The sequence below is a fragment of the Eretmochelys imbricata genome, chromosome 6 (genome assembly GCF_965152235.1).
Source record: "Eretmochelys imbricata isolate rEreImb1 chromosome 6, rEreImb1.hap1, whole genome shotgun sequence".
Classification (NCBI taxonomy): domain Eukaryota; kingdom Metazoa; phylum Chordata; order Testudines; family Cheloniidae; genus Eretmochelys; species Eretmochelys imbricata.
In genome coordinates, this window is record NC_135577.1 from 17,197,784 (window position 1) to 17,258,731 (window position 60,948).

The 60,948-nt window shown below is 44.9% G+C and overlaps 1 protein-coding gene and 1 pseudogene across 1 annotated transcript; both read right to left on the reverse strand.

Moving 5' to 3' along the window:
- Positions 1–9,757: 9,757 nt before the first annotated feature.
- LOC144266492 (acyl-CoA (8-3)-desaturase-like) lies at positions 9,758–18,752 on the reverse strand (annotated as a pseudogene).
- Positions 18,753–33,332: 14,580 nt separating this feature from the next.
- LOC144266403 (acyl-CoA (8-3)-desaturase-like) lies at positions 33,333–58,669 on the reverse strand. The gene is made up of 12 exons (XM_077819856.1): positions 58,436–58,669; positions 48,284–48,394; positions 47,546–47,743; positions 46,090–46,191; positions 45,735–45,863; positions 40,568–40,628; positions 39,278–39,351; positions 38,615–38,712; positions 37,964–38,060; positions 37,230–37,309; positions 36,869–36,994; positions 33,333–33,384 (listed from the first exon to the last, which is right to left on the reverse strand). Exons 1-12 carry the CDS (start codon positions 58,667–58,669, stop codon positions 33,333–33,335), a joined length of 1,362 nt encoding a protein of 453 aa, XP_077675982.1.
- Between the last annotated feature and the right edge of the window lie 2,279 nt (positions 58,670–60,948).

Below are 60,948 nucleotides of genomic sequence, written 5' to 3' on the forward strand. Positions count from 1 at the left end.
AGCCAGGTTTCTTATTGCTGGCAGGGCTTATTTCCAGGAGAGACCTGTGACGTTATCATAGACTCACAGAATATTAGGGTTGGAAGAGACCTCAGGAGGTCATCTAGTCCAACCCCCTGCTCAAAGCAGGACCAACACCAACTAAATCATCACAGCCAAGGCTTTGTCTACCCAGGCCTTAAAAACCTCTAAGGATGGAGATTCCACCACCCTCCTAGTGAAATAGGAAAATTGGAAATTGGAAATAGTGAAAATTGGAAAGAGTCCAGCAGAGGGCAACAAAAATGATTAGGGGGCTGGAGCACATGACTTATGAGGAGAGGCTGAGGGAACTGGGATTATGTAGTCTGCAGAAGAAAAGAATGAGAGGGGGATTTGATAGCTGCTTTCAAAGAGGATGGCTCTAGACTGTTCTCAGTGGTAGCAGATGACAGAACAAGAAGCAATGGTCTCAAGTTGCAGTGGGGGAGGTTTAGGTTGGATATTAGGAAAAACTATTTCACTAGGAGGGTGGTGAAGCACTAGAATGGGTTACTAGGGAGGTGGTGGAATCTTCTTCCTTAGAGGTTTTTAAGGTCAGGCTTGACAAAGCCCTGGCTGGGATGATTTAGTTGGGGATTGGTCCTGCTTTGAGCAGGGGATTGGACTAGATGACCTCCTGAGGTCCCTTCCAACCCTGATATTCTATGATTCTATGAAAATCCCACTGCCTCCAGCCTTGTTCTCCATGACCCCCAAGGATATGCTGACTACCTCCAGCCTTGCTCTCCATGACACTGTATTACCCCACTGCCTCCAGATTCACCCTTATTGACCCCCTCCTTGACCGTAGCTGCCTCCAAAGATTTACTTGTTGACCAATTTTTGGCTCCCACTACATAAAGCTATGCTCTGTTGGACCCCAACTGTTTTCAGCTTCACCCTCAGTCTGTAAGCAAGGATTGGCCTGTCTCCCAAGGTCTGTGAGAGCGAGGGATCGTCCTTCAGGATAGGTTGTACAGTCCTTGCTTACAGACAGCCCCCCAACCTGAAGCAAATACTCACCAGGAACCACACACCACACAACAAAAACACTAACCCAGGAACCTACCCCTGTAACAAACCCTGTTGCCAACTCTGTCCACATATCTATTCAAGGGACACCATCATAGGACCTAACTACATCAGCCACGCTATCAGGGGCTTGTTCACCTGCACATCTACTAATGTGATATATGCCATCATGTGCCAGCAATCCCCCTCTGCTATGTACATTGGCCAAACCGGACAGTCTCTACGTAAACGGATAAATGGTCACAAATCAGACGTCAAGAATTATAACATTCAAAAACCAGTTGGAGAACACTTCAACCTCCCTGGACACTCAATAACAGACTTAAAAGTGGCAATTCTTCACAAAAAAAACCTTTAAAAACAGACTCCAACGAGAAACTGGAGAACTGGAATTAATTTGCAAACTGGACACCATCAAATTAGGCCTGAATAAAGACTGAGAGTGGATGGGTCACTACAAAAACTAAAAACTAATTTCCCCCTACTGTTACTCACACCTTCTTGGCAACTGTTTGAAATGAGCCACCCTGATTATCACTACAAAAGTGATTTTTCATCTTGTTGATAATAGCCCACTTTTATTGAATTGTCTTGTTAGAGCTGACCCCACACTGGGTAAAGCAACTCCCATCTCTTCATGTACTGTTATATATATCTTCCTACTGTGTTTTTCACTCCATGCATCTGATGAAGTGGCTTTTAGCCCACGAGAGCTTGTGCCCAAATAAATTAAGGTGCTGCAAGGACTCCTCGTTGTTTTTTCTGATACAGACTAACATGGCTACCACTCTGAAATATAGGCGAAGTTAATGAGGCAGCTGTAAGCAACTGGCATTGGTGTACTAAGGACCTCTGCTTATTTTTTCTGGGTAGCAGTGGAGGTCATTTGAAAAGTGAAATTAACACACACAAATTCATCTGGAGTTTACATAATGTAAAACAAAGATCATATTTTGTTTGACTTCACAGAGTGCAAATAAGTCTGGTCCTGACTACCCTAAGGCCTGGTTTACACTTGCAAGTTTTTGCGCCAAAAGGCAGCTTTTGGCAATGAAACAGCAGAGGAGTACACACTGCAAAGTCACGTTTTGCCATGAAACTCCTCAGCTGCAGTGCTGTAATAAAACCACCTTGAGCAGAGTGATAAGGCTTTTTGCGCAAAGGCTTTAATAAAACCACCTTGAGGAGAGTGATAAGGCTTTTTGTGCAAAGTTTTTATCGCCAAAGTGCCAGTGTAAACACCTTGCTTGCTTTTATCCTTGTAATTGGCCTCCCGAGGTGTCCCACAATGCCTGAGTGACCGCTCTGCTCATTGGTTTGAACCCAGCAGCCCTGCAGTCATATGCCCCTCCCCTTTCAAAGCTCCGTTCTGACAGCGGTGCTGTGCTGCTCTGCTCTGGGAAGCAAAGAGCAAATCAGGGGCTGATACTGGGCTTTCCCCCTCCCCTGCCTCAGGACAGGTTGCTTTCAGCAGCTGTCTGAACTTAGGAGACAGCATGCCACCCACATACTCGCTCTCCCCCAACACGCACTGTCTGTCTCTCCCCCTCTCTCCCCTACACACACTCCCTGTCACACACTCTCCCCCCCTACACACTTCAGTTGAAAAGCGGCTGACAATCTAGTAGGATGCCCATGGAATGATGGGATTGAGAAACTTGCATCATGTGATGTTGTCCCTGCCCCACAAGGCATTGCAAAGCCTTCCCAAAGCACCCTGCTGCCAGTTGCATGGTGGTATGGCTACCACAGTGCACTGCTCTCGGTGTCATTGCTAGTGTGGACATGCTCCAATGACACAAGGAGCTGGGGTGGACATGCAACAGTGGTTTTAATTAAAGTGGTACAACTTTTGGCAAAAAAACTTGGCAGTGTAGATGTAGCCTTAGGATCTTCCACCCTGGAAAAGAGAAAGAAAAACTCCCACCTACCATCTCATAGCTACTTTGACCTTAATTCAGCAAGGCACTTACACACCTTTGAAGTCAATGGGATTTTAGCACATTCTTATGTGCTTTCTTGAATCAAGGGTTCTCTTTTCAGGGAGTCTTGAAAAGAAGCAGTCAGTGGAGCAGAAGTCTATATTTACTAGCTAATCTAACTGCACCAAAGGGAGTCTTCCTAAGAACTGATCTGTTCCTTCCCCTGGACATTTCCTGAAACAAGCAGCAGAAGAGGCTCTCTTTCAGAGAGGAAACTCTCTTTCAGAGGGTTGTGAGGAAGTTGGCTGATGTGATTGCAGAGCCATTGGCCATTATCTCTGAAAACTCGTGGGGATCAGGGAAAGTCCCAGATGATTGGAAAAATGCAAATATAGTGCCCATCTTTAAAAAAGGGAAGAAGGAGAACCTGGGGAACTACAGACCGGTCAGCCTCACCTCAGTCTCTGGAAAAATCATGGAGCAGGTCCTCAAGGAAACCATTTTGAAGCACTTGGAGGAGAGGAAGGTGATCCGGAACAGTCAACATGGATTCACCAAGGGCATGTCATACCTGACCAACCTGATTGCCTTACATGATGAGATAACTGACTCTGTGGATATGGGGAAAGCAGTGGACATGATATATCTTGACTTTATCAAAGTTTTTGATATGGTCTCCAACAGTATTCTTGCCAGCAAGTTAAAAAAGTATGGATTGGATGAATGGACTATAAGGTGGATAGAAAGCTGGCTACATTGTCGAGCTCAACGGGTAGTGATCAATGGCTCGATGTCTAGTTGGCAGCTGGTATCAAGCAGAGTGCCCCAGGGGTCGGTCCTGGGGCCAGTTTTTTTCAATATCTTTATTAATGATCTGGATGATGGGATGTATTGCACCCTCAGCAAGTTCGCAGATGACACTAAGCTGGAGGGAGAGGTAGATATGCTGGAGGGTAGGGATAGGGTCCAGAGTGACCTAGACAAATTGGAGGATTGGGCCAAAAGAAATCTGATGAGGTTCAACAAGGACAAGTGCAGAGTCCTGCACTTAGGACAGAAGAATCCCATGAACCGCTACGGGCTGGGGACTGTGACAGGTTTGGGCCAGATGGCTACAGGAAAGTGACGGAAGGCAGATATATTAGCCCCAGGTTAAATAGGCCCCTTTTCCCTGGGTAAGGTAACAGGGAAGGTTCCAGAACAATCAGGAACTTTCTGGAAACAATTAAGACAGACAGGCTGATTAGAACACCTGCAGCCAATCAATAAGCTGCTAGAATCAATTAAGGCAGGCTAATCAGGGCACCTGGGTTTAAAAAGGAGCTCACTTCAGTTTGTGGTGCGCGTGTGAGGAGCTGGGAACAAGAGGCGCCAGGAGTCGAGAGTGAGAATGTGTACTGTTGGAGGACTGAGGAGTACAAGCATTATCAGACACCAGGAGGAAGGTCCTATGGTGAGGATAAAGAAGGTGTTGAGAGGAGGCCATAGGGAAGTAGCCCAGGGAGTTGTAGCTGTCGCACAGCTGTTCCAGGAGGCACTCTAGACAGCTGCATTCCACAGGGCCCTGGGCTGGAACCCGGAGTAGAGGGTGGGCCTGGGTTTCCCCCAAACCTCCCAACTCCTCGTCAGACACAGGAGAAGTTGACCTGAACTGTGAGTTCATGAAAACAGCCAAACTGAGGGCTGCCGTGAATCTCTGAGGCAAGCAAATCTGCCAATAAGCGCAAGACCCACCAAGGTAGAGGAGGAACTTTGTCACAGCACCAACTGGCTAAGCAGCAGTTCTGCAGAAAAGGACCTGGGGATTACAGTGAATGAGAAGCTGGATATGAGTCAGCAGTGTGCCCTTCTTGCCAAGAAAGCTAACGGCATACTGGGCTGCCTAAGTAAGAGCATTGCCAGCATTCTCCAGCCTGCTTCCCTCTTTCTCACCATGCATCTTTACTATGCCACTTGCTACTGCACCAATTCTTCCTATGACACTTACTGTACAACATCAGCTAAGGCAGTGAGCAAGGGCTTGCATTGGCGCTTGATACCATGCTTGGCACACAGAGACTTCACCAGGGACTCCAGTAGTTGTGTTGAGGCATCGTGGGGAAAAGACTGTGAAGAGAAGAGGCAATTTCATTACACAACTTGTTCAACACAGAAGCCAGCTTCGAGTATAGTAGGACAATTAGAGCATCATGATCATCAACCAGAATAAGAACCAGGTTCATGATCATCACTATTACACATAGGGAACCAGGGATTTCCATCACATCATCAGGCCTCTCTCTTGTTCCTGAAGGATGTTCTGACCAAAACAGGAATCCAAATATGATCATCCTCTCCAGGGCTCTGTCTTGAGCAGTCCTTAGAGGAGGTCCTAAGGTATGTCTACACAGGAATAGAAAACCTGTTGTGGTTGGCTAGGGTCAGCTGACTTGGGCTTGTGGGGCTTGGGCTGCTGCACTATAAAATTACAGTGTAGACATTCAGACTCAGGCTGGAGCCTGGGCTCTGTACCCTGCAAGGGTGGACGGCCCGAAAGCTCGGGCTCCAGTCCCAGCCTGAATGTCTACACAGCAAGCTTTAGCCAGCAGCCTGAGCCCCACAAGCCCAAGTCAGCTGACCCTGGCCAGCTGTGGCCATGCCACGGGACATTTATCCCTGTGTAGACATACCCTAAAGGTCCTGCTGTTGCCTCCCTACTGTATACGTTTCTTTCCCACTGCTCTTTGCCTTCTCTTCAGTAAGAGTCGGCTAAGCCAGCTGGAACAAATCTTCCTTTGCTATCTTAATTGGGTGTAACCTTAGTGGCAAGTTGAACACAAAGCCTTGAGCAGTCCTATGCTGATTAACGTTTTCTGGGTCCTGGAGTGGCATCTAAGATTGTGTGTTACGGTTTGGTCTAACAGAACTAAACTGCAAACATCAAAGAGAAATGGCATTTTCCTATCTTTTACTCTACTTTTCTCTTCTCCCCCCTGGCCCCGGTGCCATTGTCTTGTTCTAAGAAGAAGTAGGATCAGACTTTAACCATTACACTCTGAGAGCTACAGCCCAAAACTGACTCTTTTCCATCAACAAAGGCATTGAATGACATTTAGAAATGTAACTTTATGTTAAAAAAACTACAAAAAAAGTGTGATTAAGTAAGGGAATTTATTACATTAAAAATGACTTCGTTGTTCTGAGTTTTACACCCCCTTTTAAATTTTGTGTGTGTTAAGTCAGGGGTAAGAAGAACAATTTGTTTGGTGCAAACCAAGCAAAAGCAAGTCCCTGGTACAGACCTTGAATCCAAATTACAGTTACTGTTGGAGCAGTAAATAAAAGTAACAGAAAAAATTAAAAATGATATCTTAAAAACCTCTTGCTAGCATAGCTGGTGCACTGACCAGGAACAATCCGGCTGGCTTCTCTCCTGTGGATCCTATTACTCACGTCTAGATTCAGAGATTCCAAGGCCAGAAGGCACCACTGTGACCTAGGAGGAAAGGTTAAAAAAACTGAGCATGTTTAGTCTTGAGAAAAGACGATAGGAGGGGACTTGATAACAGCCTGCAAATGTGGGAAGGGCCGTTCTAAAGAGGACGGGGATCAATTGTTCTCCATGTCCACTGAAGGTAGGGCAAGAAGTAATGGGCTTAATGGGGTCTAAATGGGCTGTTAGCAGTCAGGAAAGAGATCTTGGAGTCATTGTGGATTGTTCTCTGAAAACATCCACTCAATGTGCAGTGGCCATCAAAAAAGCAAACAGAATGTTGGGAATCATTAAGAAAGGGATAGATAATAAGACAGAAAATATCATGTTGCCTCTATATAAATCCATGGTACACCCACATCTTGAATACTGTGTGCAGATCCAGTCGCCCCATCTCAAAAAAGATATATTAGAATTGGAAAAGGTTCAGAAATGGGCAGCAAAAATGATTAGGGGCATGGAAGAGCTTCCGTATAAGGAGAGGTTTCAGAGTAGCAGCCGTGTTAGTCTGTATTCGCAAAAAGAAAAGGAGTACTTGTGGCACCTTAGAGACTAACCAATTTATTTGAGCATAAGCTTTCGTGAGCTACAGCTCACTTCATCGGAAATGGCCCACCTTGATTATCACTACAAAAGATTTTCTTCCCCGCCCCCCCCACTCTTCTGCTGGTAATGGCTCATCTTGACTGATCACTCCCCTTACAGTGTGCATGATAAACACCCATTTTTTCATGTTCTGTGTGTATATAAATCTCCTCACTGTATTTTCCACTGAATGCATCCGATGAAGTGAGCTGTAGCTCATGAAAGCTTATGCTTAAATAAATTGGTTAGTCTCTAAGGTGCCACAAGTACTCCTTTTCTTTTTGCGTATAAGGAGAGATTAATAAGACTGGGACTTTTCAGCTTGGAAAAGAGACGACTAAGAGGCGATATGATTGAGGTCTATAAAACCATGACTGGTTTGGAGAAAGTAAATAAGGAAGTGTTATTTACTCCTCACAGATACAAGAACTAGGGTCACCAAATGAAATGAATAGGCAGAGGGTTTAAAACAAATAAAAGGAACTATTTCTTCACACAACGCACAGTCAACCTGTGGAACTCTTTGCCAGAGGATGTTGTGAAGGCCAAGAGTATTACAGGGTTCAAAAAAGAACTAGATAAGTTCATGAAGGACAGGTCCATCAATGGCTATAAGCCAGGATGGGCAGGGATGGTGTCCCTAGCCTCTGTTTGCCAGAGGCTGGTAGTGGGCAGCAGGGGGTGGATCACTTGATGATTACCTTTTCTGTTCATTCCCTCTGGGGCACCTGGCATTGGCCACTGTTGGAAGACAGGATACTGGGCTAATAAATGGACCTTTGGTCTGATCCAGTATGGCCGTTCTTATGTTCTTATCTGCGGCAAGGGAGATTTAGGTTAGATATTAGGGAAAACTTTCTAACTATCAGGATAGTTAAGTTCTGCAATAGGCTTCCAAGGGAAGTTGTGGAATTCCCATCACTGGAGGTTTTTAAGAACAGGTTGGACAAACACCTATCAGGGATGGGCTCAGTTTACTTGGTCCTACCTCAGTGCAGAGGCCTGGATCTCATGACCTCTCGAGGCTCCTTCCAGCCCTACATTACTACAATCAAGTAGTGTGACTTCCAAGCTGTTGAATTTTCCCCAGAAACTGGATTAAAATGTCTTTTAGAAAGATACTTAATTTTGTTTTAAAGACTCCCAAGTGCTGGTGAGCTCAACATCTCCCCGAGTAAGCGGTTCCAATGTTTAATTACCCTCACTCTTAGGTGGGTCCCCTATCCCTCTGCAATGCTTGCACTCACTGGTGCCCCATGAGAGTTCCCACCCTTCTTCCCAGGACCTGTACTCACTGGTGCTCAATCTGGAAGTTCAAGAGCCCAGTGAACCAGTCATTGAATAAAGACTGGTTCACATTGTATGTTGCCTGGAGCTGAGAGAGGAAGAAAGAAAGGAGAGAGTGTGGATCCATAAATTATACATTTTATATCTCTTTGAACAGCAGGATGAAAAATGCCCCACTCCCACCCTTCCAGACTAATCTAGGCTTCATTAACAATATCCTTAAAGTGACACAGATCCTCAGTGCTGTTGCCAGGAGTAATGATATTTACACTATTAACTCTTTAAGCATCTATAAGTGCCTTCCAGCACACCTAGGAGGGGAGAGGATCTTACCTGGGCAGAGAACCAGTCAGCGTTCTTATCATAATCAATGTTCATTGGGATGTGGTTTCTGTGCGATACCCAGAGAACTACAATACTGTCCAGGACCCTGTGAAGAAAAACAGGGGGAAAAGGTAATCACTGCCCAGGATAAATGATTAATACACCCACACTGAACAAACAAGGTGAAACTCTCTGTTTCTCCAGGGAACCACTAGTGTTCCAAGCAGCAAGTATGTCTCAGCACCAGCCCCTTTCCAGAATGGCTGCAATCCAGCAGTGGCTCCAAAATCCCATACACTGGACAGTTTATTCCCAATACACCACAGCTTCCTGACATCTGGGTCTTTTAGCACTGTATCCTTTCAGAAACCAAGTTTCTTCGAAACCATTCCTTCACACTCACCTCCACACAGAGTGTCTTTCCTAAGGCAAAAAGGGAGGGATGTAGTAGAATATCAGGGTCCTTGGGGAAGCAGTTGGTTTTGGCGTGATGCTGGTTATGTTGGTGATTCCGCCACGTGGACGACAACCCTTGCAGGAATCAAAACACACTGCTGCCAAATATAAATTGCCTCATTTTTTATTATTTTATCATTTGAACTCTGGTAGTGCCTAGAAACCCCAACTGAGATCAGGGCCCTGTTGTGCTAAGCACTGGACAAACAGTCCCTGCACTGAAAGGCTTACATTTTAAATCGACAAGACAAAGGGGTAGAGATGGGGGAGTAAAAGATCTAATATACAAGCAGAGCGAATAATATAATGGCTGAAAACATATTAATTCCACAAAGTAAATAAATAAAAATGAGTTCTGAGTGAGGTTTTGTTGGGGAGGAAGAGAAGGAAGAGAAAAGGGACATAGAAAGGAAGGGGATAAAAGAACAAAGGGAAAGAAAAAAAGGAATGAAGAAGGGGAACAGGGAGGGCAGGCTGAGTGAGACTGAAGTGAAGAGATTCTGAAGGCAGGAACTGGAGGGAACAGCCAATAAACATAAGAGAAGAGCATCCGAAGGTCTCTGCTGCAGTGCCTTGCTTCTCCTCCTGTTGGATGAATTTTTGGATGGCCCTCTAGCAGTTTTCCTTCCATGAGCTCACATGTCTGGGGCATGGGGAAGCCTGCGTGAGCCCTCATCCATTATTTGTTCACCCGTTCCTTGAGAACTGCATCATGTTCTCCTCTCTGCTACGTTTATGGGGCAGGCTATCCATAAGAGACTTTCTGAACAGAAGCGGCTCACTCTTTTAACCTACCTTGCTGAAGTTCCAACAGGCACTTACCTTCAGCTTGCACATCATAAACTCATGACACAAGTGGTTCCATTTGGACTTGGTGATGACTGAAAGGTGCCCCAAATCATGCTGGAACCACCAGCCCTGGAACTGGAAGAGAAAATGCATCACTGATAAAATTGGGCCAGGGCTCCTTGCACTTCTGTAACAGGGGCAGGGCAGGACTATGTCCTCTGTGCATATGCAGTTCTAGATGATCTGGTGGGCCCTTCTGGCTTTAAACTCTATAAAACTAGCCTCAACCAGTGAAACCCAGCTCCAACTGGATGGCAGTGCCTCCTGATGACACCAGGAATCAATTTCTACCCTCCATACTCACAGTGCAGGGTAAAAGATGTCTCTAGGACTATCATTTAAACAACATAATTTGATGAACATGCCCTTTGCTATTATGGGGGACATCTTTTGTATCCGCTATACAGTCCTAAAGAACACCCCCACCTTATTATCAGTGCATCCCAAGCCCATATTGGGGAGAGCACAGTGAAAGGGATCAGAAACACATGTATCTCTACACATGAATTCCTGGGGACTCCTCTTTTCAGTGCATCCCAACCTCAACCTGGTGAAGGTACAGAGCACCACCTGACTTGGCTGACAGACACAGCTTGTCTACACGTGAAAAGAGGTTGTCATTGGTCAGATAACCTCAATTTAATTGCAACCTTTTTCTGAGTGTAGATGCAGAGTAACACATTTCATCTTGATTGAGTTATTTGAGGGATGACCTCAACCAGCTCAACTCAACTGAGGGAAAATATGTTTTCTCTGTCTACAGAAGGGGAAAGCTTGTGATTAGGGGAGTTCAGGTAACATACTCGAACCTAATCGGTTCAGACACAAAAGCTTATACGCAGGCCATGCCATGTCCAGTGCGGGAAGAAGCCTGGCAAGAGGAGGGGACCCAATAAACTATAGATAGGAGAAATGTGGGCTGCTAGTTCTAACTACACTCACATGAAAAGCACATTACAGAGGGCTGAGTTCACATCATGCAGTATCTCTCTTGTATGTGCTTTCTGAGACAGATAGGGACTGGAGTTGGTCTGAGCTCCCTACAGCCAGTGCTCCTTCACTACTTCTCTTCAGAACCTTTTTCTGAGTCAGGGTGACAACTGAAGAGGTCTGAGTTTCCCACATCGATAGCTTCTACAAGACACAGTTCCTCCTGCAGATTAAAAAAGCTGTGAGCTCCCTGTTCCCAGCAGCACTACAGTATTTTTAGCTGTTCTGAACAACTTTGCCTGAACCTTCCAATAAACCATCACTGCTGGATGCTGCAGACACTCCATTGGAGAAGCGGCATCTTATGAAACAGGGCAAAGGGCCATAGCAGAGTCAGCAGCTGAGGAAGTGACTAGAGTAGGAATATATGACATGTAAATACATGTGTCCCTCACAACACTGATTTGGGCAGTTTACCTGAACTGTTGTCAGCAGCAGTGCTGCAGTGAGAAAGGGCATGAAGGATGTTCCAATGTACCAGAGAGTGAACCAGCCTGCAGCCTCTAACATCAGAATTTGCAGGAAATTCAGGAAGAAAAAAAGATAACTAGGTTTGAAGAGTCCCATCCTCTTGACAATGGCACGTAGCTCATGGAAGTTTTCTACCAGCAATTTGTGGGGGAAGAATTATTATTACAGCACTTTAGGGACATACTTAAAACTAGTGACATAAGGGTAGGTGTGTCTTCAGCTATTGTAGCTGAACTGGTTCATCTCTACACTTGATAAGGGAGTTTGATGGAGTGGCAGAGTTAGAGACTTTCATTTTCATTCTGTAACTTTTCCAAAAGTTGAGGAAGTTTTGAAAAGTTATGAAATGCACCAAAAGGAAGAAGAAGAAGAAAAGAAAAACACTGACATATGATTGTATTCAGTGGGGAAAGGGATAAGGAAGGGGAAAAAACAACCCCCCAAAATTTCAAGAGTTTCAAATGTTCAGTTTCAATTAAAAAAAACCCCAGACATTTAAAAAAAATAATAGAAGCTTTTGCTTTATTAAAATGGCCCTTTTTATCCGTTGTATGTGATCAGTTGAGGTCCCAGAGGAATGCTGTGGCTAAAAGGGCTATCACCATCCTTGGATGTATAAACAGAGAGGGTCCGGATGCATTCGTCATTGGTTTGAATATTTGATTGGGATCATGACCCCATCTGCTGATGTCTCAACCCCATGTGGGTTCCCACAGTTTGGGAACTGCTATTTTAAAACAAGATTGGATGCCTTTCTAAAAGATATACTCTAGTTCATCCAGAAGTCAGTGCAGGAATTACTGGGTACAACTCTATGGCCTGAATCAGCAATATTCGGTAGATTCATAGACGTTTAAGGCCAGAAGGGATGATTAAATCATCTAGTCTGACCTATATAAGAACCAATACTTTCAGCTCAATCACTTGTGTTTGACTAAAGCATATCTTCCAGTCTTGATTTTGAAATAAATTGCAGCACAAAAGTTTTAACATTTCTGTTTACCACAGTTCATACCTCTACAAATTAGTGTTTTCTCAGAAACAACCTGTTGAGGGACACATCCTGAATAACATGATCACTGGTGGCTTAAGGGAGTGGGTCCTGACCCTTGCATCCCAAGAGTGTGCATTCAAATTCTTTCCCCAGGAAGTCTAAAAGGTGTGTATGTTTGTGTGTTCTGCTGCCCAACATCTGGCCACAGTGGAGCCCCTTCTGGAAGTGTGAGAGAGGTGTGCAAATATGAGGAAGCTCTGCACCTCACAAGTGAACCCCCCCATGATATCTACCCATCTGCCTGGCTCCTATTCTGAGACAGTCTTGTGGGTTGTTCTGTGTCTGGGATATAAAACCCAGAATGGTGGTATGGGGGTGGGCTGACATGGGAATGACTAGTTACCACATTGAAAATGACGCCAGAGAGGCAAGTTTGCCACGACAAATTGGTTCTGTTATCGGAGAGGCTCACTGAACTTCTCTTGAGTGGCAATAGGCACAACGGACCAGCTCCATGATGGGAGCTGGGAACAAGCATGCTCAGTGTATGCCACAGGAGACGTTTGGGGAGCAGAGAATAGGCATGACTGATGTACGGCCCAGACGTACAATGCTGAAATTGGAATGGGGAGCTGCAACTAATCCCATGGTCAGTACAGCTACACCTAACACAGTGAGGGTCAGTGAGAGGATCTGAAGAGGAATGATGGTATAGAATTATGTTGGACACAACATAAGAAAATCTGCCATTTTCTGTGTTAGGGATAGGTCAGATTTTGTTTGGCCCGTGCCTATTGCTAGTTCCAGGGAAGCAGAGTTAAGGTTGTGTGAGTGTAGAGACGTTACCTTAATTCTGTATTTCCTGGTTTTCAGAAGTTTAAGTTTGCCTTAACTCTGTATTAATTAAGTTTTGTGGCAGTGAATATTCAACCTTATATATGCAACCCACTGGCCAATATGTATTATATGGCTCCCTCTGCACCGAATCCACAGAGGATGTCAGACTGTTGCCAGTTCAGTCCGTGGTGTGTTGGCCAAGGTGGCGTCTTTTAAGTATCTACCCTCACATACACACTCGTATTTTAAGTATCTACCCTCACACCTCTGAGAATAGAGCCTCTCTGGAAGCAAACTTAATTTGAAAATTCCAGAAAAGAATTCCTTAATAAACACTTATAAATAAACACTTGAGAGCTTTTACATGAAATGCATGCAAATTGCAAGAGAACAGATAAATGCCATAATTTAACCTTTACACTGAAAAATTTCTGAAATAAATATTGTTAATGTAACTTTTATGTTTTAACAAATTAATTGGGCAATAAGAATCTTTCCTAGTGAAGCCTGTTATTTCTGTACCTGATGGTGAATGCTGCTACGTGAAGGAGAATGTGATATATTCCATAACATGCATTGATTGATTTTGCAGTGTAGTACATAAACAGAATTGCATTGTGTTGTAATATGAGTTACCTTTTGACTTCTTGCTTTTGATGGGCAACAAGAAAAGTCCAGTTTAATACCTTTCTGCACAGAGATCACTGTGGAAGTGGGGGAAATCTGTGCTCCCGCAGAGGGAGTCACTGGGACAGTCTGTATTTGCCAGGCTGTGCCATACCTAGAGGGAATCTGTGATACTGGGGATATCCAATGGCTGATGGGTTCTTCCTACCTGCTACCACTATGTGGGGAATCACTGCGATGGGGGTGGGGGGGAAGGAAGTAGGGGAGCTCAGTGAGGGTCAATATTGCACCAAGGTAAAAGCATGGCTGATCAGCATTCCTGTCCATTGGCATTGTGGCTCTATGATGCAGTATGATGTATAATGTGTACTAGGAGCTCTGGCTGCCACTGAGTGAATGAAAAATCTGGTTTTGCATTTTTTTGGGAACAAACTTGACTCTCAGATCCCACCCTACATCCATCCCTTAAATACACTCACATTTTTGCAGGGCTCAAAGCTGGGTTGACCAGGTGCCAGCTACCCAGTCAGCAGCATGTTCATGGACTTTCTCACCAGAGTTTTATTAATATGGAAAGCTACAAAGGCATCCTGTAAATGCACAAAGGAATAGGGTGAGAAAACAACACACCAAGCATTGGGAAACACAAACAACATGAAACAGTAAGAAGCAATAGTTTGGGAAGGCCCCCTCCCTCCTCCTTCTCTGTCTTTTCAAGATATTGCTGGGATAAAGTTTAATGCAACACTGCTTGCACTCTATTTTAAGCTTAATTACATTAAAATAAACTGTGGTTGATTGGTATATGTCTGCACATGTCTATATCAAACTACAAACTGCATTTTGTTTTGTGATTGTCATTTGGATTGTAAACGGGACTGTCTCTTCAGTTTTGCCCCTTAGCCTCTATTTTGAGCGAAAACACACTGGAGATTTTGGAGAAATTCCTGCACCTAGCAAAGGGCTAAAAATAGCAATCCAAAATCATTAACCTGATGCTCTTCCAATCAAACGGAAGCACGGCAGAACAATGATCTGGCTGCAGACCAGAGGAACCAGTTCCCCCTGGTGAGTGACTCATCTGGCAGAGGGGACTGAAATTTATAAAAGCGATGATCTCTCAGTGGTCATTTTAGAAGAGACTATAAAGAGATGGTAAGAGTGGATAGGAGAAGAGATCTTTTTATTTTCTAAATGAGTACAAGTAGAGATTCAATCTATTAAAACAGCATCCACAAAACATAACATAAACAAAACATGACAGCATCAGCAAAAAGATATGTCTGAGTCTAATAAGGTTGTTCAGAAATTACTGGCATTCTAGCAATAAGAGCTACAAAGAGTGGGAAGGAAAAGTCATTCTACTCAGTAGTTTGTGCAATATTAGATAGGTTCAAAAACATCCTACTGCACATCTTGGGCTATAAAAAACCTTTTAATTCAAATATGCATCAAATAATAGCTTTGTCTCTTTGTGGTTTAAAAAAATTACCTGAATTTGAATATTCAGATTAGGAAGGTAAGGAATGGAAGTTTCCCATCCCTTTTAAATGGTTTCTTTCTGCTACTTCATAAACATCCAAAATTAGGATTTGTGTAACCTTAGCCGTGACAGAAAATATGATTCTTACTACAGCTGGTTGGGAATTTTCTGATTGTTGCTGTTCTTGGAAAATTTCAATTAATTGAAGCTGAAATGTTTCACGGGAATGTACCAGTTTTGATGGGAAAAGTTTTTTGGGTTCTGGATGGAATGTCTGAGAGAGACTCACCCCAGAATAGCCAGGTGGTTAAGGCACTGATTTGTGAGACCAAAGTGCAGAAGAAGATCTTGAACTGGGGTTTCCCACAGCCCAAGTGCAGGCCTTAACATACAAACACACACATATTTTTACTTTTGAAAGGTTTCAGGTGCATTTCAGAAGGCAGAAAAATAGTTTCCCACCCACCTCTATTCTTAATCCCTAAAAACTGTGACCCACATCTTCAAGCTGTGCCACATCTGAAGACATTCATATTATGTGCAGTGGCAGCCAAAAAGGCTAACAGAATGTTAGGAACCATTAGGAAAGGGATAGATAATAAGACAAAATATCATATTGCCTCTCTATAAATCCATGGTACGCCCACACCTGGAATACTGGGTGCAGTTCTGGTCATCCCATCTCAAAAAAGAGATATTAGAGTTGGAAAAAGTACAGAGAAGGGCAACATAAATGATGACGGGTTTGGAACAGCTTCCACATGAGGAGAGATTGAAAGGCTGGGACTGTTCAGCTTGGAAAAGAGGCGACTAAGGGGGGAGACGAGAGAGGGCTATAAAACCACGACGGGTGTGGAGAAAGTGAATAAGGACGTGTTATTTATCCCTTCACATAACACAAGAACCGGGGGTCACCCAATGAAATTAATAGGTGGCAGGTTTAAAAGAAACAAAAGGAAGTGCTTCTTGACACAACACACAATTAACCTGTGCAGCTAGTTGCCAGGGGTTGTTGTGAAGGCCAAAAGTATAACTGGGTTAAAAAAAGAATTAGATAAATTCATGGAAGATAGGTTCCTCAATGGTTATTAGTCAAGGTGGTCAGGGACACAATCCCATGCCCTGGGTGTCCCTAGCCTCTGATTGCCAGAAGCTGGGAGTGGATGACAAGGAATGGATTACTCAATAATTTCCCTGTTCTGTTCATTCCCTTTGAAGCACCTGGCATTGGCCACTGTTGGAAGAAAAGATACTGGGCTAGATGGACCATTGGTCTGACCCAGTGTGGCTGTTCTTATGTTCTTAGATCTTCTCAGGGCAGCTTGGGCTGGGATGGGATGGAGGACAAGGGAGCTGTAAGTCCCTGTATTCCCCTGCACACCTGCACTGTTAAGGGCCAGGCCAGTCCCAGACATAATTTAGACATCCCTTAGGCTGCTCTACATTATGGCTGGCTGCAATAGCCTCAACGAGGCATTCCACGGTGTGCTGAGAAGCAACCCTGTATTCACAAACTACCCACTTTGTAATAATCTTTGTACAAAATATGCTTTGTGAGGTATCATTTTAAAAGTGCTGGTCAATAATATCACGGTGAAATGTATGTAGCAATATTATATGTAAAGTTATGAAATCCCCCTTATGATGTTATTAGCATATGTTCAAAATCACACAGCCCTGCCTGGGAAAAAGTTGTTCAACAGGTCTGTCCTAAACAAAGGAATACGTGTGTACCTCAGTTTACATATACGTAGTACACAGAGTCCTCATGACAGCAAAGTGTGTGTGTGTGCGTGGGGGGGGCATAAAGGCAGGAGACCAGGAAAATCTGCATTTCAGCAAACAGAGAAGAGGTGAGAAGAAAGAGCATGGAGCCACCTTCACCACCAGTTCCTTCTTCACTGTTTGAATAAACGTTGCTTTGAGGGATAATCATCAGAAGAATCCACTTCAGAGGGTGACTGGACTATAAAAGCGATGGGCAAAAATACCCCAAGGCATCTTTCTTTCCATCTCTCTCTCTTTCACAACAAGGGAACCAGCCCTTTGACTTTGGGGGAGAGGGGAGAATCCCGACCAGAGAATTTGGTCAGTCATGTTTCTGGGAACATGTGGTAAGGACTTAACAAGCTAGATTTGGTTCAAAGTAAAGTTTTAGCTATTAGAAAGTGTTTTATCTTTATTTGTCTTGTAACCATTGCTGACTTTAATACCTTTTACTTGTACTCACTTAAAATCCTATCTTCTACTGTTAATAAACTTGTTTTATCTTTTAATCTAAACCAATCCAGTGTTGTCTTTAAACCAAACTGTTTGGTAACTCCGGTTAAAGTAGCAAACTCTTGAATATTGACCCACTTACATGGGCAAGGGACCTCTGTTCTCCAAACTACCCAGGAGAAGGCTGGACAGTGCAGAACACAGTTTTGGGAAAATCCAGGACTGGGAGTGTGTTATTGTCACCCTGCAAGTAGTAATCAAGGCTGGTAGGAGCCAGGGTGTGGCTGGTGTTTGCTGACAGGCTGCTGGAGACGGAGCTGCTGGACCCGGACTGCTGCTATACACAGACACTTCAGTGTGACCTGCACAATGGATGGCTATTTGTGAGCCGCCCAGGTTGGGAGCTACAACAGCAAAGCATTGTGAGGCACCCAAGATTGCAGGGCAGGCAATGACACAACCCCACACTGGTCTGGATTGTACCTTGGCATGTGACACACCGTTAGGGGTCATTGAAGTCCAGTCAGTCCAGCCCTGTCCTATGCCACTTGATTCACTTGCAAATAGCCTTTTAAGGTCTGGGGAAGGGGTGGGGAAGGCATACAGTTGACCATAACATCTCTGTAGTATTTCCCTTGAATTCATTGGACACAAGAAATCCCAGCTGGCTTTTTAAGCCAGTTTTCCAGCCCCTTTGATTGGTTGGTCACACCTTGACAAATCTCCTGGGCCTCACCATGGTATCTTGTCCCACATAGTAGCTGACAAGCAACATGACCCTACTTCTCAGTTCTTACCATGTCATCTTGCCCTGCACAGTGGTACCTTCTGCTATACGCCGCCCCCATCCTGGCTCTTACTGGGGCATCCTGCCCTGCATAGAGACTGATAAGCCGTGCGCCCTCCGGGTGCCACCAATAGAACTGGCTCATGTCATAGACCTTCCTGTTGATCACCAGCCACTGCTCCTGCTGCGGGTGCCCCCAGCCCCAGGTGGAGCCCGATCTCCTCCCAAGTGAAGAGCTGCAGGGGCCTGCCCCCTCCACTATATCCCTCATTTGCACTTTAGGAGGACTTGACTCTGAAGCTATCTCCATCTGCCTCAGCACTGAGCAACTTCACTCTTCTCCCTGCTTCCGTCACACTCCTGAGCTGGTACTGAGCTAGCTGCCTTCTCTGCATTATCCGTATTGAAAGTGACCCTACCCAGTCTTGCCCACCCAAGAGCCAATTGGCTACTGCACTCCTCTCAGTTCCACCTTTCCCAGGGGCCTGCAAACCCACTGGTTCTGCCAAACTTTTCCTGTTCCACTCCTATTAGAACTCCCTTTGCCATTTACCTCTCTCCCCCGGTAGTTTCATCAGGGAACTACATGATCCACTGAGACCACTTAACTCCAAAAGGGATGATGAAACTGGATAAACATGGATTCTGGCTCAGGTTCCAGGACCAGAACATTCTTGGCAGCATGATCCCAGCTGTCAAGTGCCATTCCAGAACAAATTAGATTAAGAAAAATCCTGACTGCTCTTGCTTTGTCAATAAAGCCTTCCACTGGGATGAAAAACAGAACAGCAACAAATTCTACAACCTTAAGTTTTGGCTGTCCCGCACTACGTGTAAAAACAGAGGTGAACAAATTATTAAGCAATAAATCTGTAAGCACCTAGAGGACAATGGGGCTATAAATAATAACTAACATGGATTTGTCAAAAGAAATCATGCCAAACCAGCCTAATTTCCTTTCTTTGACAGGGTTACTGGCCTAGCGGATGGGGGGAAGGTGTAGATATGTTGTAGCTTGATTCTAGTAAGATTTTTGACACAGTCCCATATGACATTCCCATAAACAAACTAGGGAAATGAGGCATAGAGGGAGTTATCAAAAGATGGGTGCCCTACTGGTTGAAAGACTGTATTCCAGAGTAGTTAACAATGGTTTGCTGTCAAAGTGGGGGGACACCTGTAGTGAGGTCCCCCAGGGGTCTGTCCTGGGTCTGGGTACGATTCAGTATTTTCCTTGGTGACATGGATCATGGGGTGGAGAGTCTGCTTACAAAATGTGCAGAGGACACCAAGCTGGGAGGGGTTGCTAGCACTGTTGAGGATAGGATAAGAATTCAAAGTGACTTTGACCAGCCTCCCCACAAGGGAACAACCTGACATCTTCAATTCCCCTCCCACACACACTTCTGGCAGTCATTGGTTCACACCCTCTCGGGAGCCCTTTGGATGCTGAATACACCAGGTGCTGCCCATGACATGCCTCTTCCCTTACATATGCTCTGCTCCCCCAAGACCACTAGTCTCACCATCAGTGAGTTACTTTGGGGGAGCAGGTCCCACGGCCCCAGTCCATTTTCAAACTTGGCACTTTAACAGGAAGAGGTTTTTAATTATTATTTTTAAATGGCTCCCACCTCTAGCCACAAGGGAGATGGTTTATTTATATTCCCTCTGTTTTTAAACTCCATTGGTCCTTCCCTAATCTCTACAGCTACCCATTGTCTCACTCACTGTTAGAATGGCAAACAGTGCTCTCCATAACAAAGAGAAGAAATCAATATCCCAGATCACACCACAGGTCCTAAAGCAAGGAAGGGTTACAGAAGGAAAGTGTTATTAGAGCACAGTGAAATACTATTATCAGGGCTTGTCTACACTACACATGCATTGCTGGATTAGCTATCCTGGCTGAGCCCCCTAGTGGAGACACAGCAGGAGTTTTTCCGCAGGCGTAGCTAAACCACCTCCCTGGAAGACATTAGCTTTGCCGAGTTGCACCCGTACTGGGGGTATTGCCAGCATAGCTACATTTGCAAACAGTGTGCTTTCCCCCCCACCCCCACATTCCCAGCTGACATAGCTATGCCAGTGAAACTTTGCAGTCTAGGCAGCAGGTGTATCTACTCTAGCAATGTAGCATAGACATTTAGGCTAGGTCTACACTAGTGAGCTTACAGCGGCACAGCTTGCAGCTGTGCTGCTGTAAGATTCCTTGTGTAGCCGCTCTATGCTAATGAGAGAGAGCTCGCCTGTCGACATAATAAAACCACCTCAAGGAGGGGCAGAACCTATGTCGGCGGGAGAGGCTCTCCTGCTGACATAGCGCTGTGCACACTGGTGCTTATGCCGGTGAAACTTATATCGCTCAGGAGGGGTGTTTTTCTTCTCACCCCTGAGTGACATACGCTTTGCCGGCATAAGCGGTAGTATAGCCATGGCCTCACACAGCAACAGAAGGAGTTCTTCCATCGCTGTAGTAAATCCACCCTCAGTTCCTTCTCTGCCATGAAGTTCTATAGCAGAGCAGAGCAGAGGGGAAGGAGGGAGGGTAGTGGAGCACCCATAAGGACACACTTTTCGAAGAACCGCAGATACTGCACAGGGCAAGTAACCTCTTTTTCTTCGAGTAGTGACACTATGGATGCTCCACTCTGGGTGACTACCGAGCGGTTTCCACTGAGGAGGAGGGAGCTTTGGAGTCGAGTCCAAAACTGAAGATAACACAGCAGAGCCAAACGTAGCATGGGAAGCTGAGATCTGGGTTACTGCATAATGTTCAGAAAAAGATACATATAGAGGTCCAAGTCCTGGACCTATACATTTCAGTAACGGGAACATTTTTCAGAAAGGCTATTCAAGTAGAAAGATCTCGTTGAGTGCATTTGTACACCTGAAGGAAGTTGGAGACCCTGAGATTGATAGCAACAATTAATGCAGCCCTATATCTACCTAGAGTCTCTGCTTGGAGATGGCCGACCCTTTAGATCTGTCCACAATAGAGAAAGAATTTGAAAGACTTTCTAAAAGATTTAGTCCTCTCAAGTTAAAAGGCCAAAGCCCTCCTAACACCATGCCTCAGTGGGTCACAGCTGAGGATGCCAAATTCAGGATAAACTGCTGAGAAATAGGGCAAACACACCCAACTGGTTGTGTTTAGATTTAGTTTAGACTCATTAGATTATATGAAGCCAGTAACAAAAGTAAACTTCTGTCTCACCACATTGGTTAACAAGAAGTCAAAAATGCACTGTCCTTAGGCATTCCAGCCCTTCCTTCACCGCCCAGACACTGGACTCTATGATGAGTGATTACTGAAAACCAATTTCATCAAACAAATGGTCCTTCTGATCTCAAGAGATCAGCCACGTAGCCAGAACGCAGAGACTGCGGGGGAAGGGTTTGCCTGGCTTCTTGAGAGAGAAGATGAGGGATGGTCTGGAAAGTGATCAGAGGGCAAACAGCCAGCTAAATTAGGTAAGGGAACTATGTCTGTCTTGGCCACATCGGGACTAGTAGGATAGCCCTGGCCTTGCCTTTCCTTATCTTGATCAGAACCAGGAGTGGCAGAAGTGCCCTGAAAGTGGGGGAGAGGGGCCACAGGTGCCCGAACTGTGGTCCTACCCCCGTTGTGCCGCCCCCCTAGGGTTCCCAACTTTGCTTGGATGTATTCCTGAAGGTTTCATCACATGACATAATCTTTAATTCCTGGAGACTCCAAGGCAATCCAGGAGGGTTGGCCATCCTACCTCCCAAGGTCCCGCTCCTGCCCCGCTCCTTCTCCCCAAGCACCAGCCCTCGTGTTGCCCATCCCCCTCTGAGCCTCCACCCCCACACCGCTTCTTCCCCTGCAGCCCCACTCCTGTGTCACCTCTACCCCTCAAGATCCCACCCCCAATTCGCTCTTCTCTGCCCCCTCCTCCCCATTGCTCACCCTTATGGCCAGTAAAAAGGGGGCATGGTCTTCTGGCCCCCCTATTCTGGTGCCCCGGATCAGAACTTTGGATATTAAATGCTTTCAATCTCTTAGGAAACTCACAATTATATAAACAATGTTTTTGTTATAGATCTAATGTGGAAGCCTCTCTCTGCCACTTGCAAAGATTACGTTTCCATTGAGATGAATAGCCTTTTTATTTGGTTTTAATCTTGCTGTTTATATAATGTTGTTATATAAATCAACGGATCACCCTTCTTGGAATACTGTGTTCCATTCTGGCACCGTATCTCAAAAACGATATAACAGAAATAGGAGTTCAGAAACAGGGGATGAGAATATTTGGAAGAGTGGAGAGATTTCCATATGAGGGGACATGAAAAGATTGGATCCATTTAGTTGAGAGAAGAGTTCAGTAAAAGAAAACATAATAGAGATATGCAAAATAATGTAAAGCATACGGACAGTAAAGGGGATGCTCCTGTTTATCCTTTTCAATAATACAAGAACAATAGGACTGTCTCAGCTTGCCTGAGCCTTACAAAGTGTCTTACAAAATGGGCTCACCTAGCTTTCAATAGTCCAGCCGACGTCTAACTTGCACAAAATAAATCTAAAAGGGGTCTCCATAACCTAAAACATAAAGTGTGGTCAGTAGTAGCCCCTGACTTGACCTGATTTCTTGGGTTGTGGTAGAGGGAAGATCCATCCTCCCTCCCCTGGCTTCTATATCTGTAATCACCTCAGAGAACAAGCACTGGTGAATATTTTCTTTTCTATTTTGTGCTATTTCTGATTTATCCAGGCTGATTAATACTAATGCAAGAAATAGCATGGACTATTCAGAAACAATCACAGAGGGATGGCGTTGGATAGAGATTGACTGGAAGGCTGTTCTAACCATAAGGGGCAGAGTTAAAGAAGGCACAGAGTTAGGAGTAAGGGAAAGTTAGGTGTAGGCATGAGCACTGGGGGCTGAGGGAGACTTGTTGCCTGCCACCCCTAAATTTTTACTCTCCTGTTGATTGAATCCCTCCATATGGCTGTACAGCTCAAGAATTCTCAAACTGGTCTCCCTAAGTATTCTTAGGTAGTTGAATCTAGGACCCCAACCTTCCCTTCCTTCTCCAGGAGAGTGGCTGCAGGAGGTAGGAGCAATGACTTACCAGCAGGAGGAGGGGCCATTTTCTCAAACTTGCTGTCCCAGCAATTGCCTTATTACTGACATTTACATGGGATTCACTATCGAGTTAATCTCTGTCTTTGCATTATGCAGCTGGTGATGCAATGTCTCGTGGGCCAGGAAGAGAAGAAACTAAAAAGGGGATGGGAAGATTAAAGCCAGGGACATGGCAGGAAGTTACATTTGGTCAAAATGGAAAATAAAAGGGGTGAGCTCAAAATAAGAAGGGGAAAGGATCAAATAGAAAAGTTTTCAAACTAAAAATGGAGCAAATAGGTTAAAAAAATCCCTCATGTTTAATCCCTGTCCCTAATCGTCTGTCCTTTCTCTATGTAGCCCTTCTGCCAGGTGGCGTTGGCAGCAACAGGGCTGGGTTCAGTATCTACTTAGCAATACAATACAGAACCGGCTCAAGCCTCCACCCCATAACCTGGGAAAACTGACCACCACCTCTGGGCACCTCTAAGAAGCAATGCTTCCCCTCTCGCAAGCACTGCGGCCCTGTATAGCAAAGAAAACTTTTAATAAAAAAGGGAAAATAACCTGACTTGGGAAAACACCACAACCATGATTCAAAAGCATATGACCATGTGTAAAACACCTACCCCAGAGTACGTTGAGCAGTGTCCTTTGCCTCAGTTTCTCACCTTGTGGTGTGAAAGTCTGACAAACAAATGTTCCTTTAACATGCCACTCCCTGCTCCTCCACCGCACCCCACTCACACTTGCTGTCCTTGGTCAGCCAAGACCCAGAATTCAGAAGTGCATTCATGTGTGTTCACCTCCCATTGAGGAGCAGAAGGAGTGGGGAAGGGGAGCAAGGCATCAAGCAATGCCTCAGATGCTGCTGCCACGCTGTTTACTCTGCGTCGCTGCCTGTTGCCGTGCAATCATTCACTCTGCCGCCGGCCACTGTGCCGTCGTTCACTCTGCTGCCAGTGGCTGCTTGTGCCGTCACTTTTCTGCTGCCACCAGCCTCTCTACTGCAACCTCTGCAATGTCTTGAGGTCCCACCACTTAATATAGCTCTCAGGGATTTCAGCAGTTATTGGGGGAATCTCACTGCTCGTGCAGGCTGAGTTGGTGCTTTCACTGAAAATGCTGTCCCAAAGCAGATCCAAGGCTTAGTATTTAGACCTTGTCAGCAATTTCAGTTCTAGGGATCACTGAACGGGGCAGAACTGTGGAGCCCTTATTTCCCTGAGGGACAAATTCCGACTACACTTCCACATCTGTATAAATTCTCTGTTTCACCCAAATCATGCTTTCAGCCCTGAGGCTTTGGAGGGTATTTTTTGTAGTTCTTGTTGCACAATGATTTTATGGCTAAAGAACAGATTTATTTCATTGCTAAACTTATTCACCATAAGGCTGGTTACACCACTGTAACCTCTCACTGCCCAGTGAAGTTGAGCTTTTGCCAACAACTCCACCAACTTGTACTGTGCCAGCCATGCAGGTTTTCATTATTGGTGGCTGGGTAACAGTTTCTGTTTTGTCTGGCATTTATTTCACTGCCTTGAGTTTGAGGTTATATCAGAAGTGAAAGAATTAATTTTAAAGTACCATGCGTACCTTAATCTGCAATTTAGCCATTTAGGTGAGCTGTCAAGTCTTGAATGGTGGCTTGGTCTGAATTAAAAACAAGAGTAAAAGCTTCTAGTTGTCCATGGAGGGGTGATTTAATAAAGGATCACTGATGCAGAACTGTGCAAAACAACCCTTGTTATGTACTTTAAAGTCACTGGAAGCTGTTAAAATTTCAGTGTGGGAGGCATGGCTAGCTAGTTTGGTATTATTTATTTGGAGTTTAAATGTCTGCAACTAGTGTGATCCAAGAACCACCCAGCTGGGACTAGTAATGCCATGAAAGGAAATGCAAGTCACTGCCTGGAAGGAGGTGGGGGCGGGGGGGAGAGAGAGAGAGAGAGAGAATTTGAATGAATAAACCAGAATGTTTTTCATATTGTTGGCCAGCAGATACTTCATGTATATGGAAGTAAATCTGAAACAGACAAGCCTGGCCCTGTGGCAAGTATGTGACGGTGCACCCCATAAGCTTTATGGAAATATGCTTATGAATGTATATATGACACAACTGGAATATTTTTATGCTACATATGCCACGTAACATATCTCTGTAAAGGTTATGATCTATTGAATCTATTCATCTTATTTGTATGCATGTATCATTTTTGTACCCAAAGTTATGAATATTGGCTGTGTACTTGCTTGAATTTTAAGTAGCCTTAGTAAAGCATTTGGTCAGCTTCTTGAGAAAGGAATGTGCAAATTAAGTGCCCAATCAAGAAACACTTAATGAACAATGGAACTTGGAAGGCTCCACTCCACATAAGAAGTCTTCCTGCAGACATTCAAGATAGCATGTGGGCAATGGCTGCTGCCTGTAAAAACCTGAGTCGTGCATGGACATGTGACTTGCCCAGGTGACTCCCAAGCTCCATCTTGGAGCTGGACTTTGCATAGGAGAGAGGAGGGGGTCTCCACCCACAAGAGAAAGTCTATTTAAGCCTGTGGAAGACCCCTCCATTTTGACTTCAGCTGGCTTAAGAGACAGCCTCTCCACCCCAAAGGATACCTGAAAGAAACTGGAACAAAGGACAGTAAACACAGGGGGTGTGAGTGATTGCTGGACCCAGACTAGAAGGAGACTAGTCTGTAAAAGGAAGCTTACTGGAATACCTCTGAGGGTAAGGTTTTATCTGTTTTCAGTTTTCTTACTGTATTAGGCATAGACTTGTGTGTTTTATTTTATTTTGTAATTTACTTTGTTCTGCCTGCTATTACTTGGAACCACTTAAATCCTACTTTCTGTATTTAATAAAATCACTTTTTACTTATTATTTAACCCACAGTATGTATTAATACCGGGGGGGGGGGGAACAGCTGTGCATATCTCTCTATCAGTGTTATAGAGGGCGAATAATTTATGAGTTTAACCTGTATAAGCTTTATACTGGGTAAAACAGATTTATTTGGGATTTGGACCCCACTGGGAGTTGGGCATCTGCTGCTTTCAGTTAAGCTTGCAGGTTGTGGGACTGGGTTCAGACCTGGGTCTGTGTTTGTGGCCGTCAAGCATGTCTGGCACAACAAGGTAGGGCTCTGGAGTCCCAAGCTGACAGGGAAAGCAGGGGCAGTAGTAGTCTTGGCACATCAGTTGGCAGCCCCAAGGGAGTTTCTGTGATTGAACCCGTCACAGTGTATATGGGGCAAAGGAATGTTTTAAAGACACTGTCGCTTTAAGTGTAATTATTTTCTGTCTCTGGGAAAGGGAAGATTGTTAAAAGGCTGATTGTACAATTATGCAGGCCAAAGAGGGCTGCACAAAACTTGGCAGCTGTGTAGGTGCTCAAAAATGTCTGGGAAAGCTAATTTTGTGGGATTGTCTGGACAGAAACTAGAAGGCTGGGTAGGTGGAAGTGGCAGGGGGAAGCTGGGGGTGAGCTACGAGAAGTTGGGTTTGTGAGGTTGGAGGTTTGGAAAAACTGAGGGTGTACTTAGATTTGTGGGGGGAGAATTTGAGGGAGATGCGTGTGTGTGTAGGGGAACATTGGGTGACTGGAGGGGGGATATTGAGGAAGCTGGAGGGGGTCTGGGGTGGCTGGGTCCCCTGGACCCCCCTTCACTTGCTGAGGCTTGCTTGGTTCTCCCCACTGCTCTACCCCTGCACAGATCCAGCAGAGGGAGCAGTGAGACAGATGCTGTAGGACTGCAGGCACCACAGTGGCCTCTGGTGCCTCTGAGCTGTATATGCAGGCTATTCAACCTGAATGTGGGACAATCAGATAGGTCTATGCAAATTAAGAGGCTGGGTTGGAGTGACAGTGCTAGGCATAAGAAGACTAACTAAGCAATTTCTTAAGGCCCCCACACAGCTCAAGAGGGCCCCACATTGTGGAGATACTGCAGTTAGGACCACTGATCCCCCATTATTCCTGCTTAGCGTTCCCAATGGACTAGCACCGGCTCTGGTGGCTTGCATGTATCAGTGCAAGGTTCATAGGAGGTGCATGAAATTGAGTAGATCTGCTCTTCTGCTAGATTTCAGTTTCTGCTAGAGTTAATAGGGGTGCAATATAAAAGCCTGATTGTAGTAGGCCAGAAATATTAACGCTTGTTTTATGTTGTAGCTTAACAGACTAGGGTAGCTCTTTAAAGTAGGGATAGGTGATAGCTTATAATATTTTGCTATTTTTTTCCATTATAAATTCTGAAATAAAAAGCTACAAGCCCATTTTCCCCACTTCATGGCATCCTTAACTAGTTCAGTTGTTTTCAGTATATAATTACCCTGCAATCATTATAGATTCAAAACAGTATCAAACTAACACACAGCAAAGAATGGTTATTTATTGCTACTACAAGTTACATACACTACGAATTACAATTTTATGCAATATATTGTATGCTTGTCCTCCACAAACACGTCAATTTAGATCCATCATATGTCTTTGGTGGTGGTGGTATATTTCCTTGTATATTGCAATACAATATTAAAAGTGTGTGTGGGAGAGGGGGTAAGAATTCTCATTTTCTGCCTGAAGAGAAGGTTATTCACTCTGTGCAGTAACTGAAGTTCTTTGAGATGTGTATCCCTGTGGGTGCTTCACTTCAGGCGTTGTGTCCCAGGACCCAGATTGGAGATTTTTGGTAGCCATGCCTGGTCAGGGCGTGAATGCACAACAGCCATCTCGCAGTGCCACTGGCACGTCATCTAGTGCTCGTGCATCCTGACCCCCTCAGTTCCTTCTCTACTGTAGAGTCCTTAAAGCAAACTCCAAAGTAGAGGGGAGGAGGGTGGGTAATGGAGCACCCACAAGGACACACATCTCGAAGAACCTCAGTTACTGCACAGGGTAAGTAATTGTCTCCTCTTCTTCTTCTTCAAGTGCTGTCCCTATGGGTGCTCCACTTCAGGTGAATGTAGAGCAGTGCCCTCACAAGGATGGAAGGGACTTCGGATTGAGGTTCATTGCTGAGGCTAGTACCATGAGGCCTCGTCTTGTGTCTGAGCTTGAACCGAGATTAACACATAGTGGTTTGTGAATGTGTGTTTGGAGGCCTGGGTGGCCGCCCTGCATACGTCTAGAATGGAAATGTTGTGTAGGAATGCTATGGAGGTAAATAAAGCTCTTGTTGACTGGGTTTTGATGCCTGGCAGGGCTTCAGTGTTGTATAGTGAATAGCACATGTAGATACAGCTAGATATCCATTTAGGTAATCTTTGCATGGATATGGTAGAGCCCTTAGACCATTCTGTTGTTGACACAAAGGGCGGGGTGATTTTCAGAAGGGTTTTGTTCTGTCCAGGTGAAAAGCTAAGACACAGCGCGCATCCAACATGTGCAGGGTCGCCTCATACGTGTTAGTGTGTGGGTCTGGATGAAACGCACATACATGGATTGGTTGGTTTAGGTGGAATGAATACGGAAATTTTGGCAAAATTTAGGGTGTGTTCTAAGTATTACTTTATCCTTGAAGAATATGGCGTATGGGGAGTGAGACATGAGAACCTCTATCTTGCTGACTGTCCATGCTGATGTAATAGCAACCAGAAATGCCACTTTCATAGATAAATGAAGTAATGGATATGTGGCTAAAGGTTTGAATGGGGCTCTGGTTAGCCTTTGGAGCACAAGGTTTAAGTCCCATGCTGGTGTGAGTTCTTGGATGTCTGGGTACATGTTCTGTATGTCTGTTACAAATAGTTTAGAAATGAGAAAATATTGAGGTCCCGTCTACCTCTTGATGGAAGGCTGTGATGGCAGCAAGATGAACTTTAAGCAATCTCATAGCAAGTCCTGAGTTCTTTAGGGATAATAAGTATTCCAGTATTAGTGGAAGCGGTGCCTGTCTTGCAGATATTTGTTTGGTCTGGCACCATAAGAAGAATCTTTTCCATTTTTGGAGGTAAGTAGTATGTGTGCTATGTTTCCTGCTGTTTATTAACACTTGTTTTACTTGTTCTGAGCAGGTTAGTTCATCGCATTGGAGCCATGCCTTCAGCTGAAGTCTCTCCGGGTCCGGATGGAGGACTTGAGTGTCATTCTGAGAGAGAAGGATTACAAGGAGGATTAATTTGGCCCTCTTGGTTCATATTTTGTGTATTACCCTGGAGATCAGAGGTATCAGTGGGTATGCATATAGGAGGGGAGCATTCCATTTGATGAGAAAGGCATCTCCTAGGACTCATGCTCCCAGTCCTGCCTGTGAGCAAAACTTTGGGCACTTTGTGTTTACTAATGTCGGGAACAGATCTATGTGTGGGGATCCCACACATGAAATGTGTTGTAATATTTCGTTGTTCATTTCCCATTTGTGTTCTTGGGGAAACAAACAGTCTGTTTAATGTGTCCACCATTATGTTCAGTTGACCTGGGAAGTATGCTGCGGTAATAGTGGTGGTTTTTTTTATGAACTAGTTCCATAGTTTTAAGGCCTTGGTGCATAAGGAGTGGGATCGTGCTCCACCATGTCAGTTTATATATAACATACATGCAATGTTGTCCATCAGGACGCTTGTCGTTTTTCCATGTATAATAGGGAGAAAATGTAGGCAGGTGTTGCGGACCATGTGTGATTCAAGCAGATTAATGTGTAAGTGTGTTTCTGTGGGGGACCATTTGCCTTGGATTGTATGTTGGTTCAGGTGAGCTCCTCATCAGATCAGTGAAGCAGCTGTTGTGATTTGTATGGGTGGTGGATCTTATTGAAACGGGATGCCTGAGCAAAGGTTTATTGGGTTTGTCCACCATCGTAGTGACCTCTGGGGTTGGTGTGAGTCTTTTGTTTAGAATGTGCTTCCGTGGGATGTATACCAAGCTCAGCTGTCCTTGGAGGCAGCACATGTGTAGTCTGGTGTGTGTTACAATGAAAGTGGTGGCCGCCATACATCCCAAGAGTTGTAGGCAGGTGCATGTAGACACCCACGGGCTGTCTGAGACCACTGATATGAGGGAGGTCATTGCTGTGAATCAAAGCATTGGCAATGATGCTTTGGCCTCCACTGAGTCCAGGTGCGCTCCTATGAAGTCAATTGTTGTACTGGAGTTAGAGTAGATGGATGGTAATGTGAAAATACACATTTTGTAGGTCCAGAGCTGAGAACCAGTCCCCCTTGTCCAGCGTAGGGATGATAGTGTACAGGGTGACCATTTTGAATCTGTGGGTACAGATACCTTTGTTGCGTTTCCTGAGATCAAGAACGGGTCTCCATCCTCCATTTTTCTTTTGGGTCAAGAAGTAATGGGAGTAGAACCCCTTCCCACTGTGTGTCCTGGAATGTGTTCCACAGCACCTAGCTGTACAAGATGGATTACCTCTTGCTGAAAAAGATGCTCGTGAGAAGGGTCCCTGAAGAGGGATGAGTAGGTGGGATGGAGACAAAAGAGATGGTGTAATCAGATCGTACTCTCTCTAGTACCCAGTGATCTGTGGTGATGGATGCCCACGCTCGATAAAATGGCCGTAGTCAGAGGCCAAACATCTGGATAGGTTGTGTAATATGTGCTGACTGCCGTGGGAGGTCGATCAGACCCTTGATCAAATCTTCAAAATTGCATCTTGGCCGGTGGTGCGTATGATGCAGTTGACTGGGACTGAGGTGGTCAGCATCTCTGGGGACGATGTCTTTGGCGTGAATTCTCGAAAGGTCTCTGTTGTCTGTGAACCAATGTGTCCCTCTTTCGGTTATAAGGTTGGTATCTCCTAGGTCTATTGGGGGTATATCTATGCCCACAGTTCGGAGCGTTGTTCGAGAGTCCTTCACTGAGTGTAGGACTTCGACAGTCTTTGCGGAAAATAATTTTTCTCTGTCAAAGGGAAGGTCTTTAATCTGGAGGTACTTGGGGATTCCGGAGGATTGTAACCAGGATGCCAGTCTCATGACTATAGCTGTAGCCGTCGTGTGAGCGGCCATGACCATGACATCAAGGGATGCTTGTACTGCAGTCCTCGGAGACAGGCATAGCGTCCTTACATGAAGTGCAGTGTTTAAAACCAGGGGAGCCTGGCATTTTCATTGTCCAATTTTGTCATAGTACAAGGAGATAGAAACTGAGAGGAGAGCTTTCAGAGTGTAAAAAAAACCAAACCAAACCAAACCAAAAAAAACCACGCAGGAAAGTCTAAGTGGTTAACTGGAAACCTAAGATTAACTATGAACTAACTGCTGGGAACTAAACTTAGCAATAACTATTTCTAAATATTTTCTAGGTAAATTTCTGACACTGCTGTTGGAGCTCTCTCTGCAGCCGAGGACGGTTGAGAAGGAACTGAGTGGGTTGGGACACAAGATGGCTACTGCGCACATGCGCCCTGACCAGGCACTGCTACTAAAAATCTCCAATCAGTGGCGCTGGGGCGCACCGACACCTGAAGTGGAGCACCAACAGGGACAGCACTCGAAGAACTGTATTTATGAGGACCCCTTCAGAAGCACGTAACACAAGAAACAACTAGGTGTAATACACTGTAGGCAGCATATGTGCATCATTGGCTCAACTTGATGGAAAGTCAGGTATGTATCATAAGCCTTAATACTGCTACATTTAATAAAGATTCTCTAAATGCTAAGGGTTTGTGATTGTGGAGTAGAATGATGCAAGTTCCATTTCTACTGACAGCTGTTAAGTCTGGGGGAACTTGGATCTGTTATACAGTCCATTACAGACAGAAATGATTCAGCTCTATTCATTGGCCAAACACCCATGTTCAAATTAGCAACCCTTTTTTTTACTTTCTAAGAGAAGCCAGGGAGACAGCACCACTCAGCTGCAACTTTGGGAGTCCCTTAAAGCTTCAGGTAGCACCATATAGGTAAGCACTAAAAGCCACAGTATTGATGTGTCTGTGACATCTTTTACACCTTATGATACAACAAAAATGAAATCACTCTACCATATATCTTCCTCTGAGTCTTGCAAGACTCCTTCTCCTAAGCTAAACCTCTAGAGGTATTTTAACAGCCTAACTAATGGACTGGGGATTCCCCTGGACTAATGTATATCCTTATCACACATGTAATATCAGTATTTGCTCAATTAACCCTTTTATTCAACTGAATTTGCCTCAGGCAGGGGAGAAACTGCTTATACTCTTTTCACTGGAAATTGCAAATGGACAACTAACCTGAGATCGAAGTTCTCTACTTGTTTTACACACACATACATATATATGTGGTCCACTGAACATGCCATATCAGCTCTAGTCTCATGTCTATGCTCTTGTATACTGCCTCTGGTTTCATGGCTAATCCTGCTTGGTGTTTTCACCTCTATGGTCTTGCATCCATCCCCACCCTGAGTTTTGGCCCCTCTAATCTCATGTCCACACTATTCGGTCTCGCATCCACTTTGTGGTTACATACTTAGTTAATAGATTTTAAATGTATACTGTAGTCTTTAAAGGCTCTTCCTTCTTTTTCTCAGCACTGGTTTTTCTCCTTATTTCTCCACATTCTCCCTCTCCCCAGAAAGTTTTACACTGTCCCCATTTTCACTTTGACTCTGTCACACTAGGAAGAAGCTGGATAGGATTCACTGCCACATTCACTGCAAGGAAAATGTCAGCAGAGAAGGGCTGCGGTTCCCATTGCTAAAGCCACCTTTCCCGTTGTAAGGTTAACCCCTAGTGGTCCCCATATACCCATACCACACCTTATAGAGATAGAATAGGAGAAAAAGTGTACTATAAAACCCCACACTCACACTGGAACTAAGTCCACCAGCCCTCCCACTGCAGCAGCTAGGCCCACTCATCTCCCTGAATCTGCTTGCCCTCCTCTGCTGTGTACTACATCTTCATGGCAATCAATCCCATGGGAGTTGCTGCTGCTTATCCATGCAGATAGGCATCAAGCCAGAGTTCCCCCGAATCCTTCAGAGAGCTGCAGAGGGGAGAGAGTTAGAGCCCAATTAGTCAGCAAAGGAGACTGAACATAAAATCAAGAGAAAAAAAATACAGGGGTGAGACAGAACGCAATAATCTAGTGTGAAGCCCCATCTCCCCGTTGAACTCTGGAAGGACAAGAGGTGATGGGCTCAGAGCATGCGTGACAGCATTCAGCCACTGGACTACCTGAGAATGCTGCCTCACAATATGAAGCTCTTTCTGAGGTTTCTACAGAGCTTTCTAGGCCATTTTGCCACTGCTGACTGAGAAGTACTGATGAGGGAAGCACATATACCAAAGTGCCCAGAGGAAACAAAGCATCAGAGCTCTGACACTCTCCAGTGAGAGAGAGATGGGGCAGGAAGAAGAAATAAATTTTCACTACTGCTTAGAAACAAACCCAAACATGTAAAATAAAGTTGAAATCAATACAGGCAAAAGAAGCCTGAACCTCAGCTTTTTCCACTGGGAGAAAGAACTCTGCTGAGCTGTTTTGAATACCCACACCGACTAAAGTGCAGCCCAACAGTGATAGGGGCTGATATCAAGATCCAGAGAAATCACACTCTTCCTCCGAGGGATTACGTGCATGCTAATAGAGAGCCCATATACAAACCAAACCAAAGTAAATTTAAAAGACCAGTGATAAATCGAGTACAAACTTACTCAATAGTAGCACATTATTGTACATCTAAATGGTTTGCCTAAGACCAAGTCCTTGTGTACTAATCATGAAACCAAAATTATGTGGCAGGACCCCTTAATTCTACCCCTTTGTTTGTCCATTTTAGGCATTGAATGAGGCAAGGGTCTGGGGCAGGGGGGACTGTATGTGATCATGCAATTAAAGACATCATCATAATGCATATGGAAAAGATTACAGAACTATGGTTGTACATTCAACTGCAAATTTGGTATTTCCTAACTTTCAAGTTCTTGACTTTGCAAACTAACTAATCTTTTCATGAGGTTGTGTGTGTGTGTGTGTAATTTCCTAGGTTTTTCTTAAAAAGAAAGGTAAAAAACAAATTCCATTATGTGCAACTCTAATAACCTACATCCCTCCTCCAAAACCCATCATGAATGATCAAGAGGGTTTGAGCCCTAAACCTTCACAGGGCATCACAGGATATTATTACTCAAGTTACCGAACTAACAACATTAACTGGCAGCAGGAGAACGTAGTTTTCCCAGAAGAGGGAATAGGGGGACAACCCTGTCCCTCTCCCCTTCTTCCGCAAAGTTGGAGTAGCTCTTGACCCATGTGTTCCCACACAGGAGGGACTGGCCACTGTTACCCTGTGCTGGGTGAAGGATAGTGCTTGGAGAGAGCCCAGCCTCTGCCTTCCTTCCTGTAGGGGGGAGTTGGGGGAGCTTCTGGCCCATGTGGGGCCTCAGTAAGTGTAAATGGGCCACTGGGGTGGGGGGCGAGAAGCTTTAGGAGAGAGACAGCTGCTGGCTGGCTGGCCATACCATGCCACCCTTACTTCTGTGCTGCTGCCTTCAGAGCTGGGCACCCGGCCAGCAGCTGCCACTCTCTGCTCTGGCTTCAGAGCTGGTTAGCAGTATATGTACTTGTGTGGTGGGAGCCATGGGGGAGGGAAGGCAGAGCGTAAACGACTACAGACACAAAGAAGCGGGGCACGATAAAATAAGTTTGAGAACCACTGCTTTATAATGGAACATGCTGGGCAATGTAAGAAGAGGGATCACTACCAGCTCCCCCGCATAATTATTCACATGCAGTACACACACACAGAGCTTTTATATAGAATGCTTGTAACAGGAGGTGTTTGTCCTCACTGTCTCTTGATGTTCTTTTAAGGGTAGCAGCATAGAACCAGGAAACCCACTGAACTCGCCTTATGGAGAAACACAGAAGAAATGGACAAACACAGAGAAGAAAGATTCAAAGACAGGTGGAAAGAGCTGGAGGAGGGTAAAACAATGGACATTCTGTAGATTTATGCAATGTGAACACACAAGGGGACTTGCATAATATCATTTGCTGCTATTTGCACAGCCACCTAGTTGTATCATACGGACCTAGGCCTAGACTGGAAGCTATGATCTAGAAGTGAAAGACTCAGTATCCCATTCTAAGGCAGCGGTTCCCAAACTTTTTGCCGTCGTGACCCCATTTTAATTAATTATTTCCTTCCAGGACCCCAGACAACATGGAGGATACTATTTTGAAAAGCAAAATGGGTGTCCTCTGCACAGTACGACCTTGCATAAATGGTACTTGTGAGGTCACGCCATATGGGGGGTGCCATTTTGTTCTACCAAATTGCATTTTCTGCATTGCATGATCCTGTATGTATTATGCATGCACAGTCACAATGTGCAGACCAAAATGGTGTCCTCCACACACTAGGATTGCTGCAACTGACGGAAGAATCCCATGCACTGCTACAGCCTAGGGACCGAATGGCGAGGCAGCAGTTCTGCAGAAAAGGACCTAGGGGTTACAGTGGTCGAGAAGCTGGATATGAGTCAACAGCGTGCCCTTGTTGCCAAGAAGGCCAATGGCATTTTGGGCTGTATAAGTAGGGGCATTGCCAGCAGATCGAGGGACGTGATCGTTCCCCTCTATTCAACATTGAGGAGGCCTCATCTGGAGTACTGTGTCCAGTTTTGGGCCCCACACTATAAGAAGGATGTAGAAAAATTAGAAAGTGTCCAGCAGAGGACAACAAAAATGATTAGGGGACTCGAACACATGATTTATGAGGAGAGGCTGAGGGAACTGGGATTGTTTAGTCTGCGGAAAAGAAGAATGAGGGGGGATTTGATAGCTGCTTTCAACTACCTGAAAGGGGGTTCCAAAGAGGATTAATCTAGACTGTTCTCAGTAGTAGCAGATGACAGAACAAGGAGTAATGGTCTCAAGTTGCAGTGGGGGAGGTTTAGGTTGGATATTAGGAAAAACTTTTTCATTAGGAGGGTGGTGAAGCACTAGAATGCGTTACCTAGGGAGGTGGTGGAATCTCCTTCCTTCAAGGTTTTTAAGGTCAGGCTTGACAAAGCCCTGGCTGGGATGATTTAGTTGGGGATTGGCCCTGCTTTGAGCAGGGGGTTGGACTAGATGACATCCTGAGGTCCCTTCCAACCCTGATAGTCTGTGATTCTATGAACCCTGTCTGCTGATGGTGTGATCGACTCACAATCTTTAATGTATTTGTTCTCAATATACACCTGAGAGCCCTATTAGCCTATTTTACAAATGGGGAACTGAGGCACAGAAAGGCAAAGTGACTTGCCCAAAGTCACTGAGGAAGTCCTGGCAAAATAAAAATTGAATCTGGGTCTCCCAAGTCTTAGGCTAGTGCTCTAACCACTGGACCATCTTTACTGTGAGTCATTCACAATCTTGAGTCATCCAGTCCCAACCCACCTATACCCTGCATCCCTCTGTCTCAACACCTGACCCCATCTTGCCAGCAATTATTGCACCAACTCTTTCTGTTCATACTTACCGCAAAATGTCTGCAAAGCCAGTGAGCAGAGGCTTGCTCTGGTACTCGATGTCATGTTTGGCACATAGTGACTTCACCAGGGGGGCCACCTTCCAGTAGTTGTGTCGTGGCATCCTAGGGAAAAGACTGTGGAGAGATAATGAGGCTGTTTCAATAGGATCTAAACTCTTCAGTGCTCTGCAGAAATCCCATCCCTCCCGCAGGGGCCAGTACTCACTGATGCTCCATTGAGAATTCCTGCCCTTTTTGCTGGATGCATTACCTAGTGGTGCCCCTGGGAGTTCCTTCCCCCTCCTGCTGAGACCCATTGCCACTCGTGCCCCCTGGGAATTTCCTCTCCTCCTGAGGTGCCTATACTCACTGATGCTCGATTTGGAAGTTCAGGTGCCCAGTTAACCAGTCGTTGAACAGGGACTGATCCACGTTGCATGTCGCCAGGAGCTAGGGGAGAAAAAGAGAGAGAAATGAGCATAGATCTATGGAAGTGGATTAATTGGTACCAACCCCTGACCTCCACTTTCCTCTAACTTGAGCAGGGTTGCCTGGGTGTGGTGTGGAGATTACAGTTCCTTGTTCATTAGAACAGGGAGACCAGGCCTGGGTGAGAATGGCATGCTAGGATATGGAATAGTTACTGCATTAATCAGGTCCTCACTCAATAGGAGTGACATGACCTCGACAGTTGGACCGGCATAGACCTGTCCTCCCACTCCTTATCTCATATCTTCTATTGGGGAAAAATGGCCACAGGATCAAGGAAGCAGAAGGGAGAAAACTATCAGAGCCTCTTATGCAGGGAGAACTGTATGTGAGTACTCTGGATCAGGCAGCTTCTACCTGCCAATCTCTTTGCTTCCATGTCTATATGTTCTCATTCTGGTTTTTACATCAATGCAGTCTCATCTAACCCCCAGTCAGTCCAGGCTTCATTCCCACACCTTCCCACACAGATGATCACAAGTCTCCTCTCCCAATATCTCATCATCCATGGGCTCCTTGTTGACCTTTATACCGACTGCAAAATTTCATGTATGCTCCCTGTGTCCCTGACCTGGGATTCACACCCACAGACCCTGGTAAAAGATTGTCTCTTACCTGTGTAGAGAACCAGTCCATATTGTTATCATAATCAATGTGCATAGGGATGTGGTTCAATTGTGATATCCAGGTAAACAAGATACTCTCTAGGACGCTGTGCAGATACAGACAAAGCAGTCATTGCCACATACAGTCACAGCAGATAGAGACTCACATCAAGCCAACCCAAGAACTGCAACCCAAGCCAAATGTTGCCAGATAAGACCCCAGTCCAAACCGGCAACAGATAAGTAACTGGCCACCTCATCCAAAGCACTGACTGCTCAGTAAAATGCCCATGCAAACTCGCAATGGCCAGTAACATGCCTGCAATCTCAAACCAATGTCTGCCTGGTAAAGCACTTTCTGGTTAGTAAAAGGCCCCCCTCAGACCCACCAGAATGAGTGGCTACCAAGTATAACTTCTCTCTTATGTTCCAGCCAGTGAGTTGTCAGTAAAAGGCCCCCACAAAAGTGAGGGCAATGTATGGAAAACATAATTTGTACTCTTATAAGAGAGAAAGCAATGATAGGGAAAGGGAGAAAAGCAGAGTGGCCAGAGGCAATCACAGATGGGAAGGAATGCACTATGAGGGCAGAGAAGAGGGGTCAGTCAGTCAGGTGTGAGTACCAGTAGGCAGAGGGAGTCATGGCTAGAATGAGGATTACTTGAGCAGCAGGAGGAAACCCAGGACACCTGTCACTCCCAGTAAGGGCTCGAAGAAAAGAAAGAATCGGATGAAGTAGGTCAGAGTCCAAGCTAGTTCCTGTGAGACAGAAGGAGAGAAACCTTCATCAGGACAGCAGTTTACAGCAGAACAGTACCTCACCACCATCCCGCAATGGGAGGAATAGAAGCCCCAAATCCCCCCATGTAAGGCTCACTCTGTGTCTATCCTTTGCAGCTCTCCTCAATTCTCCCATATCAGTGAGGATACAGCTTGGGAAGTTCCCTTGTAACCTGCACTAATGGTCTATGTATTGTGGATTTCCCCCATTACCTCACACCAGAGAGAGTGCCCAGCCTGAGAAACCTCACCCAGAAAGGCCCACTCACTGTTCCTGCACTATAGCTTCCCTCAACTTCCGTGGAGTAGCAGGAATCCAGCTCAAGAAATCAATCCTCTAAGCCTCACTGGCTGCCCCTGCATTCTAGTTCCCTTTCACCACCTCAGAGCAACATGAATCCAGCCCCAGAAAATGCCTTGGATCCATATGCTGTAATTCCCCTCCACCATTCTAGACAAACAAGGGCCTGGTCCTAAAACCTCCTCAGTTAGAAGAGCAGCTGCCTGTTTGCAAAGGTTTGTGGGAAATGCTGAATGCACTTACCCTCCATAGTTTGCGCTGGAATATGAAGTACAAGGAGTAAAACTGGAACACTGGAACCACAAGCAGGGGCATAGCTGGAGAAGAAAACAAGAAGAGTAGAGACATTAACAGCCTCACCTAGTTAATGAACACCCTGGAAACCAGAATGAAAGGAGAGCTCTGTGCAGTGCTCATCACCAAACTATGCTTCCAAGAGATTTCGCTCCTCATCTTCCTTCCTTACTCTTCTCCTCACTCCCCTTCCTTTCTCCCTCCATTTTATACACTCAGAGGCCAGCAATCTGTAGACAAATCTCAACTTGTGCCTGCTTCCAACTGAATGCAAATCGTACCATCTCCCTGCACCTGAGAGTCAACAGGTGAACCTGATGCTACACACCATCTTTCTGAACTCATCAGTGCTTCTGAATACCCAAATAGCTACAGCAGTGAAATTGCACTCTTCTGTCCACTGGTAGCCTGGAGAGTGCACTCCTTTTGGTCAGATTTGGACTTGATCATGATGAACCACATTTTCATGACCTCCAGGCTTGACTTCTGTAATGCAATATATCAGAATGAGCGCAATATCCTGTAAAGTGTTCCAGCTGCCTCAAAATGCAGCAACCCACACACATATCAACACAGACCATGGACAGTGCATGACTCTGGCACTACACTGTATGCCAGCTCCCTGTCAAATACTGAATGAAGTTCAAGGTTTTGATCCTGATCTTTAAAGCCCTCCATTGTATTGTTCCTATCTCCCTGACAGCCCATCTCACTCTCCATAATCTCCACCTTGCATTAGAGCTACATTTGTCTGTAATAATGGAATTGTCAATCACCTCAGCAGCACCTCTCCACCTCTGGACAGAGACAAAGACTCTTCTGAGTAATAACATTTGTATCTATAAGGTGCTCAGATAGCATAGTGACGGTAGGGAATAGATGGATTCTCCCTCCATCCCCTCCCCCCCACCCCCATCTCCTCTCCTCCATGACTAGTTAGTTTCCTTTAATCTAGTTAGTTTCCTTAGTTTCCTTTAATCTGTCCCTCTCATTTTATCTACTTCTTCTCAATTACCCTCATCTCTCCTCTCTTTGCTTTCACCTTTTTGCCATTGCTGTGTGTCAGTTGCTTTAGCACATGAGGTGACAATTTCAGCCATAGATTGTGTACCCCAAGCACTGTAATCTCCTATAAGGCTGACATGGGAGAGAAGTCCTCTCAGCCCCTGGGATTATTTAATGTAGGAGTTGGTGGTGATCATTAGACAAGGACCTATTGGGCAAAGCAGGTGTACTCACTGATGATGAAATAATTGTGCTGATGATTGTAAGGCAGAAACTTCTTCTTCTTCATGCCGAGCTGTAAAAAAGAAGGGATCATGGCAGGTCAGCTGAGCAAGAGAAACGCCCACTCAAATTTCATTGCCTCCTCCTCCTCGAGATACACCTGCTCAGAGATCTAAATCCATTGAATTACAACAGCATAAGGAAGATCAGAAGAGGCCTCATTACATCATTATATACTATTTCACACACAGAAAAGGAGTACTTGTGGCACCTTAGAGACTAACCAATTTATTTGAGCATAAGCTTTCGTGAGCTACAGCTCACTTCATCGGATGAAGCTCACGAAAGCTTAAGCTCAAATAAATTGGTTAGTCTCTAAGGTGCAACAAGTACTCCTTTTCTTTTTGTGAATACAGACTAACACGGCTGTTACTCTGAAACCTGTTATTTCACAAACAATGCAATATAATAAACATGTTCCCTACAATCTCAAATACATACATGTAGCATCTTGTAATTTTTTTTCCACTCTTGCATACTTAATGTCAGTGACATACTGGTCCAGAAACTTTACACCCAAAATTGTCTTCTGTCTAAGGAGCATATTCTAGAAGAAGATATAAGACCAGATGGCCTTATAGAAAAACCTGAAGGAGGGCGCCAATTGGGAGGAATACTTCACAAGATTCCAGTTGAGGAGTTTTCTCCAAATTCTTCCTTTATGATGCAGGGTTCACCATCCCTCCAGAAGAAACTGGAGGGTCATAAATTGTGGATATTGGAGATCTGCTGGCAGCCATTGTCACAACCCAATGGCCCCCATCCTCAGGGGGTCCCCTGGAGAAGCAAATCAGAATTGTACGTTGCTGACATGGTTAAAGGCATTGAAAAGTATTCTGGGAAAGGTTAAAGGTGTGAGTTCCTTTGCAGATTGCAAAAGGCTGAAGAGAGAGGAAAAGAGAAAAGAATGGATTAACTTGACAATTCAGCTAGGCTCGAAGATAAGGGGCGAAACTGCCGCTCAAGGCCAACGCACACACAAACAAGCTCCCTGCTGCTAAACAACCAAAAGCCTGTGGGAAAGGAGAACTGAACCAAACAGACCTGAAAGGGGGGGGTGCAAAACTAATAAGAATGTGAAGCTCAGCAAATGGTAACATAACTGTCTCGTGACCCTGAAGCCAATGTGTTTTGAGGAAACCAAGAAAGTCTCAGAAGGCCAGTTTGGACTGGTACAGAGAGCACGGGAGACAAAGGTCCCTGAACGGAATGCCCCCAAAAGACCCCAGGACTTAAAACCCTCCTGAGAGCTAAAGCAAATTGGAAATCAACAGAGGACCCTAAATGACCCGTGCACGGAACAAGAACTCCTGTCCACCCTTCCCCCTCTTCTTCTTATGTTACACCCAGGCTTGGCCAGCCTCGGGTAGTGCGGGTGTGAGTATGAAAGTGGGTTAGAGCTTGGGGCACGAATGCTTTCTTCCTTCCTCTGAGTGACATGAGGAACATCCCCCCCACCAGCACTCTCTGCTGTTATTTTATCAATAACACTTTAAAACTCAGTTACTTGGTGTGCTCCATCATCTCCTCCCCTAACAATCCTGTGGCCTCAGCCTAATCACCTGACACCTCAGGCAGATTGTGAACAAAAATCTGTCACACCATCACCATTTGTGCTAAGGCCCTGTGCCTCCACACTAGCTCTGCTGCCCCTGCTCCAACTCCACCCAAGTTTTCTAGAAGAAAGGCCACCAATTTCTGCACAGAGGGGGCTCTATGAATAGGTTAATGCAGTATCTGTCCACCACTTTCCCTGCAAAGTTGCTAGCACAATGCCATACCTGACCTCACCTACTGATCTCAGGACCCATGTGGAGGGGCATGTAGCTGCAGACGTGGCTGATTTCCCCACTCTTCCATGTGAAGTGGGCGAGAATCAAATGTGAGGGGGACCCTCCATGTGCAGGTCTCAGATGCCTCATCATGATTAATGGCAATAGTGGGTATTGGCAGATCTCTCCTCCTGCTGCTAAGGATAGACTCTTGATATTCATTTGGGTTAATATGGATACCTCTATGCTGCGGCTGGGAGCGAGCTTCTCAGTGCAGTAAGACAGACATGCACTAGCTGTGCTCAAGCAGCAAGCTAAAAATAGCAATGTTGCTGTGCGCAGGTTGGGCAGTGGCTTGGGCTAGCTACCCGAGTACTCAGGGGGGTCAGGTGGGTTTGTATTCCTGCTGCCTATGCTACCCTGACTACACTGCTATTTTTCATGCACTAGTTCAAGCAGAGTTAACGCACATCTGTCAGCCCATGCTGGGAAGCACGTAGATGTACCCTTTGTCTCTAAAAAGGTCAGTGATATACACATACACACATTTGTTATAGGAAATAGAGCTTAGTTCTGTCACAGTTAAGTGATGTCACTCCAGCAGTTAATGAAGTTAGGTTGTGTGTCAAAGTTCCTCCTCTGCCTTCGTGGGTCCTGCGCTTATTGGCAGATTTGTTCGCCTCAGAGATTCACGGCAGCCCTCAGTTTAGCCACTTTTGCCAGTGGGTCAAACCTGCCGTTCACTCAGTTAACCTCATCACTGGCCAGTATGGGGAAAAGGAAGGAGAACAATCCCTGCAATCTCTGCTGGTCCACCTAGTGGATAGGGGAACAGGCCAGGGACCTTCCCCTCTGGTGGGACCCACAGTCCAGGTCAACTTCTCCTGTATCCAATAGGAAGTTGGGGGTGGGTGGGGGGAACCCACGCCCGCCCTCTACTCTGGATTCCAGCCCAGGGCCCTGTGGATCACAGTTGTCCACAGTGTTTCATGTAACACCTGTGTGATAGCTACAACTCCCTGGGCTACTTCCCCATGGCCTCCTCCCAACATCTTCAGTATCCTCACCACAGGACCTTCCTCCTGATGCCAGATAGCGTTTGTACTCCTCAGTCCTCCAGCAGCAGCATGCCCTCTCACTCTCAGCTCCTTGCGTGCCCCACACTGACTGAAGTGAGGTCCTTTTTAAACCAGGTGCCCTGATTAGCCTGTCTGCCTTAATTGGTTCCAGCAAGTTCCTGATTGTTCTGGAACTGCCCCTGTTACCTTACCCAGGGAAAAGGGACCTGCTTAACCTGGGGCTAATATATCTGCCTTCTATCACTCTCCTGTAGCCAACTGGCCTGACCCTGTCACAGTTGGAACTGTTAGATTGGTCTATAAGGGGGAGAGGTACCAATAAGTAGCATTGTGCAAAGCTCTAATACAGTGGGTGTTAGATTGTGGTGCATGGAACACAACCAGGTGATCCACAGAGCTGCTTTTGTCACAGTGGTGAAGCACCAGGAGGCATCACCGCTTGAATACTATCTGTCTTGATTTTTATACTAAGCCCATATTTTTATGGACTTTTTTATTGCGGGGATGCTAAGCCATATAACTGAGTGTTGCTCTTTGTCCTGAAGATAGTGAGATTTCTCATTCTCACATGTTCCACGGGTGAGAGTTCTGTCTCCAATGGTCAATAATCTCATCCTTCAAGTTGACGGTTCCATGGTACCACAGGAACATAGCAGTGAGTAGTCATAGTCTCACAGAAAGAAAAGATTCTCAGGTAACTGGGCTAATCCCTGGACAGTTTTGAATATTGGGACCAAAACTCTGCAAATCATTCTGTATTTCCTGGAGAGCCAATGCAGAGAGAGGAGCACAGAGGCAATGTGCTCTCAGAGGCCTTGGCTGATGAGTAGGCAGCTTGTGCATCCTGAACCAACTGGAGCTTTTTGCGGGGTCTGTGGTTCATTCATAGATATGATGAATTGCAATAATCAAGCGTGAAGTTCACAAATGTATGGATTACTGTGAACAAATCAGTGTATGACAGGACTGGATACACATTCTGACCAGTCATATATATAGATGAGGGCATTTTTAGCAGTCAGTTATTTGAGTATCTCAAAGTAGTGGGTGGGTCATTGCTTGCTAGGTAGCTGTTCATTGGCAGGAAGGGAACATGTGCAAGGGTCAACAAAGTTAGCAAAATTAATTAGCAAAGAAACAACAAAGTTCCTGTCCAGGGAGAGTGCCTGATACCCTGCTCCCAGGTGGAGAAGCTTCTCAAAGGAGGGAGAGGACTACAAAAAGAAAAGCAGGATGCCCCAAATGATCTTTCCCCTTGCTCTGCCCATGGCATTCACGACATCTGAAGAACAAAGGAAGCAGCATTGGACTATGGTAGCGATCCTAATGGAAAGAAGTTCAGCCAGTAGAACTGCTGAAGCATGTGGGGAGAGAGACTTTGCTTTGGATTTACTCATTTGTTAAATTAGGCATTAGTTGCATTTTACCTTTATTTTACTTGTAACCAACTCTGACTTTTATGCCTTGTTACTTGTGTTCACTTAAAATCTCTTTGTATTTAATAAACTTGTTTTATTGTTTTATCTAAACCAGTGTGTTTGGACTGAAGTGTTTGGGAAACTGCATTTCAGGATTTGTGCACATCATTTTCTATTAATAAAATGATAGACTTTCTATGAGCTTGTATTGTCCAGGAGAAAGCTGGGCAGTACAAGACGTACATTTCTGGAAAAAGCCTGGGATTGGGAGGGTGCTAATGTCACCCTGCAGTGTGGTTCAAGAGTGGCTGGCTGCAGCACTCACACTCTATAGCTCAAAGTGACTTACATTCTGAAGGCTGTGTGAGAGCAGATCAGGAATGGTAACTACTGCAGCAAAACAGTCTGAAGGGCACCCTAGGTAAGAGGGCTGAGGTGACACAGCTGTTCATCAGTCTAGATTGTATCCTGGGCATGTCACAGAGAGGAAGTAGGAAAGGGAAATTAATCTGGCGTCTTAAGGAGACAGAGGTGAGAATCAGCCCATCCTGGTGTGTGGTCCACCTATCTGATATAGGCAAATGTAGGCCACAACAAAAGCTCTCCCTCATTTGCTAGTTGCCTTTTGCCCTGTTTTCCTTTCATCTTCTATTCTCTGTTTCTCTCTTCCTTTTTCTGTTTCTGATAGAACCCAAAGAGATTTCAGGCAGCAGATCTGTATCCCATCCTTGCCCCTTGCAAGATCCAGTGATTAGCTTGTTCCCAAACATACACCCTCCTGATTTCAGATGCTTTTAGCATCATATCTTTTCAGTGGTCTAAATAATTCCTAACCCACGCCCACACTCACCTCCACAGAGAGAATCTTTCCCAAAGCAAACAAGGAGGGATGCATTGCAATATCAGGGTCCTTTTGGAAGCAGTTGGGCTTGGCATGGTGCTGGGAATGATGGAAAGACCACCACTGTGCTGAAAGCCCCTGCAGGAAAGGAGGAGACCACAGGAATCAGACTACAACACTACCAAAAATTAAATCACCTCATCTGTCACATATTAACCATCTTCCCAGTGTTGCACCACATTCTTCTAATTACATGTACAATGCAGAATGTCAGTGTAATGCCATCTAAACTGAAAGGGAACCACCCCCAATGGTTGATCAGTTTTGCAAAGCAGGGTGAACACCCCCAGTATCAGGCACTTACCTTCAGATGGCTCATCACAAACTCATGAACCAAGTGGTTCCATTTGGTACTGCTGAAAACTGAAAGGTGCCCCAAATCGTGCTGCAGAAAACCAGCCTGAGACTGAAAAAGAATAGGATTCATTCAACAAACAGGGCCAGGTTTTAGCACACGGCTGCATCAGGGCCAGGGTGGTGGTATGCTCAGTCCTACCAATTCCTTGAAAACTGGGAGATCAGTGCTCCCCAACTCAGTGAGACCTTCTCTTCCTAGTACCAGGGAGATGTCCATTCTCTCGAGTGATGTTCTCTCCCTGTACAGTCAGTGCAAGCCAACCCGATGAGAATGCCCTCTGCTGGTATGAAGGAAACCTTTTGTATTGTCAATATACTCTGTCCTAAGGTACCCCTCTGTGTGCAGTGTCCCCTGCCTGAAATCTGTTGAGACTCCATTCAGTGAACTCAAAGGCACTCGCTCCATTTTCACTATCAGAGCATTCAACCCCAGATTGGTAAAAACGTGTTCCTGGTACCAGTAAAGCATTTTTTTCACACTACCAGCTACTTTGGTGGGACGAGAGTAGTGGGTGAAGGGAGGGTTGTGAACTAAGACTGGAGCTAACTCTACAGAAGTAGTTTGAACTCTGTAGAAGAGTACCCTTCCTTTAAGGAGAACCCTCCTCTGGCCTCCTGCCATCTCCTCTGAGCATTAGTAATGCCAAAGGACCAACCAGGCAACTATGTCTTTCAGTGCTTCTGTGTCCTCAGCTCCAGGGCACCTCATGCTCCCATTTGGGACTCAAGAAAAAGCTTGGTTCATACACAGAATGTGTCTCGAAGTTCAGACTCAAAAGATCAAAGACCAGAAGCAACCTTTTTGTTATAAGAAGAAGATTGTGTGGAGTGAAGTTGTCTAGCAGACTATGGGAAGGAGATGTACTGATAGTTCTGACTTTATTCACTCAGTCAGAATAAAACAAAAGAAATATTCCACAGGGTTGAGTTCACTACATGCAGCATCTCTGCCTTAGGCTAACTTCTTTACACAGACTCCTGGGAGAAGCTGTGACTAGAGCTGCTGTGAGCCCCTTAGAAACTGCGTTTCTGCATCATTGCCTACTGTACTTCCACCAGCTGGATAAGGCTGAGGACTTGAGAAATTGTGAGCTCCCCACATCCATCACTCCTATGACATTTTCTAAGGTGCCTCTGGCTGGGCAAGACAAGAACTCCAGTAACTGTGAACTCCCCCAAATCAGGATTCCAACAGCATTTGCAGTCCTCTGAGTACCTCTATCTGAACCTTTTATCTTTGGTATTGATACAACCTCAGGTGAAGAAAGAGCATCCTGCTAGTCAGGTGACTAGTCACAGGAAAGATAAGGGGGATGGCCATGTAATAGGAATATGTGACTGGCCCCAAGTGTAAGGAAGGGTAAGCTGGTCCCAAACTACATTCTGTGGGTTGAGAACTTTACCTGAGAAATGGTCAGCAGCACTGTAGAGATGAGGAAAGGCACTAAAGATGTCCCAAAATACCAAAGAACAAACCATCCAGCAACATCCAGCATCAGAATATGCAGGAGAAGCAGGAAGAAGAAGAGGTGGTTGGGGTTGAGGAGTCCCATCCTTTCAACAGTGGTGTGCAGCTCCCGGAAATCCTCTACAAGCAATTTCTGTGGGGAGACCCAAAGTTACAGCACTCTTCACTCTGGGTTGGCAAAACAACAGCTTAAGGAGCCGGCAGGTTTACCCTGCTTCTGCTCTGCAGAGAAGCCACCATGGCAATGAAGGAAACATTTTACCAACCGGTTCTATACCCTCTGAAAGGAGACACTGCAACACTACGGAACAGCTGACAGGTTCTGTCAACCCCATTGCCAGTCTTTGTACCACTGGGGAGATCCTGTGGCTGACACATTCTTCCCTACTGTCGCTGCTATGTGGGATTCACTGTGGGAATTGTGTATTGGGCAGAAGTCTGTGAGAGACTGGACCTGCCATTCCCAGTGTGAGTCACTATGACACCAGGGGAAGCTCTCAGCCAATGTTTCTTCAGCCTTCCTCCACCAGACACTCTGGTTTCTATATGCAATGTGAAGTCTATTGGGGGTTCTGACAGACTGCACATGAATGGAAATGTGGATTTGCATTTTTCTAGAGCATCCTCCCAATTCCAGATCCAGTTGTGTTTCTGGCCTTTTGTACAAACTCACATTTTTGGTGGGCTCAAAGCTTGGTTGATCCAGGGCCAGCTCCCCGATCTGCAGTGAGCTCATGTACTTTCTCACCAGCCCCTTATCAATGTGAAATGCCTCAAAGGGATCCTGAAAAAACATACAAGTGAATGGAGTGAGAAAAATCCCAGAAGATATTACGCTAACATCTTATTAAGAAGATATTAAGCTAGCCGAAGAAAATTATGTTCCATCTCAGCAGGAAGCAACTCTGGATTAAAATTCAGTAAAATACTGTATGTCTTCTGTTCTATTCTGCATCTGAAATCAATACATTAAAATACTCATTAAAAAAAAAGTTTAACTTTTATAATACCCTAAACTGAGTATGCCTGCAACATTTAATTACAAATGTATACTTTCATATAAAACTCAATTTATTTCAACATATTAAATCATGTTAGATCTGTTTCAAACATGAAAAAAAAAAAATCACAAAAAATATCAAAATTGTTCCCCTTTCACTGGGTTCAAAACAGACCCCTTTTCCTTCCTTCCTTCAATTATTTGTGAATTTTTAAATCAAAACATTTATCCAAAACATTTTTAAAACGGTTATCAGTGTTTCAGAAATTTTGTAAATAAAAAATTAAATTATTTACAATAATGATTTGTATGAAATAAAAGTTTTGATAACCATTTCCATCATGTTTTTGGTAACCCTTTTAATAAAAAAAATGAAAAAAAATCAAAACATTCTGCAAAAAATGAAAAGTTTCAAAAAGGTGAAGTTTTTTGGGACAAATTTCGTTTTCACAAGGTAATATTTTCCATGAAAGTCTTTTTGTTCAAAAAACTTTCAGTCAGGACTATGTGTTGTATTTAAAAATAGCTTCAAGAAAAAATCCCTACGATAAATCTGCGCTCATACATTTACTCTTAAGATTACTGGAGATGTGGCATTAAAGGGGTATAAAAATTGGTAAGAAAGAGTCATTCTTGGTAGTTTGGACAATGTTCGATGGATTCAAAACATCTTGCTTCATATCTGGGTCATCTGAAAGAGATGCTCCTATTACAGAAAAAATAATCCTTGAAAATTTGAAAGACCTCCTCCGGTCTCTTTCAACCCTAATATAATATAACAAAATATTTTGAGAGAAATGTTCATTTTGTCTCATTTTAAAAGTATCTTTAGTATCTAGAGCTTTAGTATAATCTATTTGAAAATATTGGTAAAACGTTTCCGTTAATTTATTCAACAGACATTGTGAGCACCTTAAGGCAGGAACTGTCTGTTTGTACAGTACATAGCACAATGAGATCCTGGTCTATAACTGGGACTCTTAGGCACTACTGCAATATAAATTAATTGTTAATGTTATCAGTAATAACACTATCTGACAAACTCTAATGGGACTTGATCCTACTCCCATTCAAGTCAATGGAAAAAACTCCCATTCATTTTGAATGGTGAAGGATTACGCCTTTAGTATGCATCAACTGTCTTAATAATAAAGCTTTAGACAACTCATTAACTGACACAGAGAGAAGATGGGTGGGGTATTAGACCAACTTCTTAGAAGATCTCTGTGTAGCTCAAATGCTTGTCTCTTCTGCCAACAGAAGTTGGCCCAATAAAAGGTATTACCTCACCCACCTTGTCCCTCTCATATCCTGGGACCAACACCACTACAACAACACTGCAAACAACTTGTTAATTGCCAGTTTTACAATATTTCAGTTGGCAAAATGTTGTTAGAACCAACAGGCTCCACATGCCCTCCAGATCCAGCCACAAATAATTTGAACAAACCCAGTCGCGAGCTTCCATGCTCTTTGACCTTCACGACATTTTGCTTTGTGATCCATTAGAAAATACAGAGGAACAAAGAAGTAGGATAGCAGAATATTTTTTTTAAATGAACCTGCTCCTTTGTCTTTTGTATTTTCATGACACATTTTCTTCTCCAAAGAGCAACAAATTCTCTTTCTCCTGTCCTGAACCTCACAAATATAGATAGATTAGATAGATATTAATGAATGAATGCAACAAACTAACAAACCAAAGTTCAGGAACAATATTTAGCTAGGCTGTGCCCTTCTGGCCCTGATCTCCGAGTCAATACTCACAGACATTGAAATTCTGCCCGGCTTTAGGTAGCCACTGACAAAGAGGCACCTGCTGATCCTCAAGAAACCTCAAGGAGGAGTCAAATTCCTAGCATCACTTGAGTGGAAGCCACCACGTAGCACAACCTCCAGAAGATGCTGTGATAGTTGGAAACTGCGGGTGGTGTTTTGAATCAAAGATGCCATTAGCATCACAGCATATAGGCACATTTATTAACCATAAATCTATGCTAGTGATGCTGGAGTCAGGACTTGTGGTTGCACATTAACCAGCTGAGTGCTTTGAGAGAGAGGGTATGCTCAGAACCAGAAATATGTACTCTCACTTTGCCAACATCATCCAAGCCAAAGTCAATACCATCTGTGAAGTGCTCTCCATTTCTTCATTCTCCTCTCCCTCCCCTCCTGAATTTCTGTCTTGGAATCCAGTTTCTTTTATTATGTCCATCTCCAGCCTCCAATCCCATAACGTATTTCCTCAACCTTGTCCACTCCCAGTCATTCTCTTATCCTAAATCTCTCCTCTGGTTTTCTCCCCTCTACCTCCAAACATGCAATTATATCTCCAATCCCAAAATATCCTTTTGACACCACTTGTCTCTTTAATACCCATATCCCTCCTCTCCTTCACCTCTAACCTCATGTGAGCAGTTTACTTCTGTGCCCTCCATTTCCTTTCCTCCAGTTCTCTCTTTGACCCTCTACAGTATGAGCTTCACTCACTTCAGAGTAATCTCTGTCACCTATATCCCTAATTACTCTCTCCTTTAGCTGTTTCAAATGGGTCTCTTCTCCATCATCATTATCCTTGACCCCTGCCATTTCAGACACAGTAGAACAAAGACAGAAAAAGTTCCAGTGGCAGAAGATGAGGCTAGACAAATTTGGACTAGCAGTAAGGCACATGTTTTTAATGATGAGGGTAGTTTACCATTGGAACGACTTACTAAGGGCTCTGGTGGATTTTCTATCAATGGAAATGTTTAAATCAAGATTGGATGTTTTTCAAAAAGATATCGTTTAATTCAAACAGGAATTAATTCAAGGAAGTCTTATTGCCTGTGATGTACAGGAGATCGGACTAGTTGATCACAGTGGTCCCTTCTGCCTTTAGACATTACAAATCTCTGAAGCAGACACTTCTCTGCCCAAGGCTTCCATTGTTCTCCACTTTCTTGGTATCCTCTTACGTTTTTGACTTATCTTTCTAGGACCTTCACATACTCCTTTCTCTATCAGAGTCCTCCAGGTCTCTCTTCTTTTCCTTTACATTCTCTCCCTTGGATAACTATATTCAATGACTCTCCCGGGTTCGGGTATCACCTCCACGCTGTTGTTTCCCAAATTTACCTCTCAACCCCAAACTATTACCATCAGTCCAGTTCCACTTCTCCACCTGTTGCCTATATTCTCCCCTTGGAAATCTCATAGCTACTGAAAAGTCAATGGGCCAAACACATTTCTGATCTAAGATCACTGACTTGGTGGGGTTTCACAAGGACTAATTTGCTCCAGTTTCCTATCTTCCAAGTTGACATCATGGGCATCATCTTTGACTCTTCTTTTTGCCTTTCCTCACATACAGATTCTGCAAACCCAGCCACTTATTTCTCTACAACAAACTAAGATTTCTGAGTAAAGGAAAGATTGGGGAAAAAGTACTTCCCCTCCTTGTGACCTTTTCTTGAACCACTTTACAGCCAAAATGGCACAGGCTTGAAAGCTGAAATTAGCAGGGAAACAACCCATATCGAAGGGCCTTTGAGACTATATATACACTGCAGCAGGGTGGTGTAATTCTCAGCTCAGGCAGACAGACACATGTGAGCTCCGCTCAAGATAGTGCACTAAATATAGCAGTGTAGCCATGGCAACATAGGCAGTGGCTTGGGCTAGCCAGTGAGGGGCTGTGTCACCACTTGCCCTGCAACCTGGGGTGCCTCCAAACCTAAGCTCCTCACAATCAGCCTGCAGGTCCCACCCACAGTGTCTGTGTATAGTCACAGCCCTGGTCCACCAGCTCTGACTCTAGCAGACTGCCAGCAAATACCAGCCACACTCTGGCTCCCACCAGCTTTGGTTACTACTTGCAGAGTGACCCCAACAGGCTTCCAGTCCCAGTTTTTGCCCCCACAAAATGTGTTCTGCACAGTCCAGCCCTCTCCTGGACAGTCCGCTGGTCTGGATTGCACCCCATACTGTCCTACTTACCCCCTTACTAGCTGGGGCGGGTGGTGTGTCTCATTCTCTCCCTCTCATGTTCACGACCCTGCTCCCCAGCAGCTCACTCCCCCATCCCTCTGCTTGTTCCCATCTCTCCAGGTAGCTCCTAGCCCCTCCAACTGCCCATCCCAACGCCATAGAACCTGCTGGACCCAATATTCTGCCCCATCCCTGCTAATGGGGCATCACCCAGAAGATTCTGGTGCCTGTTTGAGCAGCTGGAGGGAGGGTGCATCCCCCATCCCAGGCGACACAGACTGACCAGTGCCCAGTATTGGTAACTGTCCCGATGTTTGTGGGACAGAGCCTGAGTTCAAAGGACTGCCCCACCTCCCTCTGTGCTGTAAAGTGGTTCTGTTAACAGCCCAGTTTTTTCCTACTGGGTCCATGTATGGTGCTGGGCTTGAGGCAGAGCTGATGCATACTTCAGGTGGCAGTCAGGTGGCCATATCTCCCCCAAGAGGACTGGAGCCTCTGCTATCGCACTGCAGAGCTGACAGCAGAGGCAGCACTTTGTGGGTCACCTACAAGCAGCCATGACAGCAGCTTGGAGACCAGACAGCCCTGCAGTGCCTCATGTCTATCCGCAGAAGGGACTGTGCAGGCCCCAGACCCAGCCAGACATAGAGATCAGAACAGAGCAACAGAAAGATCCCTGAGCACACATAGCCCTGTTGCCTGCATGCACCAAGCAGTGGAGCTGAAGGCAAGAGAGACCTGGAGAAGGGGTCTGGTGTCTGCACTGGCCTGGACCTGCCACCACATTCGTTCCAACCCCCTGTATAGCAGATGATAGTGCCAACTTGGCCCACTCATCCCTGCCCAAGTCATTACTCAGGATTAACGCCAGCCCAGGCCAAGGAGTTGAATGTGCAAGTGACCATTGATGCTGGTGTTTGGACAGGGTGGGGGATCCTCTTTATGTATATTGGGGATTATTTTTTCCAACATGTATTACTTTGAACATTGAATTTCATCTACCGTATTGTTGCCCAATCAGCCAGTTTTGTAAGAGCCCTCTGCAACTCTTTCGTAAGAGCCCTCTTGCAATCAGCTTTGGATTTATCTCTCTTGCAAAGTTGGAAAATAATACAACTTCACTGTTCACCCCCTTTTCCTGATCATTAATGAATATGTTAAACAGTACAGGTCTCAGAAACCAAGGATCTGCACTGTTCACCTCCCTCCATTGTGAAAACTGACCATTTATTCCTATCCTTTGTTTCCTATCTTTCAATGAGTTACTGATCCATGAGAGGACCTTCCCTCTTATCCCATTTCTACTTATTTCCCTCAGAACTGTTGGTGCCAAATATCACAAGACTCATGATAAAATCACTAGAATTGGCAACACTATTGTAGGCCTGCGACTTGTCTTAATTTTGTCAGCCAACACGTTTAGTCAGTACAATACAGGACTGGAAGTTAGGAGAACCCAGGCTCTAGTACCCGTGTTTGTCACAGTCTTGCTATGTGTTCTTGCACATGTCACTTAAGTAGTCTGTACTCAGCTTCTTTGCCTAAAAGTATGGATAATAATCCTTACCCACACTTGTAAAATGCTGTGAGATCTTCAGATGAAAGGTAATGTGTTAACCTAGAGTATACTTATCTCAGGGCTAGATTTTTACTTTAGGCACAGTCCTGACCAAGCTGCACCACTCCAACTGTATGTTGGGGTGCCTTGTGACTCTGAGCCACACTTCTGAACCACAATTCTTTCCTCCATGCTCAGGAGACCTATACCAACAGTAAACTACTTCCTCCTCATGCTGGCTCAGCTACTCTGGCCGATTCACTTGCTTGGGGTGGTAGTAAGCAGGTGAGTAACCCCACTTACTCCTTTATAATTGAACCAAATGTCAAGGTAGCTTACTCATGGATGTAGGGAATTTGTTACTCCCTTTTAGAAGTACGCAGTGCAGATAACAATCTAACCCTATGTATATAAAGCACGATATATAGGCAAACTGTGTATTTCTTAATAATTGTTTTGGTGTATAAGTACTATGGCGACAGACATGTTACATATAGCTATAGTATGATACACTTTAATGCTACCCACACCTTATCTGGGTACAAGGAGCACAACAATAAAGCAGGGATGGAAAGTGAAAGCAGGTGATGGCTAGCTTTTGGTAATGGGCTGATCAGGGAAGGAAGAGAGAAGCTAAGATGGGGCCATAGAGCAGAAAGGGCATGCAGAACATCAGCAGTTCTGTTACTGGAGCTGACAGCTGTTTGGCATTATGGCATGAGGTAGCAAGACACCTTATGTAACTGAGTAGGTTGGATACGCCTAAGGCTACTAGTTTCTCCATTTGCGTGTTCCTGTTGGACGGCCTGGATACATAGACAAAGCAGGAATGACGACATTATCATTTAGACTAGTCATTGTATCTTTCAAGGTGCTTCTATAGCCATGACCGTAGTATCAGAGTGTCTCAATCTTTTATTATATGGATCTGTACAACACCCCAGTAAGTTAAGGAAGTGCTATTATCTCCATTTAACAGATGGGAAACTTCAGCACAGAGAGATTAAGTGACTTGCCCCATATCTCACAGGGAGGCTGAGACAGCAGGTACTTGAACTACTGTTCTCAAGTCCAGTCTACTGCCCTAGCCCCTGGGATATCTCCTTTCATTCACCTGATGGCTGTAGAGTGGCAGTAACATCTAATGGAGGCAAAGTCTCTAATGCACCTTTTTGAAAGGATAGTACTAACAAAGAAGAATCATGAGCCACATTCTTAAAAGGACCATGCACTTTTTTTGTGAAAGAATTTTATTTTAGATTTCCTTATTACCTCTGGCCAGCAATCCTGGGGTTACTGTAGAGAAAGTAATTGTGCTATTAAGGAAGTACATTCAGATCAGTCTCCTTTTGTAAAAAAACAAAACAAAACCCCACACGTAAGCACACAATCTGATCATGAGGAGAAAAAACAGCTTCCTCATGAATTCCTAGCTCTACTACATCCCTTGGAGAAAACCCACCCTCTGAGAATAAGGTAGTCAGCATATCAGAGCCACCCAACTTCCTCACAAGCTGATTAGCTGACTGGTGGTTACCTCTTTCCTCTTGATTCCACTTCCCCTATCTGAAAGTAGGCAGGGAGCTCCCTGCACACTTCCCTCCATGGTGAGAGCTTCAAGACCTTGTATGAGATGGACAAGGGAAGGAAACACACATGATTCCTTCCATCCCCTCATCCTTCTACAGTGAACCCCAGTCCCTTTTATTTCCTGCTTCTATTCCCACAGGCAAAAATCAGACCAACACACACAGGATTGGTGATAAGGAGGTGACATCCAGTTCTGAAGTAAGGCTGATATTTACCAGTATGTCTTGACTTGTATTTCATCACCTTTTCTAAGGAATATTTCTTTAAATCAATAGTGCTCCTCTTCCTTCTTATATTTCTCATGCTGCCCTCAATGCAACTCCAGGGATGCTGGAGCAGTTTTTAATAGTGGGGTGCTGAGAGCCATTTAACCAAACTGTAAACCCTGTATATAATGGAAACCACTTCAAGCCAGGGGGTGCTGCCACACCCCCAGTTCCAGCACCTATGTGCTATTCCCACCCAACCAGTCAGCTTTTTGGTGTGAAACCAGCTAGGAGTAGTGCACAGCTGATAAGATCAAGGTGTATGGATCAGCTTTCAGGGTAGGAAGGTACAAACAGTGTTCTAAAATGCTTCAAAATTGGAGGTTTACATTTTGAAATTTACTACCAAAAATGATAACCCAGCCCTATGGATTGGCTAACATATCCCAAACACCAGATGTGACTTATATGCGGGAGCTGAATGTGCAAGTGCAGTTATTTTTATATATATATATATATATATTTTATATATATATATTTTTAGGAAGATTGGAAAGGGAAGCAGGAAGAACACCATTTTTACCTGTTAATTTTGTTTCCCAAAACACAGTTAAGAGGCAGGAGAACCAATGAAATTGCAGACATCTTTAGCCCCTTTCCTTTCTCAAGTCCCCCAGCATCTGATACTGTATCACTTAGCAACAAAAATGAATTATTAGCCATTTAAGGAAAGGGTGAGAGAGGAGTTCTTGCTATTAAAAAGCCAAAAGGAGAAAGCGAATAAAAGAAGTGATAGCCACTCCAAAGGGGAACAAGAAATTAACTTTTATATGAAGAAAACTGAGCAGTAATACAAAGAAGAATTTAAATGCAATACAGCCATAATGTAGCTCAATGATTTCATTGGGACTGTAGGTTGTAAGATGCAGCTGTATTTTCAGCCACAGACCAACCGTCATAAAAACTCCTAGGTGAAGAAGGTGGATGAATCAGAAACAATTTAGAAAAATACCTTTTGCTAGTAAAAGCTGTCTCTCTCTGATTGTTTCAGGTTGGGCAATAGCCAGCTGCCCAAGTCACAGAGGGTGGCATAAGACTGGAAGCCCCTGAAACAGGGGGTTACAAGGGTATGTTTATGGTCTGCCAGCATACACTGATAATAGGATGTCAGATAATTGAATGTCTGAGACTGATTTTAAAGAGGCATATAAAGTGACATCTACAGTTGGGCGCTAGGGACTGAGAGCAGGAAGCATGGCCTATGGAATATTGGGTTTTGGCTTTGTTTGTCTGCTCAGGGATATCCTTTCACATCTACATAATGTGCCAAGAGTTAACAGATTCTTTTCCACCCACAGAAACAGGAAACTCATCTCTTAGGAACCTGTGACTCCTAGTTCCTCAAAACGGCAGAGTGTTTTACCAGCCAGTTATTATTTCTCCCACAAGAATCCCTCTGTCACGGAGGAGGGAGGGATCTGAGCAAAAAGAACATTTGTTTCTATCTATGGGCATTAGGGGAGGCAGTTTCCTCGGCCTCTCAACTCCCAGCATAAACCACCTCAAGTGACACATCTGTCTATGGGCACCACACTCCAACACAGATTGAATAGGGAAGTTCCGTTGGCTAGAAGTCACCTGAAGTCACCAGCCTAGTGATATCAGTGATATAAAGGATCAGATAAACACTGTGCAGTTTAGGGTGATCGCAGGCACAAATCTCTCTCATATCACAAGTACCTTTCTCCTCAGCCTGCAGTTCTGAGACCTTGCCCCTTCTGTTGTCTTGATAAATCAATCATTGTCTATAGCTCTCCAATGCAGCTGTCTTAACCCTACAGGTTTCAGAGTAACAGCCGTGTTAGTCTGTATTCGCAAAAAGAAAAAGAGGACTTGTGGCACCTTAGAGACTAACCAATTTATTTGAGCATAAGCTTTCGTGAGGACAGCTCACTTCATCGGATGCATACTGTGGAAAGTGTAGAAGATCTTTTTATACACACAAAGCATGAAAAAATACCTGCTCCCACCCCACTCTCCTGCTGGTAATAGCTTATCTAAAGTGATCACTCTCCTTACAATGTGTATGATAACCTGGATTTGTGCTGGAAATGGCCCAACTTGATTATCATACACATTGTAAGGAGAGTGATCACTTTAGATAAGCTATTACCAGCAGGAGAGTGGGGTGGGGGGAGGTATTTTTTCATGCTTTGTGTGTATAAAAAGATCTTCTACACTTTCCACAGTATGCATCCCATGAAGTGAGCTGTAGCTCAGGAAAGCTTATGCTCAAATAAATTGGTTAGTCTCTAAGGTGCCACAAGTACTCCTTTTCTTTTAACCCTACAGAGGCCAATTACTTGGGCCCTCCCCTCTGCTGCCACCAGCATGGCATCCTGCCCCACACAATAATTGATAACCCAACTAACCCACCCCCTGCGCCCCAGTTCAGTTCCCCGCCCTACGCTCGCTAATAAACCGGACGCCTCTGCCGCTCACCGTGGCGTCCTGCCCCGCGTAGCTGCTGATGACTCGGGCGCCCCCCGGGTGCCGCCGGTAGAACTGGCTGATGTCATAGACCTTCCTGTCGATCACCAGCCACCGCTCCTGCTGCGGGTGCCCCCGGCCCGTGCGGAGCCCGATCTCCTCCCAGGTGAAGCGCCGCGGGGAGGAGCTCACCGGCTCCGGCTCCGGCTCCTCCATCCCCGCCTTAGGACCCCGCAGCGGAGCCATTCCCCGCCCGCTGTCTCACCACTGAGACCCACTAAGCCAGCTGCTCCCCTCTATCATAACCAAACTGCGCACTGTGAGCGAACCGACCCGCCTCTGCCGCGCCCGTCCCTAATCTATCCGCCTGGACATGCCCTGGGGAACCCATTGGCTCACGAAGGCCCACCCACAACTTCACTTCCCTAAAGCTGCATCCCATCCCATCCCTCAAGAGCCCATTGGTTGCCCGGCTCTCTTCAGTCCTAAGCCAACTCACTGGCTATCCCGGCAATCAATCGAGCAGGACAAATCCCAGCCGGGCACTTTACTACTTTATTTTTTAAGGGGGCCCACGTTGCTAAAATCACTCCCATTCGCCTTTTCCCGCTGAGTCTGTGGGAGCAGGGGAGAAGAGCTGGAATCCCTAGCCTGAAGCTGCTGGTGGAGGGACAGGCTCAGGCTGTCAAGTGAGACTATCTTGCTGCCACCAGCTGTGGCACCTGGTAGATTCCCCTCTGAGCTTCAATAGCTAGGACAATACATAATGAAGGAGACAAGGTGGGGGAGGCTGCAGAGGTGCAACACATGATTTGACTAGCCTGCAGAACTTTTACTTCTAGTGATGATGCACAAAATAGAAAAGAGCCCCGACATGGCTGTCACAGCCTAGACTGAGTTTTCAGGCCTGGCAATTAAAAATGTAGTGTAACTTATGTTACATTTGATACAAAGGTCATTGAAAGACAATAAACATGAAACCCCACGATGCTATCTTTACAGACCCTTTTCAGAGTAGAACTACACTTTACATTACTTTGACCCAGACCATGACAAATTTTAAAGATTGTCATTAACACTTTGAATTGTACCTGAAGTGAACGATGACCAGTAGAGTGCATGGAGCACGGTGTACAATATCATATAAACATATAGTCTAATATACAGTAAATGTAGTATGTAGGTCCTAGTCCCAAGATGCAGGCAGGGATGGGTGTTTTGAAATATTTAATAGACATTTTTAAATGGCAATCGGCAAGTTAATATTGAAAAGCCATACAAAAGAAGTATATGTTTTAAGGGAGCATCTGAATGAGAACAGGGCACTTGGCTGCCACACAAGAAGAGGAAGGGTGCTCTAAACTTAAGGAGCAGCATGGAAGAAGGGGCAAATACAAGAATGGGTGGAGAATGTAACAAGGAGAACACTAAGGAAGATAGTATTGATTGAATGTCAGCAATGAGAAAGGAGCTCATCAAACAAAATGTATGACAAATGCTATGTTATAGGACAATGGCTTTCAACCTGTGGTCCTTGGACCCCTGGGGGTTCACAGACTATGTTGAAGGGGTCAGCGAAAGGTGACTATGAAAACAGAAAGAAAAGGAGTACTTGTGGCACCTTAGAGACTAACCAATTTATTTGAGCATGAGCTTTCGTGAGCTACAGCTCACTTCATCGGATGCATACCGTGGAAACTGCAGCAGACTTTATATACACACAGAGATTATAAAACAATACCTCCTCCCACCCCACTGTCCTGCTGGTAATAGCTTATCTAAAGTGATCATCAAGTTGGGCCATTTCCAGCACAAATCCAGGTTTTCTCACCCTCCACCCCCCCACACACAAACTCACTCTCCTGCTGGTAATAGCCCATCCAAAGTGACAACTCTCTACACAATGTGCATGATAATCAAGGTGAGCCATTTCCTGCACAAATCCAGGTTCTCTCACCCCCTCACCCCCCTCCAAAAAACACACACACAAACTCACTATCCACAGATAGTGAGTTTGTGTGTGTGTTTTTTGGAGGGGGGTGAGGGGGTGAGAGAACCTGGATTTGTGCAGGAAATGGCTCACCTTGATTATCATGCACATTGTGTAGAGAGTTGTCACTTTGCATGGGCTATTACCAGCAGGAGAGTGAGTTTGTGTGTGGGGGGGTGGAGGGTGAGAAAACCTGGATTTGTGCTGGGAATGGCCCAACTTGATGATCACTTTAGATAAGCTATTACCAGCAGGACAGTGGGGTGGGAGGAGGTATTGTTTTATGATCTCTGTGTGTATATAAAGTCTGCTGCAGTTTCCACTGTATGCATCCGATGAAGTGAGCTGTAGCTCACGAAAGCTCATGCTCAAATAAATTGGTTAGTCTCTAAGGTGCCACAAGTACTCCTTTTCTTTTTGTGAATACAGACTAACACGGCTGTTACTCTGAAACCTATGAAAGCAGAGTTTCAGATCCTAGAAAAGGCATTCCATTTTTCTGACTAATCAAAAGTATGTGAATACTCCCACCTAC

Excerpts from the sequence above, each read along its gene's own strand:
- LOC144266403 (XM_077819856.1), bottom strand. The coding sequence starts at position 58,669 with ATGGCTCCGCTGCGGGGTCCTAAGGCGGGGATGGAGGAGCCGGAGCCG. Across the intron at positions 46,192-47,545 it reads TGCTGCTGACCATTTCTCAG|TCTCAGGCTGGTTTTCTGCA; the intron begins GTAAAGTTCTCA and ends ATTCTTTTTCAG. Across the intron at positions 45,864-46,089 it reads TTGTGATGAGCCATCTGAAG|GGGCTTTCAGCACAGTGGTG; the intron begins GTAAGTGCCTGA and ends CCTTTCCTGCAG.